Consider the following 69,812-nt stretch of genomic DNA (forward strand, 5'->3'; position numbering starts at 1 on the left):
CAGTGAAAATACAGGTATCTCATTTGCTGTGATTTTCCTCAATCATTTTTCATATTGGCAATAAAGACTTTACAGTGAAGTTATCTTCTCCCAAGCAGGAAAGTACTTTATTAAAAAGTCGCCAATTTGAGACTTAATTGAATTTGATAAATCTTTAGATTTTATTTTACCTTATCTCTGAGGTTGTGCATTACTTGACACTTTCTGAACAGGAGCTACGTGTTCATGGCACTGTCCTGTGCATATTGGCAGCAACATCCACAGAATCCACAAATAATAATTGTAACTTAAACTAGTCATAATCTGATGATTATGATCATCTGATTACATCTGATCCAGTCTTTTGCCAGCATTAAATTCTTTCTTGCAGCATATTTCCTGATAATTATATTGCGGAATTTCACATTGGCTTATCCCATATGTTAATTAATTGCTTTGACTTGCTTATGAATTTTAACAAAACTTGAAAACTATTTTTTAATCTAATGTAGTTGCAACCCCCATACTGTGCAGAGGTTATGTGGTGAAAATTCAAAGTGGATGATTACAGTAGCAGAGCTCCAATTATTTTGATAGACAGACACAATCAAAATTGGGAGTAATATAAATAAAATGTGTAATGGAACGAAAGAAGTGATCCATAGAATTTTATCTGTGGAAAAATTCATCATTTAGTTTAAAAAACCAGCTTTCTTACTTTCTCCTTAATACTTTCAGAAATATCTTCCATGTATTACTGGTTTTGAAAATTACACTATTGCCTTTAATTTCCATTCAAAAGTGGGAAGATTAAAGCAATCATTCATAATCAGAATTCTTCTGAAAATTAACTTGTTTAGACCGAAGGTTCTGAAATCAACACTAAGTTGTGCTTTAGATTTGTGCTGTAAAGAGTAGAATAACTTAATCATGGGTCTAAAGAAAGGCATGACACTGAAATATTGTTTTTTATCTACTTATAATGGTTAATGAGGTTTTTTCAGTCGGCTGGAAGAAATTCTTTCCTGTGAGGGTGGTCAGACACTGGAACAGGTTGCCCAGAGAAGCTGTGGATGTTCCTCCCTGGAAGTGTTGAAGGCCAGGTTGGATGAGGCTTTGAGCAACCTGGTCTAGTGGAAGGTGTCCCTGCTGCTGGCAGGGGGGTTGGAACTGGATGATCTTTAAGGTCCCTTCCAACCCAAACCATTCTATGATTCTATGACTTCAGAAGACAGTTTACTTTGTAGCCCATCATGTGGCATAATGCAGACATAAAAATAGTTGTTCTGTGTAACAGTGCTGTGTGTCCTGTGAAATACACGATTAGTCCTACTTACCCTTTCAGGTAACTTAGAACAAAGATCACTATGTGTATTATATGATACAAGGCAGTAAAAGCTGCCTGTAAACAGAATGTGTGTATCTAGAAAAAAAGGTGACATTCTGTTGCAAAGCTCTGATGTGACTATCCGTAATGTTGTGTATTGCTTTGATAGTTTTATGTGCCATGTATTGGACACTGAAAGGAAGGCAGACCTAAAAGAACACCTAGTCAGTTTGTTTATTTTGGTTTCCCAGTGTGAAGATACTAATTTTTTGTACAATAAAGCTATAGACTCCCATGACTCACGTCTGAGAAATTACACAGCCTAAGAACTGTTCGTATTACTTTTCCTTTTACATCTGAGTACTGAAATGTTCTTCCAATTTGTTACTCAGCAATTTGAGTTCTATATTTTGCGACAAAACAACTCCAATTGTACTAAAGCTTTTCTTTAGCTTTTCTTATCTGTCAACTGATTTCTTCCCTTTTCTTCTTGTATTTTACCTGTGCATGATGACTCTTCATAAATGTATTTCATGACACTTTTACTTTTGGTTTTTATGACTTATTAATGTTTTTGTGGATATTTCGCTCAAATTCCTTGATCACAGAACTTTCAAAACTATCCAAATGACTGAATTATTTTGAAGGAATTCTTAAAAAAAATAAAAATTTCTCTTGGTTAGTAGCAAGTATGTTTTCCTCATGGATTTAAACACTTAACATTGCATCACAAATGAAAAACTGAACATACAGCATCAGTTTCTTCATGATTAAGTCAGTGAAGATAAGTGTTCTGTGGGAAACTTTTCCCCCAGACACCAAATATAATTTCAAAATACTTTTTGGCTAAAATGTGCATGCAGTGATACAAGGTGATACTATTGTAGTACTTTGAGGAGAACATGAGAAAATAATCACGAAATAGTTTGAGAAACTATTTTGCATAGGGACTGCACCAGAGGTTTTATGAGGAATCAAGTTTTTTAATAGTCATGTTACAGTGAGTTCAGTAATATAGCAATATTGAATTTAATTGCCTTAAAAAAAATAAATACTGGAACATATCACAGTTATTCCTGCAACATGTTTCAGGAGAAAGGACCCCAAAGTTCTTTACAGTGCTCTAGCTAATTCTTTTTGGGGTACGAAAGACTACAGCAAGTAGAGAGGGTTTTTAAGCAATTATGTGTTTTGAAATAGAAGTTATGAGACATTAAATTACAGCTTACAGAGAAATTTTGAATGTAACAGCTCTTCAGGCAAGTAAGCTTTGTGGCAAAGATTTTTAGCCTGTTATGGTCAAATTTTGCCATTTTTTTTTTTTTTCCCAACGAAAAATTGAGTGTCAGGGCTTATACAGCTTGGAACATGAAGAGTTGAATTGATCCTCTGGAATTTACAGTTCTGGTATTATCCAACCTATCGAGATGGCTGATAATTTCACTAAACATCTTCCATCCTCAACTGAAGCTGCAAATGATAGAGGAGACTTTACATCTCTTAAATTTATTTAAGCCAAACTAGAAGGAGGAAAATGCTGTGATTTGAGCTGGCAGGGAACGTATTTGGGATTTAAATATAAATGTAGGAAAAGAATAAATCTGATTAGTGACTAATATGAGAAAGTCTTTCCTTCTGTTTATATTGTACAAATATATCAAAGTAATGTTTAAAGAAGACTGATTTAAACAGCCGCAGTGGGTCGGTGACTGTAAGCTTGTTAAGTCTGAGACTTTTCAATTTATTTAAACCACCACTGCTACTCGAGGAGGCTAATTACAACACATAGCTTAATGGTCAAAACCATAGATCTGCATGTTTAATGTTCTGAAGCATCAGATATTTTTGCATTTAAGATTAATATTTCTTTTAAGTTGTCTTGAAAAAGTAATGAAAACCTGTGTTAGACGTTGTGGTGGATTTAAAGATGTGTAATCCATTCATCACTTATAATCTAATAAAGAAAAACATTTTCAGTCAAGTCCTTGTTCTTCAAAGTGAAATCCTGTGTCTTTGAGTTTATAGGCCTTATAATCCTCACCAGAAGGTGGTAATAGTCCAGATTGAAAGACAGGAAGAAGAATTCAGGCTGGTGCTGCAGATCACCACCAGTGAGGACCATGGGTAGAGGTCCTGAGTTCCAGTCAAATCTTTCAGCCTAATATTTCCTCCCAGTGAAATGTCTTTGAGGAGCGTTCTGCTAGGAAACCCAGCACGCCTTCATGTGGACCCTGCTCCTTATTGGAGTTAAGATTTGGTCCCAGCATTTTACAGCTCCCAAACCTTGTAGACAGCATCCTCAGACCTTTCTCTTAATGCTGTAACACCAGAGCTGCTTGGCAGTGACATTCAGAGCCCTTGAGCCACTAACCCAAGGGTTGCCATGTGGGCTGCCCAGCCTGCAGGTGTGAGGCTGTGGTCTTTATGCCTGGGGCAAAGGTACAGACCAGATGGAATAATTCTTGATTCCTGCCTGATTAAATGGGTGAATTTACCTAGTTTGGATCTTTATTGTGGACAATAGAGTGCTAAGATTTTGTTTCTGCTAAGTGAGACCTTATGAGTTCAGTTAAAAGCTGTCTCTGTGACTCTACTTTCGGGTTTCAGGTATTGTGTGGTTCCAAGCTAATTACCTTTGTCAGTCCTATTCTTCTCTGTATCCCCTTAATGAATATTACTTGGGCTATTAAAGGAAAGCAGTTGTCTTAGGGCAGGAAGTGGCTACATGATGTTAATACTGTTTACTACTTCACATTATTACTTGGTGAAGTACACAGGTAAAAAACATCGAAAAATACAAGTTTGAATAGACTAGGAACAGTGGAAGAAGATTCAACTTTAAAGCAATAATGTATATATAACAAAATTAGATTGGCTAGACTGGGGACGGAAGGGGAATACTCATTATAAAGGAAAAAAAAAAGACAGTACAGTAAAATTAAATTGATTAATAGATATAAGTTGATTTTGTGTCTGATCTCACTTAACCCTTTTTAGAAAAAAAAAAAATCTATAAGGTGCTTCTGCATAGAAGACACATACACTAAATGGAAATGTGTTTATTTAAAATATCTTTAGGGGGTTGAGAGAGTTTGTTTGCCCTATGTCTTTCCCTCAGTCCTTGCAGGATAGATTTGAATATTATCTGTGTGAGTACATGGGCGTAGTTAATGCAGTCTAGTTAATTGAGAGGAAGATCTCCAGGAACAGCTTCGTTCCAGTCCAGTGAGTTACTGAGCAGCCCGGGGCGATTCACTCAGCTTCTGCCCTGTTTTCCTGGTGCTCAGCTGTCAGCAGCATCTCGGGGAATAAAAATATGGGGTTGGCTTAATGTGCTCCTGTGGAATTTCAGTGCTTCGAATGGACAGGGCTGTGGTATTAGTGCACAGCTCTGTAGCTAAATAAATAACAAGGAACTTGGTCATAAATTTGCTGCTGGATTAATTTAGTGAGGGAATACAGTGTCTGCTTCTTAGCTGTGCCTTGGTAGATTGATGGGAACTTGCAAAATTAGCAAAGAACAATTTATTAAGAAATGGTTGCGATTCATCCTCACTTTGTGAGATAATGAGATTTGATTAATCTTTTGTGTGATTAGCTTCCCTGCCGGATTAGCAAATGTGAAGATAAGCTGTCAAGTGGTCCCAGTTGAGCAGAAGAGTAGCTGTGTCCGCCGTGAGTCCGTGGGGATGTGGAGCTGTCAGATCCGTGTCTTGCACGCTGCTGGTGGCACTGGGGGAAGATGAATCTTGTGTTTGCTGCCAGCTGCTTCTGTGATGGTGTCGGGCCGCAGAGAACGAGGCTGCTACGCACCCGAGACTGGTGCTTCTGGTGGAGGTAGACAGGGCCTGCAGCTGAGGAGGTGATCCAGGAATTTGGTGTGAGGAGAGAAGAAGGGGTTGCTAAAGAGCTGAAAATTTTAAGTGACATTTGAAAGGCTTAGCAATCTTTGTACTTAAAACCAGCCAAAACAACACAACAACTCCAAGCAGATTATCACATTGAATTTTTTTCTTCCCCTTTGCTATTTTTTTTTTTTTACTTCTGTTCAAATAAGCTTAATTTTGAGGCAATATTTGGCATACAAAGGGCTTACTTTCAGTTTGTTAATTTAGTTATATGGGAATGTGCACAATACTCTGATTTTATAGCACTCACAACCTCTTGTAGCACTGAATATATACTATTTCTTGTGTGTTAGACAGATGTTCTTTCAGGATTTTTTGGGTTTTGATGTTGTTCTTCAAGAAAACTTTTAGATACTTGGAGAGTGCTTCTAAATGAACGGATTATGCTTTTTGCAATGCTGTTCAAAAGAAAAACACTCTTGTGGTTTTTAAATGAGTTTCCAAGCTGTGTGCTGGAAACCTTAACTTGTGCGTGTGGTCTCCAAAAAGGTGTTGATTGGAGCGAGCTTTTCCGTTAGATGAAGTAATTGCAACGTATTTCATTATTCAAATGTAACTTCTGAATCTGAAACTGCATCTTTTAAATGAAATAAATGAGATCAAATATAATTGGAGCATTTTGCATCAGACTGTTCTTACATTGACAACAGCAGCAACTACTTTTTGTAGCCTTTCCCAGTGGTTTTTTTACCCTTGCACAGGTTTGATACAGGTCTAAAATACTGGGGTTTATAATGTCCTCGCTATAGAAAGCTGTAATGATGTGAGTAGGAATTTTTTCATAGTATCAAGACTCAGTAGGATTTTTTTTTTACAGGGTTTAACATAGTGCCTGCTTTCTAGTGCCTTTTAAACAGGATTTTGTTGGGTGTGTTATTTATCTGATCTGTAGAGCAGAAAAGGGGAGCCTCGCTGCTTACAGATGAGCTGCTGTGTTTTCAGAAGCTGCAGATGATGCAGGCAAAGGAAGGCAGGCTCATTTGGTATCAAAGTGGTCCGGTTTCTTTTGATAAGAAAAACACAAGTTTCTTTGATGAGAAAACCAGAAGTTAGAGCCCCCAGAATAAAACTAAAATAATGGAAAGACTGAAAATATCTCTCTTCAAAGGCTGCTTTTCAAGTTTTCAATTCATAACCTGCCTTTTTAGAGTTAGGCTAAGAAGTGAAAGGAATGATTTTTTAAATATTAATTAGATACCTAGTAATAAAAATGATTTATTTTTTTTTTTACCACCCTCTCCCTATTACTCACAGTGAGTTTTGTAGAGTTTGGAGAAAATGGAAGTTAACTCTGTTAAGTCAAGCAAAGTGCCAATGGCTTTCAACAGGGCACAGTAGTAAAGGAGGAAACTTCTATAGGGGTATTTCAGCTAACAGTAGTATGGTCTTATAAACAAAACCAAAAAATCACTTGGGTTTCAGTTCAGTTGTACAGCACAGGCTGCTTTTACTAAAAGAAAAATAAACTTTCTGTGAAGTCCTTGTCTTTTGAAGCTATGCAACCATCTTTGATTTAGAAGATTTAAGATTTTAACAGTTCTGGTTCTGTACTTAAAATATTGTGAGTTTTACTGAGTTTAAAAAATAAACTCCAAAGGGTTTTGTGTGTCATTGTCTTCATTCAGAATTCTTCTTTTCTTTTCACTACATACTGCTACTGTAAATGATTATATGTAAGAACCTATACAGAAATGATTTTGTGCCCAAATTAACCAAGAATAATGTGAGCTTTGTCTTTGTTTTCAGTCCAGAGGAGCTTCCTGTCCATGATGCAGCAATAGAAAAGGTAAGTCCAGTGTCTTCCAGTTTTTTGATTAGGAAGTAAACAGTTACAGATACACAACTTTTAAATTATAAATCATTGTGAAATGAGGAGATGAAGCATTTTAGTGATTTGCATTCCCAAAGAACCGTGTTCTAATTCCCATAAGGACTGTGGTCCTTGAGGCCGTGTTAACTCCTCCACACATCCCTTGGGGCCCACGCGATCTCACATTTACTAGTTGCAGTGAGACATGAGTTTTCCTCACCCATTATATGACCTCGTAAAGGAAACAGAGCTACTTGAGATCTCACCTGGCTCTGCCCTGAAAGAGCAAGAGCTGTTGTCTCTATGTCATGAGCTGTCATCAGCTGTGCTGGGTGGATGGATTGTCCAAGGCAGGTGGTGGCTTTGATGCTGAGGTGCATGTTGCCATCCCCTGAGGAGTGTAGCGTGCTTTTCTAGTTTGGCAAATGGTGACAAATATCCTGGCTGCCACTAAAACTTGTAATGCTGAGATGACGAGCCAGGTGTGCTCTGGACATGCCAGGCCTGTCAGCAGCTGGTGCTGGCCCTAGTTCAGAAATCCTTCTGCTGCTGGAGGATACTGGAGGAGAAGTTTGGGAACTGGTGTTTTGGGAATGTGTAAAGCTTTTATTAAATTCATTGGGAACTGAATTTCTACTTGTCTGGGCCTAGTTACCGTTTGTATTTCCCCATGGTCTGTCAGGCTGGTTGTTATCTCCAAGATTAGATCAGATCCTTCTTGTTTGTCCATATTGATCTTCATCAGAAAACTCAAGATAAAATATTTAAAGCTGTAAGTTTTTAAAGTTAGTCCTCTTGGCTGCACAAATCAGTAGAGTGCGTGGAAAAGGGGTGGAATGACTTGTTCTAAGGCAGGTTAACTCCCCAAATGTTAAGAGCAGCAGTGCTTCTGAAAATGAATTACTTGGAGCTTCAGGATGGGGCTGGTAAGAAACACTTCTCGTAAAATAAGGGAGCGTCTGAGTCTCTTTTATGTTGGTTCCTGTGTGTTTCTGCGTGTGCAGCCTGAAATAGTTGCATTTTCCTGCCATATTTCATTACATTTAATAACATGGTGAGTGTATATATAATTTCATTTCCATCAGAAGAACACAGCAGGGTGGTGAGTCTTTGAGCATAAATATTAGACAGCTTGCAATTATTGTGGTGTATGTGTTCTGAAGCTCTGATTCACTGTGGCTTTGTAGTCAGCCTTAAATTATTGGGGGAAAATAGCGTCTCAGTTCTCTGTCCTGTATTGTATTCATGCTGCCTCAGAAAAAATACCAGCATAGAAACTGTATTTATTGAATCAACGTTAAATTGCAAATCCAGTGTCTTTTTATAATCCTACAGTAATGCTCCTGTATTAGACTCCTGGTTATACTCATGATGATATCCTGACCTCTGCTGGTTTGAGGTTTATCTGTCTTCTGTCAGCAATGTTTGAATCTTTACAATTTTTAAGATACCATTCATAGGATAATTAATGTGTCATGTTAATGTAGGCTAAGACTAAAAGCTTTCTGTGCAATATCTTTTAAAGTCACTTGGCAGTATTTATGGTTTCCTTTTGCCTTACTTATGAATTTAAAAAAAATATTCTTAAGTCATATTTTCATTTTGTTTGCAACTTATGTAAAGGGTTGTGTATCCTTGTGAATTTTGAATGTCTATTCTTCATATACATTCTAGTGTAAAGCTTAAGCTGGGTTTTCTGTGTGTGTATTTGTGTGTGTGTATTTACATGCATACATTTTAGTGTAAAGCTTAAGCTGGGTTTTCTGTTTGTGTATTTGTGTGTGTGTATTTACATGCATAATACTTTTTAGAATAGGCATTATTACTGTGAGTGCAGACTAATTTTGATGCTTTGTTACCTTGTTGGGCGTTTGGTGCTTTAAATGCATTGAATCATTGTTCTACATTATGAATTACTTAACCTTCAGCTGAATCATCCAGCACATCTAAGATAAAACTAGAGGAAGAAAGATCATCTAGAGGAGAAAAGTAGACAGAGAACTGACCTCAGGAAATCTGGAGTCTGTGTCTGACTCTTGTTTTTGAAGTGCTATGAAATGTTTAGTAAGTCATTTTCAGTTTGTTTGGTTTTGTCTTTGGTTTACTTGATTATAAATTCTCCAGGGAACAGTTCAAGGAGTTCTGGTTCTGTCTGAGGCTTCTGCTAAAGCATTGCTTTAAGCCTCAGCTCTAGTGCACTTGCTTTCCAGGAAGGTAGAGTGCTGCTCAGAAGATGGATGCTTGCCAACTTATCTTCATGCTTTTTGCTTTCAGTAGTGTATTATTTACTGACATGAGAGTAAGAAACCTTCTCTGCTTCATTTAGGGAATCTGTTATTCCCAATGGCAAAAGTGCTTCAAAGTGTAAAATGTACTCAGAAGACAAATAAATGGATTTATTTATTTATTTGGTGACAGCTCCATGGAAGTTGCCTGAAAGAACAGCAGCAGCAGCTTCCCTCTGCTCTGCAATGAGCTGTGTCAGATCTACCCGTGTTTTCAGTGTTGCACCTGTTAGACATGAAAGTGAACGTAATTCAGACTGGGGGCAAAAAATAGCCGAAAGTTTTCAACAGCTGAACACAGAAATAATTGCTATTTTGACTACAGTAGCATCACTTGAGAACTGGGATAAATTGACACAGAAGACATAAAAGCTTGAACAAGCGTACAATTGAAGTGAGCTTCTGGCTCCAAGGACCCAAAATCTTGAAAGTAGATCAAACGTCCAAACAAAAAGACTGCGGGAGCAGATAGGGTTTTATTTTTCGTACCAATTATCTGAACAACCTGTTGAGGGCAGAGACCTTTCCTGACTTGATAGCAATGTTACTCCTGCAATCTAAACTATGTCTAGAGAACATCTGCTTTAAGAGATGTTAAAAATGCTTATTTCTTAAAGAGTTTGAGTGTGGTGGAGAATCAAAAACAGTGTGGTGAAACCCATGAAATCTGGGGAGCAGTAGTTTTTCTACAGTTCTCCTCTAACCAAACTCTTAAGAAAAATGTTTTAAATAATAGAAAAAACCCCCAAACAACAAAAAAACCCCAAAACAAAACTAAACCCCAGTGGTTGTGATATACAGCATGGAACCTGAACAAGAGTGTGGGCAGTTGATTGCAACATGACTAGTTAGGTAAGTTAAGGTTGAAAGAGTAGAGGCACTTCTTTCCCCATAACTTTCTTATGCTTATATCAGGCTTACATTAGTTGGATTCAAATAAAAATTACTTAAAAAACCAAAAGCCAGCTGACTTACAGGATGCTTCACAGGCTGAATCATGATGGGAGTGGTCCTGAACAGTCGCCTTCTGCAAGTGCAAGGCTTTGGGCTCCTGGATTAAAGATGTCCTTTGCCCATTGTTTTGCATTGATAGCTAAGAAAGAATGCACAAATTCTGATGAATAAAAACTAGAAGTAAAATTAGAATTCTATTGAGACAATAAGCAAAAATTTTCTTTTATACTTTTCTCCCACATTTCAGATGGAGTTAATAAAAGTATTAATGTTTTCAGTATCCTGCAGAGCTTTGAAATTAAACTCTTACATTGTTACCAGGTTGCATCACTAACCATGTGAAACAGAATATCCTTCCTGTCTTTATTAAGGCCTGGATTTGAAGTTGGAGGTAGAGGGGCTGTCCTTTACAAAAAACCTGAATATATTTGTTTGTATTCATCTTCGAAGAGAAAGCAATAGCCACACACAGACATTTTTCTGCTTTAGCTTTTCCAGTGCTGATCCTCAGCTCCAAAGTATTATGAATTCATGAGTCAAAATAGTGTAGTTAAAAAATATTTAATAAAAGACAGTTAATAACTGTTAATAACTTTGTAGTATAATCAGAGACACCTTGCCTAGTTTACAGCATGTAAAAATACATACTAAAATCTTCTTATCATTGGAGCCAACAAAATACAGACTTTTGGCTGTGAAAGAGCCAAAGTACCTTGAAATTCCAGGCACTAAAATAGCTCAATCCAAGTGCTTGTATGGTTCTCAAATTGAGAAAGTTGATGGCAACTGTAGCAAGGTTTTCATAGGCAGAGTAGCAATCTTTAAGGTGGTAGGGTTGTCCCGTGCTTTTAAAGCTGTACATGAAATAAATAATGTGTGGAATGAACAAATTTATTGTGTTACATGTTATAATACTTAATGTAACTATTTATTTTGAGCAGATGGGGTTTGTTTTGAATTCTCATTTTATCAACTTGTTACTGAAATATTCCTGTCAAGAATATAATTTAAGCAAGTAGATCTTACCTTTGGAAGAAATCCTTAATGTTAAGATATAGGGCCATTTAGGTAAAAGTGTACCAAGCCAGGAATGAGAATTATAACAAGACTTTCTAGCTTTTAATGTCCAGAATTAGAGCTTATTCCCACTTCTGCTACTGCACAGTCACTCTTGCGTGCACTTGATCTTGTTTATGTACTTTGTGCCTTTTTAACTTTGTACCTTTTAAGAAAGGACGATTTGTGTGTTCACTGGAAAACAGTAGCTAATTATGTTTAGGGTAATTCTGGGTAAAGAAGAGCATAATTTCAGAGTCAACTAACTTTTAAGAAGCTTGCTGCAGAAATTATTTGCCTGAAAATTTGCTGAGCATAAAAAGAAATTGAAGTTTTTTTGTATTTGCCAAAAATATGTGGAGAAGAAACTTTTATAAGTCTCGTTCTTAAACTCCTCTTAAGAAATACAATTCTGTACATAGTGCTGACAATAAGGATTTCTGCTTGGTTGGCTGTCTTTTTTTAATGTTTTAAGTGAACTGAAGTTACTCTTTGTTGCTGTTCTGAGATGACTCGATAAAATTTGATGATGCTATGTTAAACTTTCTCAGTATTTTTAGAAAAACATAAATAATTTTAAATGTATTAATTTTGAAAAGATTAAAAAATTTTAATTTCTTTTCAGCAAAAGCACCTTGAAATTGAAAGAACTACAAAATGGCTTAAGATGCTGAAAAGCTGGGAAAAATACAAGAACAGTGAAAAGGTAAAGTAGTGCATGCTTTTTTCATTAGCAGTCACTTCTGAATGAATGTATAACCTTAAATTAGATTGTCTCTGAGATTTGAAAAAAAACCCCTTCACAGAAAGAAAAAGACTTTTTATTCTTCCAAAATGCAATAATACATAATAACCCAGTAACGATAATAACAACCCAACAAAACTGGTGGTCACAGGCAAGGAATTTCTAAGGGCAGGATGGTGTGGGCTCTCTAACATATTCATAGTAATAATTGTGTGCTGTTCTGCTTAGTGCTCACGCTGTGGGACTGGAACTGGAATCACCCAGCACACTGTGTTCACATCTGCAAAATAATCTGTGAAGCAGATGAAGCATCAGACTTGCTTGTCTTGTCTTGCAGAGAGCTAGAAGTTGTGTTTGATTTAGGCTTTGAGAATGTGAAGGAGGAAAAAGAGAAATCTTTATAAACTTGAGAAGAGGGGACACCTTTAAATGGGTATAGTTGAATTCTTTAGGAATCATAAATCCCCTTTCAAGGGTTAATATTTAAATTTAATTTAGTCTTTTGAGTTACTGGTGGCATCTTACTCAGATCTCTGAGGATTTTTTTTTTATTATTAGTCTTCTCTTCTATGGGTTCCTTTTTTTTTGTCCCCCCCCTTTTTTTTTTCTTCCCTTTTTTTAGCCCAGGTTTGCTGAAGGACCTAGGATAGCTTACAGTCATGGATCAGTGAAAACCACATTGAATAACTCTCCAAGGAAACTGATTAGTCATAACATGGGGCATATAGTTTGTTGTTTAAATTATCCCGTGTGCCAGCACAGATATCTTAGGATATCCCAAGATACCTGGTTGCTTTGTTAAAAGGAGAGTTGCATTAAGTTAGAAGGTAAAAAGTATAGAAAACCATTCAGTGCCCTGTCCCCCTTGGGATAAGTCTGGTTTTTCTGTGAAGAAAATGCAACGTAGCGTTCATAATCTTCAAGCAAAGTGAATTTTTTTGATGGTATGAATGGGATCTACTTTTGAATAGAATACTTTATACCTTGATGGGCTTTTTTTAGTTTGGAATCAATATGGAAGAACTGAAAACTCCTGGCACCTATTTAACAGTGCCCAGCAGTGCTACAACATTTCTTGACTTAAACTAAAGCAAGCAAACAAAAAAAAAAAGGGTAAAATTATTTTCTATGAGAAGTTGAAGGTGAATCTTAAGGAAGTGCCTTGCCCGTTAATAATCTTTAAATTGCTTTTGGGATTTTTAGTTACAGAATTATTTTTATCCTACTCAGACCACAGGTAAATGGTCTGGGGGTAATGACAGAAAGTGGGTTATGTTAGGCATGCCATTAGGTGCTTTTACTTGCTTTAAAAGCTAGGTAGGGATTTTCCTGTGAATAGCTTATTTGCTGGAATTGTAGTCTTGACCATCTTAAAATTATAGAAGAATTTCAGCTGGGAAAAATCTTGCTGGAGAGGTTATATTCCCAACACTGTTTTCTGGGGAGGCTTTCATAACTGTTCTTGTGGCCGAGTGGTGGATAATGCACAGAATATGAGGTTCCCAAATTCAAATTCCCTCTTCTCCTCAAGAGGGCTTAAAACTTACATTTTCTTTTGGGAATTCTGTTGGTATTTTCTGATTCTGCTAATCCACCTGTCTTCTTCTGAGGATTAGAGGACAACTAGGGATTCCTCAGACGGCTCCGTGAGGTGATGGTCACAATGAGCTGCTCTGCTGTGCACTAGGGTGACCTCACCTCAAGTACTGGGTGCAGTTTTGGGCACCACAGGATGAAAAGGATCTAAAGCTACTGGAGAGTGTCTAGAGGAGCCCACAAAATTGGTGAAGGGCGTAGAGAGGAAGGTGTATGAGAAGAGGCTGAAGTCGCTTGGTTTGTTCAGCCTGGAGAAGAGGACACTGAGAGGAGATCTCATGGGGGTCTAGAACTTCCTCCCAAGGGGAAGAGGAGGGGCAGGTCCTGATCTCTTCTCTCTGGCCACCAATGATGGGACCAGGGGAAATGGCAGGAAGATGTGCCGTGGAGGTTTAGGTTGGACATTAGGAAAAGGTTCTTGAGGCAGAGGGTGGTGGAGCACTGGAACAGGCTCCCCAGGGAGGTGCTCATGGTACCAGGGCTGACAAGATTCCAGAAGCATTTGGCCAACATGTACCCTCAGGGACATGGTCTGAATCTTGGGCTTGTCCTGTGCAGGGACAGGAGTTGGACTCAATGATCCTTGTGGGTCCCTTCCAGCTCACAACATTCTGTGGTTCTATGGTTCTATGAACCATTAAACATCCCAGGTTACTGCCTGGATGCCTGGCCTGCAGCGTTAGCTTACTCCCTTACTAGCCTTTTGCTTCAGTAAATTATTCTGTGCCTAGTGGAAAACTTTAAAGGGAGAGATTGAGACCAGAATACCTGTTAGCCTGATGAGCAGGGAACTGAGATACTGCAATTCAAGCAGAGGGAGAAGTTTACTTAGCATGTCCCCTACTCATCCTATCTGCTTACTACCTTTGGTTTTGAGACTAGTAGCTATGTCTTGCACTTGGCTCTTGTTAAAAATACCTAAACCACTGGTTGATGTTTTTCAGGGTATAAGATGCTAGCAAATTAATTTTCTAAAAATATGAAGTGAATGCAAGAAAAAGTAGTATTATGTTTCCCAAGTTTTTCTTCTAATCCTACTTTCTGTCCTGTCACCTTCCCTGGAAGGAGAAGCTAGAGGTCATAACACTTGTGGCTTTGTTTCTTTACTGTGACAAGTCAGAGAGATGATAAAAAACCCTGTGTAACAGCTACTTTGTTTGCAAAGAGAATGTTAAATACAACCTTTCAGGTAACACAATAGCTACGTGTTGTCTAAGCAGCAGCGATCCTCCTCATCAGCCATTGGTGACGTCGGTCCATGATACACTGATTTAACCGAATAATCCTCTCTTCACCAAGCATGCAGAAGGTATAACAGATCAGCTGAGCAGAAAGAGTTTCAATTCATGTAACAAATTATAGGCAGAACTATAAATAGTGGCAGGAATAATTCAATATGTTCTTAAAGGGGATGAAGTTTGCTGGAGGCTAGGAAAAAATTTCACTGATTGTTGAACTCTGGTGGAGCATGAGACTTTAAAAACAAGAGTGTTTTCCTTATTCTTTCTTGCATCTTATGTGGTAGGTGAAGCAGAACATACAGAATAAAGAATCAGCTTCCTCCTATGCCCGAGTGTGCAGTCAGACATTATTTGTCACTGCTCTTTATGGAAAGCCTGGTGATGTTCTCAGGGTTGTACAAAACTCACAAATAAGGAGGGTTTTGTATCTGGAAGTGTGTTGGAAGAATACACCGGCTTTCCACGATCACCTTCTTGAAGTGCAGAAGCAATAGTTGCGAGACCGATTCCTGACTCTTGCTTTCTGTCTTCACTTGATTCGACCAAGTGGTTAACACTAGAGGAACAAATTGCTAAAGAAAACGAATGGCTTGTGTCTGAAAAGACTCACTTCACCTGACATTCCCCGTGTTTCTGTGCAGTCAGACTGCTCCTGAAATCTGTGTTGTTTAGAAACATCACTGAAGGGAAAGTTGCAGCAGTAACAACAGTGATAATGTTGTAGGGTTATAGATTTTAATTGTAGTGATGGTTTGGCTTTGGAAAATGGCATATTTGAGAGATGTTTGTCTTGTTAAAAAGAAAGCAAGGCAGAGTCAGAGAAGGCAAGGCGATTGTCCCAGGGATAGAGCAGGTATGTACAAAGTATAGGACTTCAGACAGCCTGTTTGTCATGAGCCTTCATAATGTGCAGCTGAGAGAGTTTTGGCTTGTTCATACTGTACACATACTGTAAATTAATCCATATATTTTTATTACATTAACCAAAACTGTCATATGCTTAATTGCAAAATACAGTCTTATTTAGTACTCTTGCAGAGCTTGCCTATAGGCTGCTTCCTTATTTTTTTCCATCAGAATTTCCCAAGGAGAATTGAGAAAATATTAACACACTGATATGTGCGTGTGTGTGCATGAAATGCTTCAATTTACATCTTCCCCTGATCTTTACTTCAGAAGAATATCTCAAGAGAGATGGAGGCTCTGGGAACTTCACAGTGTTCTCTCATTAGAACTTCTGTGCTTCAACCTAAAAATTTAAATAAATAAAGAAGTAAGGGGGGGAATTGAGGGCAGCAGTGTGTGACCATGAGGAATTGGAAAGAGATGGAAGAATTGTCACATTGAGACCAGAAATGTGCCAGTCTCTACCATATTTGAGTAATGATTTAGAAGTGATGAAGAATGACATAGTAAAATGAACCCATGTACAACTCCATAACGATGTGTAAAACTCCTTGATTTCCTTTGTGATTATTTAGGTATCTTTTCAGTTATGATTCTTACAGACACCAGTCTCTGAAGTGTGTAACTGCCCTGGTGTCTTTGTGTGATTGATATTTGTCAAAACAAAGCTATAATCTCTCATCAGTCATTTCTTCTGCAGGAAGTGTCACAAAGCAGCAAAGTTTGTGTTCATGTGTGGTCTTTCTCTAGCTTATGCTTTTATTTCCTATTTGTATTCTACTGCTTAATAATCCCAAGTTCAATCAACCACCACAGACAGTAAATCTTTCCTGGTTTAGTGGGATCATAACTTTCAGGAAAGATTAAATAAAACTGTTATATTCCCATTTGAGTAATTCCACCAAAGCTTTTCTGTCTTTCACTGTCTACCTTCATCTGTCTGTGACTGAAGTTGCCTAAATTGAGAGGGAAAGGAAGAAGAGAAACAATCAGGGTAGCTGGCAATTTCCAGCTGTTCTGGTGTTCACACAGGATATAATAATCAAGTCCCCACTTAGTTTGGAGTCTGAACACAGAGCCTTAATGAAGAGCTCTCTTCATGTTCCCGAGATTTTTTGAATGAGATTGAGCAACTCTTGTATTTGCACTTTTTCTTCCTTTTATGCAACCCACAGAAGTTGAAGAACCCCTGAAGGCAGCAGACTTTATAAATACACTTTCTTTTCATTATAAATATACTTTCTTGTGCGACTTCAGATTTTAATTCTTACACTTCTCATTACTGATTCTTTTTGAGGTGGCAGAGTCCCTCTGCTGCTTTTGCAGCTCTTCCTGATGTAACAGAGAGTTTTAGTTTCAAGAAAACTGGTTTTATATCTTGCAGCAGCAAGAATGCCAATTCCCACTCTTCAGACTAGTGCTGCACGATAGTGGCCTCATTTCTTGTCCCAGGACTAGTTGGGTTTATAAACTGGAGAGACTGGGGCAGGGGAAAGAAGGGGAGGTTGTATGTTTTCTAGGTTTTTTGCATGGAGGCCACATTGAATGTTGGATGTTATGGACTTCATTATTTGAGATGATAGCTAATTTGGAATATTCCAATTTTGAGAGGTTTTTTTCTTCTGCTTGTTTTGTAAGCTTTTTAATTCATTCTATATATTCTCTTGTTTCACAATGGGAAGGTCCAATTTCTTTTTGCATAAGAAGCTCCTTCTGGATTCCCAGGTGGTAGACCCTCATCTAGTGTCCACTTGTCCTATCTACTTCAGGTTCAACAGCATTAGTAGTAATTGCAAGAGTTTATGACAACTATTCTTGGCTGAATATCAGTTTAGATGTGATACAGAACTTGAAGTTGTATTCTTATTTAAGTTGTGTTTATGCAATTGGATCTACCAAGGGTGATTTTCTTTCTTCTGTGTCCTGTGCTGATGGAAATATCCCAGATTCCATAACACCATTCTTTGAATGATGCATGTTTTGATACAATGATTATCTGAACTCTGAGTTTATATACTTGTATTTTCTTTTGAGCTATTATCTTAAGAAAGCCTTAATTTTAAAGAATTTGTTGAAGATTGATTCATTGTTTCATCTCCCCAGAAGCAGATGAAAAAGTAAATTGCTGAATTTTCTACTTTTTATTGTAATTGTTAATTCAGAGAGAACAAATGAGTAGCTGAGGGTTCTGCAAGTATATAGACACAACCCAGCATTTCTCAACATCTTTTCAACTTTATATTACATATGGAAATAAAAGACAGCAGAGGGTAGTAGTATGGTACTTACAGTAAAGATGGTTGATTAGCTGATAATCAGTTTGCTCATTTATATGTTCTTTAACTGCTGACTGAATGATTATCAGAAATGAATTTTTCTGTGAAGTATGTGTGGGCTGTGCCCCCCATCTCGAGATGCAGTGCAGCCATGTCATTTTCACAAAATCACAGATTCACACAGGATGGTTGAGGTTGGAAGGGACCTCTGGAGGTCATCTGGCCTAACCCCTCTGCTCAGGCAGAGCTGGCTGCAGCCAGCTGCCCAGGACTGCATCCAGATGGCTTTTGAGTATCTCGAAGGCTGGAGACTCCACAACCTCCCTGGGCAACCTGTGCCAGTGCTCAGTCACCTTCACAGCAGAAAAGAGTTTCCTGATGTTCAGAGGTAACCTCCTGTGTTTCAGTTTGTGCCCATTACCTCTGGTCCTGTCCCTGGGCACCACTGAAGAGAGCCTGGCTCTGTCCTCTTTGTACCCTCCCTTCAGGTAAATACATGGACAAGATCCCCCTGAGCCTTCTCTTCTCCAGGCTGAACATTCCCAGCTCTCCCAGCCCTTCCGCATAGGACAGATGCTCCAGACCCTTAATCATCTTCATGGCCCTTTGTTGGACACTCTCTAATATGTCCATGTCTCTCTTGTACTGAGGAGCCCAGAACTGGACACAGTACTCCAGATGTGACCTCACCACTGATAAGCAGATGGAAAGGGTCACCTCCCTCCACCTACTGGCAATACTTTTGCTTGCAGCCCGGGATACCATTCATCTTCTTTGCAGCAAGGGTACATTGGTGGCTCCTGTTCAACTCTGTGTCCACCTGGATCCCCATGTCCTTTTCTGCCCAGCTGCTTTCCAGCTGGATGGCCCCCAGCATGTACTGGTGTGTGGGGCTGTTCCTCCCCAGGTGCAGGACTTGGCACCTCTCCTTGTGGAACTTCATCAGGTTCCTGTCAGGCCATTTCTCTAGCTTACCAGCATCCCTCTGGGTGGCAGCAGGACCCTCTGGTGTATCAGCCACTCTTCTCAGTTTCCCATTGTATATAAAACTATTCACAATTGTTTCCATGTTATCGTTTGTGTGATGGAGCCTGTGCCATGAAATTTCTGTTCTTGAGTTACATTTCTCTTGTATAGCAGGCAGACAGTTAAAGTCCTCAGGCTTGGGTTCTGTTGAGCCTGTAGGCAGGATCTTGTAAAAACTTGGAATGACTGAGAGCTTGTTTCTCTGCCTAAATAAAAGAATAGCTGGAACAGCAGTGTCAGCTGGCTACAGATCTAAAGGAGTTTGCAAGAAGCTCTGAATGTGTTTTAGGTTTATTCTGTCAGGTAGCACAGTAATTCTGATCTTAGCTACTGCAAGTGTTTGCTTTCCTTATCTCCCCCTCCCCGTAACTGTAATGGGATAATGAAACTGCTGGTGTCTCTGTCCTTTCTACTGCTTTAAAAGCTGTTTTTGCCAACTAATTTTTCAAACTTTTTGTTTTAAAAGCACTTCCACAATTTTCTATCTCACTTTTTACTTCCTACTTCAAGAGTTCTTCTAAATTTTGGCTGTTTCAGTCTGGGAAGTTGCAGAGGATGGGAAAACTGTAAATGCCATCAAGTCTTCTGAAACTGTGTTCTTCTCCTTCAGCTTTATCTCCTAAAAAAGCCCCAAACAACCTCACACTTTGTATGTTTGGAATTTGTTTCAATTCTGTTTTGGTTACTATGAAGGTTTCTTTTCTGGCCTTTGATGTGCATCTGACCTTCTCCCAAAATATTAATTTAGAACAAAAGTCATCTTGAATTTCTTCTTCAACCAGTTCTCTTAATAACTTTATGGTTGCTGGAGACATTTGAAAACAAGTTATAAAATTATAATTAACAGGCAAAAATGTTTGATATCAAAGTACACTGTACCGTGGGTCTCAGGAGTGCAGCTGCACGGCACTGGGGACGTGTGATACTGCTTATTTTTTTCTTTCAGGTTCCCAGAAAAGATGGTGCAAATTTGTTTCATTCTGCTTTCCAGTAGGCAGGCTGTTCTCTTTGCAGAGAGACTCCACTGCAACTGGTTCTGGTTGGCTTTCAAAAGGCTGAATTATCCTCTCTCTCACAAGCGGTTGTCCTTGTGTCTGGGCTGCCACCGGAATCCTCTGCGTGAGCTGAAGTTTGGAAGCACTTCTGTAGAAGGCTGCTTTGTAGCACTGTACCTTCTTCTTTATCTTTACAGAAGAACCCGTGCTGACGTAGCTGTGCTCACACTAGAGTTGTTGCTACTTAAACAATCCTAATACTAAAGAAGCAAAGTTTTCTTTAAAAAGCACAACATTTTCTTTGTGGACAGCCTCTCGGATTGCTGTTGCATCTTATAAAAGTTTAAAATTTTATTTTGAAAAAGGAACAGGGAAAAAAAAAAAGTCATAACCCTTGGAAGTTTTGTTTCTATCAGAAAGCCATGAAAATACTTGTGTAAGAGTCACACATTCTAAAATCCAGACATGAATCCTTGCTGACATTAAAGACACCTGCAAAGATCTAATACATCCCAAAGAGCAGGAGATTTACAAATACACAGCAATGAGGGGTTCATTAATCTTCCAAAACTGAAGACGTGAAATATGTGAGAAAGAAAAAAGTTTCCTGTCTTGGAGAAGAACATTTCTTGTAAAATATTTCTTAGGTTACAAACATAAGTTTGTAAATGTTTTAAGGAGGTGATAGCTTTGTCAACTGAAATTCGAAGTTCTAATTTTCATTGTAGGTTAATGCAAAGATTACTTAATTGTTTAAAGAGGAATTGTGTTTGGTTTGTTCTCTTTTAAATCTAATTGTCTCTGTGCCATCATTAAAATAATGGTAAAAACAGAACTTCAGAAAGGTTCATTTTCTTTGTTAGAGTTCTCTGGTTTTCGTTTTCTTACAAACATCTCCAGAAGGTTGATAACTTTTTTTTTTTGTATGTTTGTTTTTAAAATTACTGGGATTCAATTGCTCTGAGGCTTTGCTTACCTTGTGTCTCTCATAAAGCCAAGACTTTAGATGACTAGTCCAACTTTCTGTTTAGAAGTTCTTCGTGCTCCTAAGTGCTGCAGCATGAAGAGATGCAGATCAGAAGAGAACAGAGGAAGGCAGTTGTCGGTGCTCCTGATTTTTTTTCAGATAAACCCACCAAGAACCAAACCACTGAATGAGAGTGCAAGAGCAGTGACATGTCAGAGCAAGACTGATCGTTTATACAGCTACTCTAGTTCCGCACAGGTCCTGAGTTATCCCCTTCTGACCCAGTTTAATACAAGTTTTATGTGTCAGAACAGAATGTGTCAGGAATGGGGAATTTAATTTTCTATTTCACAGCTAAGAATTGTATGCAGTGTTGGTAGGTTGTTCTGTATTCTTAGAAACTGTAGCTAGAAGATCTTTTGCACATTATTTTTGTGCAAATTTTTTAATATGCTTTTAGGAAAGTGATTATTAGTTTAGAAATATGATCTGAAATATCTTAACTTTAGAAATGTCACATCCTGGTTTTTTTTAAGTGATCACATGTTTTTTAGTATGCATACACACGTACATATATTTCAGCAGTGTTGCAGTTTTACAAGAATTCAAAAATCAGTTATGCCTCTCTCTCTTTTTTTTTACTGCTAATCTTTAAAGCTTTGTGATATTGTCAGTTACCTTTCACCATGCCCCTTTATAGTTTGTAATTACAGTGAGTTATTTGTAGCTTGTCCTGAAATATTGTCTTACTAAGAATCTGATTTTTTTTTTTTTTTTTTTTGGTGTTAATTTACAAATTTACTCCAAATTTGGAGTAATCTTTCCAATATTTGTAGTAGAAGTACTGCTCAGCAGAGGTGATACAATTTTCATGGGCCTTCCCCATGCTGAAGTCCTGGCTTGTAAACATCATCTGCACAAAATGATGTTTTGGCCTTTGTGTCCATTTTGTTCCCGGTGCCTCTGGTGATCCCATCAACAAAGGTCCCAGATGGTGTCACTGGACATTTTCAGTCCCTTAAAAGACACTGAAACACTATGTCCCCAGCAGGTTGTCCCTTTGGTAGGACAATTGATATAATTGGTTTTTTTTCTTAAGCAAGTTGTATGTCATTCTTCCTTTTGTTTAGAACACTGTAGATTGTACTGCATTTATATTTTATTTTCTTTTTACAGTTTCATAGAAGAATTTATAAAGGAATCCCACTGCAGTTCAGAGGGCAAGTCTGGTCCTTGCTACTTGATGTCCCTAAAATGAAAGAAGAGATGAAAGACTTCTATAATGTGAGTTTGTAGAATGTATACTTAATATTAATTAAAAACATTTGGATACTAAGATTGCAGGCTTTATTAGGCTTTTATTGTTATGCATTGTTTAAAAATATTATTAGAAATTGCATTGAACTCTACTTGTTGTTTTAGCCAGGTACAAGGCTATGTACTGAAAAGCACTTTTCCAGCTTATTTTTTGGTTCTGTAATTCATGTAATTAATTTGATCTTCTTTCAGTTTCTTTTCCCATCCTCACAAAAACCTTTCTAAAAACAAAGCAAACCAGAATAAAACAAAACCCCTGTCCCAGTAAGAAGACAGAATCCTCTGAAACTACAGCTCTTTGAGAAATGTCTGTTCGGAAGCAGGTTGTTAGGTCAATATCAGTAAGAGGGGTTCTAGTATTCTGGAGAGGATGGGGGTTGGTGCCTTAATCTTCTAAAAGCCAGAGTAAGCTGGCTATCTTCCTGCCATCTCGTCTCCAAGTGAAGCTTAGCTATCCCTTACAAAGCACTGGTTTTTTACTTCTTTGTGTTCTTAGAGGTGCACATGACAGGACGGTAACCTGACAAAATTCTACAGGCATAAATCAACCACTTAAGCATATCTCTTACTTAGAATATAAAGAGAATAGCTATGTCTTACCCCCTGCCCCAGCCCCGATCCTTTCCCTGAGTAGCAGTTAAAGCAACCTCTGCATTATTATGGTTAAATTCCTCTAAATATTTCCCTACTAACTCTACTTTGTGGGTGTGAATACGGCTGATGGCCATCAGAGCTGGACTTCAGACCAAGAGTGGAGAGTAAGGTTCATGTGCAGGCTGGTAAGTTAGGTGGAAGGGGAATTGGATCCTTTAAAATTCTGGCTTTTCCTCTCTCTCTCTCTCCCCTAAAGGATTATAGGGAGAGTTTAACTAACAGAAAGGCAATTTAATATTGTAGAGTGTTTGAATTTTTCTCCACTGGAATTTAAATGTTCACTGCCTTTTAAAGAAATAATTTCCAGAGTTACAAGGAAATTAATTGCTGGTTTGATTTTTGGCGTTTTCTAATAGCACTTTTTCAGAGCTGAGACTTTGGGTCTGAGTAGACAAGGAATCTTGTAAGGTCATGAAAGAAGATCGATGTTGGCATTGATTTTATCTAAATTTTGGTCTCTGTGATCGTTCCCTTAAATTATTTATCACTCTTTAGTCTGACAGGCTGCTCTTTCTGGCTATTATATTTTGTTTAACTTCATAGGTAAAACTAGTGGCAGATCCAAAAGGGATAAAACAGAATTCATGCTGAATAATGTAGTTGTGGGGAAAGAATACTGAGTAAAACTAGAAGCATTTAAAAATAGGTGGATTCATCTTCAGACACGATTAATGCTGTCTAGTCCTCAGTGCAAAACAAGAAGGTGTTTATAGTTCAGGTACAGAGGTAGAAAGAGTTTCTTCCATCATTATCCTAACTTGTTTATTTGTGATAAGCTCATGTTACTGCTCTCCATTTTTCCCATTTCCTGAAGTGATATTAACACTCCCAATACGAGTATCGCTTACAAATTGCACACCTTAAAACTAGAAGGACAATGTGCACTTTTGCTGTAGGTCCAACAGCTTCTTTCAGTTCTCTGTGCAGGGCAATTACCAGTTCTTAGTCTTCTGTCCTTTCTGTTTCTTAAACTCTAGATGCCCTTTCTTTTCACTCAAGGTTCCTATGATGGCAAGGACTCGGGGTGCTTCTTTTCCTATATTCCAACAAATCGTAGGTTCTGGGTCCTCATGCCACCTTAAAAATACAAATTTTCTCTTTCCTCCTTTTGTGTCTGTCTGGGGGACAAATAATTCTGGATGTTAGTACTTTAAATTATACTGAAAGGTGCACAAAGCTGAGGTTGTGGTTAGTGTTGTGTTGGTTAATGGCTGGTACCAGTTGGTTCAGTGGCTTACAGGTGATTCCTGATGTGCCTGAAGATTCTGGTTATATTCAACAGACTGAATGGATATTATTGTTCCCTGTTTGATCCCTTTGTTTTTCTTATTTTTGTCTTTAAACCTTTTTGTTTTCTTACAACCAGAATCTGTACAGTTCTGCCTTTCTTATTAATAGAGAATACCACTGTCCATGGTATTCTCTATTAATGCCTACTCAGATGTAATGTTTTGAAAATACCGTGTTGAATCCAGTTAGAAATGTCTTGCAAACTCAAGTTTTAGAGACAGAAGTGAAAATGAACAAATGAATGTCAAGAGAAAATTATTGTAAGTGTGAAAAATAAGGTGGCAATCTAACCGGTGCAGGCTTCCTAAGTATTCAATTGCAGAATTGGATTTAATTAAAATGTTAAAGCAGGTGCTAAAGTAGAGATATTCTACAACTAAATTAGATTAGAATAGAAAGACAGAGGAAATGACTAGAGAAATGTCCATTATCTATACTTAGATAATAACTGGCAGCTCTGTAGCTGTTACTTCTGCTTAGAGAAAAAGGCAGAAAAAGTATGAAAACCACACTAAATCATTTGCTAAAAGTCCAGTGTGGAGCAGCTGTATCTTTGTTTCTTGTTCCTGAGTAGTAAAATTCACTTTCTCTTTCTCCAGTGTTCTGCCTACCTGAGAAATGGCAATTGGAAATTTGAAATGCTGAAACATAGCCTTGAATATGGGGGGTGAATGGTGTATCACAAAAATGTGTATTATGGGACTGGTCTTTTTACATCTATACTGTGTGAATGTATCTGACTCTATAGAATTCATGTGCATATGTGGATATTTTGGAAGTTAAAATAGTTGTTTTGTGATTTGCTATTCTATATTAAGCATTTTAAATCATGACATGGCAAATACTTCAGTACAGGTATACAGGCAGGCAAGTTTTGACTGTTATAGAGTCACAATTTTAAACTTAATTTCTGTTCTTTACTGTTTTCCTAGAAATTGAAGTTTCAAGCACGAGGGTCTTCACCAGATATTAGGCAAATTGATCTTGATGTGAATCGAACATATAGAGATCATATCATGTTTCGAGACAGATACGGTGTTAAGTAAGTAAATTAAAAAGTTTTGTTTTGTTTGCCTTAAAACTGACTTCCAATCTGCCTCAAGCCTCTTTGACCTGCTCAAGAACATTGAATGAAAGCTCCAGACTTAGAAAGCAGGATTGTCTGTGTGCAGTGATGTAAACTATTTTAACTTAGTACAGCAAAAAAAGACGGTCACTTCCAACCAGCCAGATTTCCCTCACTATGAGGTGATCAACACCATTCCAAAGAAAACCGTTTCTAAATTGTTCCCATTTTGTTTCACTTTTAATAAAGAGTCTCAGAAACTGTAAATGCAAAAGCATGGGAATTCCAAGCTAATAAATTAATTAAGATTTATTACGCAGTCATTCTATTTAACTGTGTATTTTCAAAACCAAAATAACTTCTTGCATCTCGAATAACTTTTATCTTCCCAGAGATTTTAGCCTTCCTTTGGATTTTATATTCCTCTTCTCTTAGTATCTAATTCAGAACCAAATAAAGCAGTATTTTATGTGCAACCATTTTATTATTTAGAAATGTAGGCCTAAGTACTTTTGGATTTCTTCAAAATGTTGGTGGGTTTGTTTGGGGTTTTTTGGGGGTTTTTGTTTTTTTTACTGTCATTGGATGAGGAATATTAGGCAGCTGTCATCTCTAAAAATGCTTACTAATGAAATAAGTGGCAATACACACATCAGCATTGTTGCTAGCTTGCAGTATCAGCACCCTGATGAGATGACGAGGGCATTTTTTCCCTTCTGTGACTGTATTACTTCAGTTTTTAATCTCTTTTTCTTTCCAAGGCAGATTCTATGGTAGTCTGCTGTTTTCAAAAAGCAATACTCAAAAGAGCTGTGGACTTTAATGTGATTATTAAAACAAACATTTTCTTATTATTCTAAATATTTTTGAAAAAATTCTAAATATGGAGAATTTATCTTGATGGCTGCAACACAGGATGGAGTACAAAGCAGAAATTTCCAGGCTGAGAGCTATTCTGTGCAGTCATCGTAGTTCAGATGCATATACTCCACTCAGGGAGTCCTGGGGGATGAGAAGCTTGGCATAAGCCAGCAGTGTGTGACTGCAGCCTGGAAGGCCAACTGTGTCCTGGGCTGCATCAAAAGAGGGGTGGGCAGCAGGGCAAGGGAGGGGATTGTTCCCCTCTACTCTGCCCTTGTGAGGTCCCATCTGGAGTACTGCGTCCAGGCCTGGAGCCCCCAACACAAGAAACATTTGGAGCTGTGGGAGCAGGTCCACAGGAGAACCATGAAGATGATCAGGGGGCTGGAGCACCTCTCTTGTGAAGAAGGTTGAGAGAGTTGGGCTTGTTTAGCTGGGAGTAGAGAAGGCTCTGGGGAGACCTCATTGCAGCCTTCCAGTACTTGAAGGGAGCTTATAAACAGGAGGGACAGTGACTTTTTCCATGGGCAGATAGTGATAGGACAAGGAGAAATGGTTTTAAACTAAGAGAGGGGAGATTTAGGTTGGGTATTAGGAGGGAATTTTTCACCTCGAGGGTGGTGAGGCACCGGAACAGGTTGCCCAGAGAAGCTGTGGATGCCCCATCCCTGGAGGCATTCAAGGCCAGGTTGGATGGGGCCCTGGGCAGCCTGATCTAGTGTCTGGCAGCCCTGTCCACAGCAGGGGGGTTGGAACTATATGATCTTTAAGGTCCTTTTGAACCCAAGTCACTCTGTGATATTTGTGCAGTGCTATCTGGACTTGAGCTGACGTGCCTGGCCTCTCAGTAGTACTGACACGTTGACATGAAAAAATGTCTGTGTTGCTTCCAGGCCTCAGTTAGTTTTTATGCACGTTTTAGATGTTAGCAGAAGCTTGCTACCCCATCAGTTTGGGGTTAACACAAGGAGAGCCAGCTCCAGCCCCTGTGGCTGTGTTGTAAACATGCCCTCCACAGGAAAGCCTTTGGCTGCATAAAGCAATTTCACACTTGGAATACCTCTTGGAATTACTGTACATATATTATGTATTTCCAGTGATGCCTTGATGAAAAATTCAGAAATCATTTCACATAGCAATGAAATAAAGTCCCCCAGGTAAATCAGGAGCTTGTTTGACTTTTAAGTAGACTGTGTGTCTTTGAAGGTTCATTCTTTTACAGGTCTTTAGTGTAAATATTACTAAAATTACTATTATTTTATGTATCTTAGTGTGAATGAGATTGAGCTCTTAGGTTCAGTTTTGTATGGCCAACTGAAGATATAGAAGGTTTCTGAGTACATTTGGGACCTTTTAGTTTGTCCTTTTAAAATAAGACTGCAGCTTAATATCTAGTACTTTAGGTTACACTTTGGTTACTGAAGAATGGTTGTGCTTCAGTTCTGCAAGAGGGCAAACAAAAATGCCATAATCTAGATATTTTGGCAAAATTCTCCAAGTATGCATCCTCTTCTCAATAGAAAATATGCAGCTTTTTGCATATAATTTCTTTTTTTTAACCTAATATCTATTTCTATACATTTGATTAGTGACAGGCAGAGGGAATTTCACTGTTTTTACAGAAAGCAAGGGACCTATACAAAGCTCCTTGTCGTTCTAACTCTGAAGTACGTGGAGATCAGTACACTGGAGGACTGAGCATAGGATGGCAAGTCAGAGTTGATGTTGTTTTTCTTCCATTTGACAGTAGCAGTCACTAAAACAGCCTTTCATTTGGGTACCAAGATTAAGACACCTTTGTGCCTGCTTTGTGTGTTGCAACTCTTCTACATCTCTGAAATTAGTTAAGCAGCTGTTAGTGTTCTGCAAGCACAGAAATCAGGTCTGGGGTGTTTAAAGTCTGGCACTCAGAATAAATCAGTGTTTGAAATGTAGCCCATCCTGTGTTTCACTTCACCTGTCTGTAAAAATGATGATCTGACACCATTGCCTTCACAAGTATTATAGGTATTTTTTGAAACCTTTCTACATGTAGAACATCAGAAAAGTGCTAAATATAATGGTTTGAAATCAGAAGTGTATATCATTGTAAAGTGTGGTTTGTCCTGTTTAGTGCTAGACAAGTTAAATTGGGGAAAAAGTTTTCCAGAATGTAGGTCACTACTCTTATATTTTTCTGTTTTTACAAAAGACAATATTTTAGTATTTTCCTTTTCTACTCTTGTTTCTCCAGGCAACAATCTTTATTCCATGTTTTAGCTGCATATTCCATATATAACACGGTAAGTTGTGTACCTTCATACCTAAATATGCTTTCTCTGAATGTGCTATAAGATAATAACTTGCAATTCTGTTTCTTCTTTCTCCGCCCAAAAAAAATCCCTGAACATTTCCGAGACCTTTGGAAGTACACAAAAATGAATTATTTGTTTGTTGACATGTTTTGAGCTGAAGTTAAAATAAAACAAATCATCTTGATTATGAGTATCTTATTGGACAGACTGAACTGTGTGTACAGTTCAACTGAAATGAGTCGTATGTCTAATAAGAATAATGAATTTATGTTGTGCTGGAGTTTTTTACTACTGATCTTTTCCCCCCGTTATATTAATATGCCTCCCATTCATTTGAATGATGGAAAGGAAAACGCACTGCAGAAAGATGTGTGTTGGAGTAAACAGGCATATTTCATAACCTGCAGGGTTCTAATGAATGGAAAATAGTTTTAAAGGTTGCATCTTCTTTATTAAAGCCCTCAGTCTTGGCTGTGGTCCTGCATGAGGATTTATAAGAGTTTCCAGACTATAACATAAGGGTTAGAAACTATGTATTTTTTTTTAATGTCTTTTGGCTGCATGCATAAAACAGAAGAAACAGAAATGATGGCATGTCCACATTTAACTGGTTTTTTTATGCACTATCCCCTCATTCGTTGTGCCTGTTTTGATCATTACTGAACGTCTTCTATTTTATATCTACCAAGAGCTCCCTAGAATTCAGTGGAAAAATACGTAAAGTGAAGAAAAAGAAAGTGAAATTAAGCAGTTACTCTAATTAAATATCACTTAGTTTTATATTTCAAAGTTCTAGGAAATAAAACTGTTCTGTCCTGTTTCAGTTTCTCTCTCCTTGCAACTGTTTGTCCTTAAGAGAACTTGCATTGCTGGAATTTGTTGTCTTTTGTTTTTATGTGGTCTTAAGCTTTTCGTTGTAAGCAACCTTGACATACTGAGAAATAAAACTCTGGAAGAACCTTTATATATCTCCTAGAGAACGTTGGACTAATATCTTCAAGTAGCATGAAAAATAGTATTTAAAATCAACTGTTAAAGTGTAATGACGGCAATCCTGCAGTGAGGCTTTTATTTTGAGATTATGTTGTTGAATTTTTCCTCTTGATTTATAGCAGTTCTTATGTTTTGGTTTTATCTCTAGAGCAAAGTTCTGCTAAGAGCTTGTAAACCTGAAAAAACTTACCCAACGATTAAGTCATTGTCCTTGCAAATACTTTATCTGAGCAGCTAAATGATAGTGACAGTTGGTTCCTGAAATAAAGGAAAAAATTAATAGCAGAGGAAACACCCAAGTTCAGTTTTAGAACAATATATTTTTTTTATTTGGGTTTATTATGTTTGCTTGCTTATGGGCTGCTAAAACTTGAGCATGTTTATGGCTCTAGGTCACTATTGAAAAGTCCTATGTTTATCAGATGGTGCCCTGACTGTAAAGCAAAACAAAGCAAGATCCCCTTCCCCCAAAAAACCCCCGAATTACAACTAAACAGAAAACACATCCATTTGGAAAATAAGATGATACAGTTACTTGAAATTGTTAGTACCGACACGGATTTTCTGCATCATCAGGGAGTTCTAATGAACAATCAAGATTTCTAGTTTCCTTTTCAATTGGAGAGTTGTGTTCCTATCTATGAATATTTTAAATGTTGAAATATTAAGTGTGTTTGGTGATGCTATAATTGGGGAACTTATGCCACCAGGACAGACATCCTGTTTCTTCCTATAGCTCAAGGGAAAACTAACAGCTCATGGTTATGAGGCTTCTTTTTTCAGCATTTTAATATTTTCACTGTCTGATTTTCAGGAAGTTGGATACTGTCAGGGAATGAGCCAGATCACAGCTTTACTCCTTATGTACATGAATGAAGAAGATGCCTTCTGGGCCTTGGTGAAACTTCTCTCTGGTCCAAAGCATGCTATGCATGGTATGGAGTTTCATGTCACTTGGTATATATTAGGTTTCAACCTGCCCTATTTAAGTGGTAAATTATTTTAAAATGGAACTCTACTGTTCTGTCTGTATAATCAAAATAAGACATAATGGGAGCTTTGTACTGAGGGGCCATTGGATGTTATTGGAGCTCACCCATAATTGCCAGTAATTATTTTTATGTGTGATATCTTTCAAGTAGTTCTTCATGAAAATCACGTTTTCTTTCTTCTTAATCTCTCAGGGAGCATAATTGAAAGCTGGTTATGTAGACGTCTATATAGCAAGAAAATAGTAGTGGAAACCTAATTTAGCATGTGTTAAATAATATTGCAGCTATGCTGTCATTTGGCAGGATAAGAAGCCACAGTAAAAAATGGACCTGTATCTAGGCATGAATTTTGAGGTTTTTTGTTTTATCTCTTCCTTGCACAGCATTTCCTGCTCTCACAGTCTTGTTACTTTTATGTTACTGGTTGTTCTCTCTTTCCATGACAAATTTAGTGTGATCGATGCGTATTCCATGGCTGTTGGTACGGAACAACTCCAGGAATTACAGCATCTTTTGTAGATGCTACCGATGTGGTGATTCAGAAAAGCTATAGTTCTTGGAAGTCTAAAAAAGTAAATGTTATCTAGAACTTGGGCTTTTAAGCAAATTTCCATCAGGCTCGAGCTCCTTTTCCCTGCTTAAGACTTTCTCATACTGTGATATCTTTCTTCCCTGGCTTTTCAGTGTTCCTCGATGTTCTCCATCCCCAAGGTCAAGTGCTAGTTGGTTATTTTTCTGTTTATACTTCTGCAAGGCTATTGCCTTTAAATAAAAACCAAAACTGATGTGAGGATCAGTGTCAGAAGTGATGTTTTGAATTTATCAAGAGTCAAAGACTTGCTTGGAGCTTTACACAATGGTAACACAGCCTAAAAGCCATCTTACAAAAAAATCTATAGATTTATTAATAATCAAGAGCTGTGCAACTGCAACTGTGCAAATACAACTGTGTCGAATGTTGAACTCCTCAAAGGTCACAGAAAATTTTAGGTGTTCTGGGGAGTATGTCTAAAGCAACTCATTATATACCAAAGCAGTTGACCTGGTTTTGAGACATGGGAGCTTTGCAGAGGTGTAGTTGCCTTTTTAAGATACTGTAGACTGTTAAAACAGGATTTTAAAACTTTTCACGGATTTTATACCTTAGCGTTTTGTCCACCTTTGTTAAAAACAACAGAGTCCTATCCTTGGAATGCTAATGGAGAACTCATAACATTAATTTCTGAGGCTGATTTTTGTAGTTGTCATTTGAATTTGCTGCGATGAACAAGATCTGGCAGCTGGTGATGGACTTACACAGGGAGATTTGTCACTTGTGTACCTTGTGTACATGGGGGAGGCAGCACACCGCCTGCCTAACTGTTACTGAATACCCTGTTCAGACCTCACTCTCTCCCTCCTTCATCTGTGTCCAGTTTTGGAGCCCTCAACATAAGAAGGAACTGTACCTGCTGGAGTGTGAACAGAGGAGGCCACAAAAATGATGAGAGGGCTGGAGCACCTCTCCTATGAAGACAGGCTGAGAGATTTGGGCTTGTTCAGCCTGGAGAAGGCTCCAGGGAGGTCTTATAGTGGCCTCCCAGTACCTGAGGGGGCCTACAAGAAAGCTGGGGAAGAACTGTTCACAAGGGCAGGTAGCAACAGGACAAGGGGTAATAGTTTTAAACTAGAAAAGGGTGGATTTAGTTTGGATATTAGGAAAAAGTTGTTCAATATGAGGGTGGTGGATCATTGGAACAGGTTTCCCAGAGAGGTAGTGGAGGCCCCGTCCCTGGAGATATTCAAGGTCAGGCTTGATGGGCATCTGAGCAACCTGCTCTAGTAAAGATGTCCCTGCTCACCACAGCGGGGTTGGACTAGATGACCTTTGAGGGTCACTTCCAACCCAACACATTCAATGATTCTATGATTCCTTCCCTTCTCCTTTCCACCCCCAGTTACAGAGCATGAATCTGTCAAGTGACTAGAGAGGGAAGGAGGAAGCTTTAAATAGCTCAGGAAGCTTGATGAGTTCCTCTACAGGGCATACAAACCGTCACGTCACAGGTTTATATGCACGTTGAAGCTGTCTTGGTAACATCTGTTAAGGAAGTTTGCATTTATAGATATGCTGACAAAACCTTAATTATAACTCTGGTGTTCCCAATTTATCAGTTATGAAATGTTACCAACCTAATCTAAGGTCCTGCTTTCAGCTGAGGAGTCCCTCCCAACCTAGATTTCCTATACTTCTTTGAATGTTTATGTTTTAAATGAGTTTATGCCCCAGTGCAGCATTACTGCAAATTACTGTTGATTCTGGAAGGGAAACCTTCAGAACTGACTTAACTGGTGTCATATAACTGTCTGCACTTTTTTCTGTGTTCTTCTTTGGGAAAAGTAGTTTCAAGCACTGTTTACCAACTCTTTACAGCCTAAATAATTTCAATTCTAAATTGCTGATATTCATGAAGGCAAACTTCTATAATTACGCTTGATGCCACTGATCATCAGATAGTTTTCTGAAGTGAGCACCTCTTTATGGAAATTATAGGGGTGGGCTGAGTAATTCAATTAGATTCATATTGACAAGAGCAGAATGGTTGAAAGTTCCTCCCCACAGACAAAGTTTTTGTCTTCTACCTGTGATCTGGAAACCTGGAATGCTTTTTGGGTGCAAACCATGTGTCTCAGATACATAGCCAGACTAATTTCTAGCATAAAAACCACTGGAAATCAAGGGATGAATTTGGCCTCTCTGATGTTTCCTATTATATGGATGATGTGAAGTCTCTAAATGATACAATACAAGTATCTGACCCTGGAACTTAAATAAGTTTTCAAAAGCTCTTTCCATTGGGGTTTTTATAGTCTTAAAAATTCAAGATAATACGTTAGTATCTATAAATTGAAAGAGCAACTTTCCATGGAAAAAACACCTTTGAATGTTACTAATGATGGCTGATTAGCTTTGATGTAGTCATTCTCTGTTTACGTTAAGAAAAAAAACCCAAACACCTCGTCTATATTAGTAAAATTTTCTAATATGCAACCTGACATTTAAGTATGATAGAATGTGCATTTGTATTTATGAAATACTAAACCTGAGTGAATCTGAGATGGTAAATCTTGCAGCTTAGTGACCACGCACTGAATTACATAATTGGTAACTAGAAAGATTTTGCTTTTTGGTTTGGAACTTTTTTTATTTTTTTGTTTCTTATTTTTTTGCAGTGACGTGTGTTCTGTGTATCTTAATTCCAGTTTCCATACTGCCTATTCTTTACAAGTAAAAACTCTTCAGGTTTTTTTATAGCCTTTTTTAATCCTAAAAATATGGAATTGCTGTACCAGACCTATTTAACTCAGTGTCCTGTTTCTGATAGTGACCAGCAACAGATGCTCAGCAAAGTTTCTGAGAATAAGGCAACCAAAGATCAACACTTTCTGGAAAATGTATTAGAGGCTGAAAGAATTTCTGGAGGAACTTCATGAGATGGAAATTTGTTTTGCTTTTAACAGTCTCCAGTAGACTTTCTTCCTTAAATAATTCACTGTGTTTGACTGTGGATCATTTTCTTCCATTTTTATTTTGGCTCTGCCACATGATGCTTTCTTGATGATGCCCTCTAGATTCTGCCTTAGAGAAGACAGTGAATGCTCATAACCTGACACTTGGTGGTGTTTCCCCTCAGCTGTGTCTTTGCTGCAGGCTAATCAGACAGAGCTTTTTGTTCTGTTCTTGACACAGAAGTGGTTGTGTACTTGGACAATTTCTGTGACTTCTTGCCTCTTCCAGATTTTCCAGTACTCTTTCAGAATGACTAGGACTTGACTGCTTGTTCACAGTGTGGATGCACAGCGTATGTCAAATAGCTTAGATCCCAGCACAAGCTCAAGTGCAACTTAATGGGTGAAGCAGTTCTATCTTTTTCTTTTTTACCATCTTTTAACTCATTTGATTAGTTGCTTTACAAGATGGACTGAAGAGATGAAGCTACTTTGGTGACAGAACCTATCAAGTACCTTTGGAAAATCAAATAGGCAATAGCCACTGCTCTCTGTGCCTGCATGCTCATTGATTTCTTCAAGGAAACCCAGTAGATTTGAGACATGGCCCCTCTTTGTAAAAACTGTGTAGATTCTTCTCTGGTGCATCTCATCCATCTGGATGTCCACTTAACCCAACTTTATTTATTATGGTTTCTGTTGATTTAGTCTTGGAGTATTGGACTGATACTGAGCTGAAAACCTGTTTAAGAAAAACTGACATAATGTCAGCAACTTTCAGGCTTCTGATATTTTAAGCAAGAGGTTTCATAGAGCTGATATTTCAGCTAGTTATCTTTGAGTTCTTTTAGAGGTGCTTGGGGTTCTAACTTGGGAACCTTCCCAATGTCTTCCATGCAAAAATTTAACTTTTTTTTTTAATCTTGACTTTATCTTCTCTGAGCACTTCTAAAAATCTTCAGTTTGTTGAACCTGCAAGTTCTGTCAGGCTTTCTGTTTCCAAGGTGTTTGAAAATAGGTCTATTAGTAATTTTTTAATGTCTTTTGTAAGTTGGTGGTTTTTGTTTTGGTGTGGTTTTTTGGTTTGGTTTTTTTTTGAAAGCTTGTTTTTCACATTTTTATACTGCCAGTGTTTGATCATCTCTGTTTTTCTGATCTGAACACAGCTTCAGCTTTTTGAAGAATATTATTTGAGTGGTGTCTTTTCCTGCTGTGCAGCTGTACTAGCTTTCCTTTACACTTCGGGTTTTTTGGCTAGTATTACCTATTTGCCTTCTTTAAACTGCTGGTAACTCAATTGGAAGGGAATCTTAGTGCTTTCCTTTTCCAGTGTATATTCACTAAAACTATTCAAGATTTTTACTATGTCCTTAGTTTCAGTTGTGAGAGCTCACAATATTTTTATATATATATTCATATTTGTCATGGTAGAATATCCCTCTTATCCTTCTTTATGGTCTTTTTTTTCAGTGGAGACAGTTCTAGTAGCTGCCTATGCTGTTTGCCCTTCTATCATTAATTTGCTGGGCATAATCCTGATTTATGTCTTTTTGCTTCGAAAAGTTTTAGTTGGTGAGGGTTGTGAATTTTTGGTTTTGGGTTTTTTTGAATAATAATTATAAATCTGGTTTCCCCATGATCCTGCTGTTAGTGAGTAAACTAATGTAAGAGTGATGGGTCTGCTGCCATCTACCATTATTAATCTGATAATAGTCACTAAGGTAATGTGTTAATGTTTTGCTTTAGGCAGGAGTATGTGGACATCATAATATTGCTATGAATATCTGTTCAGATCCTGTGGTCTTATAGAAGGATAATATTCTCAGAGCTCTGAATGCCTTTTTTAATGTCATTTTTATAACACAGACTCCTGTTAAATGGTCACCTTCTTTTCTTAGGTTTCTTTATTCCTGGTTTTCCAAAACTGTTGAGGTTTCAAGAACATCATGACAAAATACTGAAAAAGTTTTTGTCCAAACTTAAGCAGCATTTGGTAAGTATTTATATCGCAATCAAAGCAATGCTAATTTACAGCTTGCTACCTTGTTTCTGTTCAGGTTAACCTGCTAGGCTAAGAATATCTCAAACCTCAGAAAAAAAAATGCAAAGCTCTAAGGAGCAGAAGTACTGCTGTTTTCATTATAGACAAAGTTATGGTGTACCTTGACAGAGTTATGATAAAATTGGATCCGAAGAGTAATTAAATTTTGTATCTTTCTCACTTTTGACCTCTGAGTTAAGGAAAATATGTGGTCATTCTACCTGGCCTTGTGCAAACTACTGTATAGCAAGCTGATGTTAAAGCATTTTATGAAGAGTTTGTTGCATGTAGAGCTCTGTGACTCTTTTCTGAACAGTGGTGACTTTGCAACCAACCAGTTTTAGTCTCTGTTTAAAAAATAACCTTTATAGTAGGAGTTAGTGGTCCTTTTAAAAGCAGTTGCACATACTCAGTAGTATTTTCACAAAGCTAAATGTTGAGCATTATGTAGGAATATATGCTCTTTATTTTTTTTTTTCATTTATTTGAAGGAACAAATTACTTTTCTAATGGGAGAAAAATGCCCTTCCAATAGTCATTAAGAATTTTCTTTGACAATCACATTGGTTCTGCCAGAATCCATCTCCAGGTCTTAAAAGGTGCAGTGTAAGAGGCTCTCAGTTACAGCAACATCTTCTAAGAATGACAGTTGCTTACAAACATTATCTTCCCAGGACTATATTATTTTCTGTTTAGTATATTTATTTCCCTAGAAAAAGAAAAAAGACAATTTGGGAGCAGACTAGCACCTTGGCAATGATGAATTGCATCCAATATGTGCCTGTTGTATTATAAAATATAATTTAATGTCTTTTTTGTAACAACAAGCTGTAAGACCTGCTCATAACATGGAATTAGGCAGATCTGGTTACGGAAAAAAACCCCTTTCTTCTGTTAAAGGTCGAATAAAAATTAAGATGATCTTGTCTTATTAAAAAAAATAAATAGAATAAATCAAGATCTGTAACTAACTTGACCCTGAAATGAAAGTTGTGGATTTAGTTTTTACTATACATGCAAGATGATGATTCTTGTTTAGAAATATATTCTTATTGTCATTTTTGAGGTTGTCACATTTCAGGAACAAAATATAGAATAATCCCAAGAAGACTGGGTGGTTTTATCAGTAAATGGTAAAAGACCCTTATATTAGTAAAAATCTAAAAATAATTATAAATGATTGAGGTGATACAGCCTGAGGCTGGCATGTTACTAATTTTTTTCTATATGCTTATATACCTCTTATTACTGCATTTAATAATAAAAACCTTTTTTTTTTATGTCATCCATCCCCCATCTTCTCTCCCACTTCCCCCTTGGGTCACTGGAAATAGAAAATTTCAGAAAAGTGCATAAAGTCACTTTACTAACTGAAAAGGCTAATTTAAATAAAATGCTTTGATAGCTTCCTTCTGAGGGAGTTCTTGGCCACTTGTTTAGGGAGATACAGAAAACATTCACTGTCTCTATATATTTATTTTATATTTTTCTTTTGAGTTTTGTATCAGAACTCAGTTCTGGTTTTGTGTGAATTAGTATAGTGGCATTAGATTTAATAGCAATCAGGTTTTTTATCAGGGAAAGGCATGGTCCATTATATGTATCTTTCAGTAGGCTGATGGCCATTCTTATGGGTTAGAGAAATCTCAAAAGAAGGTGTTTTTTGTTCTGTCTGCTTTTTTTAAAGACTCTCAAAGTGAAAACATAAAGATTATTTCAATTATATTAAGCATTATTTTTCCTCCTTTCTTACTGTGAATGTATCACTACGATGAGCCCATTTTAACCTGCTGAAAGATGAAGGTAGATTCTACAGATAAACCAGAGGGATTTGGTCCATTGCTATTTCAGTATTTGTATACTCGAAATATTTGGAAAAGCTGAAAGTGGTGAGCAGAGAATATGTTGTTAGCCCAAAGTTAATATTCAGAGTTTCTTAACTTGTCAGCTTTTACTTTGGCTTTTCCTCTAACTGTGCAATGAATTTTGAAGAGCTCCATGAAACTGCAAAGAAGCTTCAGCCATCTTTGAATGGGGTGGCATACCATATAGACCGTCTGTGCTCTAGGGGAAAGTAGGCTCCTTAATTAAGGAATGAAATTCCTTATCAGTCTAAGTGCTGTTTTGGAGTCCTGTGTTGGAAGAATTTTATTGTTTTAGGCTGATTTCTGGTAGGTTTCTGGTATTCTTGTCATAAAAACTTTTCAACCTTTGGCATGAACTGGCAGCCTTACTAGAGATAAATGAAAGACTAAATGGACCCAGTGCCTGAACTTTGGAGGCTCCGGAATATTGATTTATTTTCTTGAGAGACAATTTAATCCTCTGCTGCCTCTGTCCCAAGAATAAGATGAAGGTCTAAGATGTGTTGATACCTCTGTGTCTCTGAATGTATGTTTCTTCAGGTGGTGAAGTGGATGAAGAAAAACTATAAAAGACAGAAATTGTATTTTGTGGATTGATGTGATAGTGTTTTGTGTAGTGAAATTAATTCTTTATGGTGAATACTGGGTACCTTAGCCTCAAGGTGAAAATGTTTTTTCATGGACAGTGCAAGGCATTACTTGATTTTTTGGGTATTTTTAAAGTTCTGTGTTTTTTACAGGACTCCCAGGATATGTCCACCAGCTTTTACACAACAAAGTGGTTTTTCCAGTGTTTCCTTGATCGTGTGAGTATGTTTTTCATTTTCTGTTTCTTTTTTTAGTTGTGATTTGGGACAGACTGTATTCACAGTATTTCCTGATTCTGTCATTGCAGACTCCCTTTACATTAAGCCTCAGGATATGGGATATCTACATACTTGAAGGAGAGCGGATTCTCACTGCTATGTCTTACACAATTCTGAAACTACACAGAAGTAAGAAATCCCTCAAATATTGGAATGCTAAACAGAGATTCAGCTGGTTTTGCTCTCATTTTCTGTAGCCTGATCTTGTGTGAAAATCTTAGTTTCCCATTTCCTTTATGCTATTTCTGAAAGGTATTTTTCTTTCCTTATGCACCAAAAGATTAAAATCTTGGCTTTATAAATGTGAGTGTGTGTGGTGGGTTGACCTTGTCTGGATGCCATGTACCCACCAAGCCGCTCTATCACTCCACTCCTCAGCAGGACAGGGTCGGGGGAGAAAATAAGATGGAAAAAAACCTCAAGGATCAAGATAAAGGTAGTTTAATAAAGCAGAAGCTGCATGCAGAAGCAAAGGAAAACAAAAGATTTATTCTCTGCTTCACAATCAGCAGGTGATGTCCAGCTACTTCCCAGGAAGAGGGGCTTCAGTAAGCGTAGCGGTTGCTCCAGAAGACAGATGTTGTAGTAATGAATCCCCCACTCTCCTTCCTTTTTTTAGCTTGTATTGCTGAGCCAGTGTCCTATGGTGTGGAATATCCCTTTGGTCTGTTTGTCAGCTATCCTGGCTGTGTCCCCTCCCAAGATCTTGCCCACCCCTAGTCTACTGGTGGGGCAAGGGAGGAAATGTTGGAGAGATGGTCTTGATGCTGTGAGTGCTGCTCAGGAGTAGCAACAAAATGCTGGTGTGTTATCAACACCTTTTCTAGCTGCCAGTACAAAGCACAGCACTACGAGGGATGCTGTGTGGAAAATTAACTCCATCTCAGCCAGACCCAAAACAGAAAAATATTTATTACAGTAAGAAAATTATTCAAACATTGACATGAGGTGAGCTGTATTGCTGATTAAACAGTGGGGAAAATATGTAGTTCCACAGTTTAGAAATGGCTTGTTAGCCTCTACAGTTATTAAATTAATCAAAAAAGGGCACAAAGCATCCAGAGTGTGCCACTAAATACCTGAAACTCTATCAACAAACAACTCAGCCATGAGGGATCACCAGTGTATGTCTTTCTCTCTACCGTTGCTTGTCCAAGAATGTATTCAGAATTTTTGTAGTCTGCCTAGATGGCCTTCTCTTCTGTCTCTTGCCTTAATTTGAGATTTTGAAGTGAAGAATTGTCCAAAGCATCTATGCCTGGTTCCCCAAAATGATTTAGCACCTTAAGTTGCAAAAGATCCAAAAAGCTGTTGAGGATGGATGTTAGTTTCTAAATATACTTGAGCATTTCTCAGGGTGATACCTTGTAGCTCAGGTTTGATGCAGTCTTACTCTAGGACTTTGACTTTCTTAGTTAAGTCATTGAACTCTCTGTGAATTCAGAGATCTTCATGGAGACTGCAGAATTGATGTCTTAATTTACTTGCTAGTTTACCCTCCTTGAACCGTGGTGATACTGCCTCATTGCCTCACTGGGGTGTATTCATTAGTTTGTTCATAAATTGCTTTGAAAAATGAAAAAGGTTACTTTTTAAATGATTGTACTTAAGAAAGTAAACATTCAGAGGCACATCGTTAGGCTTAGCATTTTGGTTTCTCTACTTTATTTGCAAATAGATATCTACTTGAGAATTTTTTTCATTCACCACTCTTTTTATGGGGAGACCTGAGGAAAAGTGCAGGTTTCCTTGCTTAGCAAGGATGCAGCAACTTCCTCCGCAATCGAAACACTGAGGGTGCCTTACCGCAACAGAGAGGAGATTAGAGGGCTGGCAGAGAAGGTGGCAGAAGACAGGTTCTGATTGGTTTCCAGTCATAGAATCATAGAATAGTTTGGTTGGAAAAGACCATTATGATCATCTAGTCCAACTGTAAACCCAGCATTGCCAAGTTCACCACTAAACTACTAAAGCACGTCCCTAAGCACCACATCTACACGTCCTTTGAATACCTCCAGGGATGGTGACTCCACCACTTCCCTGGACAGCCTGTTCCAGTACTTGACAACCTTTCAGTGAAGAAATTTTTCCTAATATCCAACCTAAACCTCCCCTGCCACAACTTAAGGCCGTTCCCTCTTGTCCTATCACTTGTTATTTGGGAGAAGAGACCAACACTCACCTCACTACACCCTCCCTTCAGGTAGTTGTAGAGAGCAAGAAGGTCTCCCCTCAAGGGAGACAAGGTCTCTTGTCTACCTTTAGAAACAATGACAGTATAGCTATCCAGTCAAAGTGCCATTGTGGGATACATGCCAAGAGCATTTTTGTTACTGTACAAAAACATTATTTTATGGTTCTATATAGAGATTGTACATTCTGGAACTTTTAATGGCGTACATATGCTTAAAGAAGCTATATAAGTACGCTGTTACAGCCTTGCAAACCAAATAGGTTTGTGTGGGAAACACATCCTTACTGCTCTGTAAAAAGGGAAAGAAAAATAATCTGATAACTGTAAAATGACTTTTAAAATATGACCTGAAATTGATTGAAGTAGCAAAAAGTACCTGAATTTTCAGAGAGCCTGAAGCAATGGTTCTGAAGTGTGAACTGCCATCATCATTTCACTGGAAGTTAATTCAGTTGTGAATGAGGATATTGTAAATATCAATTTTTAAAGTGTTTTACTGCTTTTCAGAGCTCTTAATAAGAGAACTGATGTATGTTGTACAGATCTGCTGCAGTGTTTTGTAAGTTGAGGATACAGGCTTAAAAATAAAGACCTGAAGCTGTTGAACATAAGAAGGCTGAAGGAGGGTGACTTGTAGCTAGTTTTGTGAAGATGCTCCTTCTTGGGAAACGTTGCCCTAAGTAGAGAGTGATAAGTAGAAACCATTTCCATGCTGATTTGCAAGAGAATTTGTAATGCATTTTATAGATTTCTGGTGTAGAATTCTGTTATCTGCTTAATAAGTGTTTCAAAAGCATCTGATGTCTTAAGTATGTTTCCCAATGTTGATAATCAAGATATTTTAATGTATTAATGTTTTCTTCTTATATAGAGCATCTGATGAAATTACAAATGGAAGAGCTTGTAGAATTTCTGCAGGAGTCTTTAGCCAAGGATTTCTTCTATGAAGATGACTTTGTAATAGACCAGCTCCAAAATTCTATATCAGAATTGAAACGAGCAAAGCTGGATGTACCTGCAGCTGGTAAGAAACTTGTACATAATCAGATTTAGATATTTTGAGCTGTTCACACGTTGCCCATTTTTAAAGCTGTTAAAAATTGTGCAAATATTTATCTCTCTAACACTGCATAGGTTTTGAGGGTTTTTTTCCTCCAGAAATATTTTACAGTTTAAAGTCAACAGCTTTTATTTCTTGAGTTTGCTCTTTTTTTGGTGTTTTGTTTACTGGTTGTAATCTAATGGCAAAGCACTTTGAAACATCCCATGTTCTGATAATTTTATTAACTTGGATTTATAAAATCTTTAAGATAGAAGATTGAATATCAAAGTTTAAAATTATTTGAAGCAACGGTGTTGTCTGAGAATCCAGACTTTTTGTAGCGTTTTTAGCTATGGAACAAACTTAGGACAAATAGTTTCTTCTCTTGGTCAAGTCCAGATTTTTAGTTGTTTGCAGGTGATAGACCTGGGTGTCTAACTGAATTATTTTCTTTGTTTCTGCTCAGCCTTTGTGTTTGTGCTTTTCAGTTGCAGAGCAGAGATGGTTGTTTCGTGGGGCACTGCTTCTGAAATGTGTACAAGATCTCTCCTTCCTGTATTATGATTCTAGTACCTTTTCTATCCCTTTCTCCACAATCTTTAATTAGAATTTTTCTTATGATTATTGAGAGTCCTTTTTTCTTTATCTTTGCTATTTGTGAAATAGTATGTGAGAAAGAATATATGTTTTTAAAAATTTTAAAAATATGACAGGAATTACCTTAACCTCATTAAGTTGCTACTGGGCTCTTTCAGGACTCCTCATCACAAATAGATACCTGCTTCATCTGGTTCTTCAGCAGCTCTGTCCCTCTGGAGTACAAGCACTTTCTGTACATTTGTTCCCCATCATCTTGGCTTCTTACCAGAGTTTCCCGTTTCTTTTGCTCCCTGTTCCTGTCTTTTTCCCTCTTCCTAGCTTTCTAGAGCATCTCTCCAACATGCTTTCTTCCACCCACAACAGGTCTAAGTCTAGTTTTGCTCTTGACTTTTTGTCTGCTTGGTCGTTTTGGTCCTTCTCACCTACAGACTTCGTTCTGTGAGTCTGCAGTTCTTCTCCTTGTTACTGCATGCAATGCTTCTTCCTCTTTCTAATCACAGCCTTCCTATCCTGCCTTCTCTCCATCCTTTTTCCACAAGCTACGTTTCAGTCTTGACTTATTCTGCAGAGCAAGTTGCTCTTTTCAGCACCACTCTTCAACTGTGCACTTTGTGAGATGTCTTGCAGCTGATGCTGGGACAGGGTGACTAGATGTGAGCAAATATGTCAATGAGTAACTTTGTCTTTTAGCATCAAATCCACTCCATCATGTTAAAGGAAAATCATGGGACTGCTTTTTGTTAAACTTTAAATATTACAGAATTCTCCATTATTATGTTTGGGCAGTGAGCTGGTAATCCCAAAAAGCTGTTATTGTTTGTAGGTGGGTAGATTTCATCAGTGAGAAGTTTCTAGTTCTCACTTGACACTCTGGTAACTGAAGAGTTGGAAAAGATTTTTGTAGTTTGCTACATGGTGGAGTTAATGCATCTTCCAGCCTAGGAAATCACATGCACGTCACTCGGGTTGAGAGTTTCTGCAGAAAATAGAATTTACTGGAAACTGTCTTGATGGAAAAAGAGTGAAAACAGAATCTGTTCCTAACTTATTTATGTTTTAAGGCTTTTCTTTTGGGCGAATGTAAAATGACTTCAAGTGAAATTTTGTTTGAGAATAATCTGGATTTTCACAGAAAATTAAAGGAGGCTTTAGGTAACATAAGGGCCATCCACCTTGCAATGCAGTAACAGAAAGTGTGAGACACAAGGAGTCTTCTTGTGGAGACCAACAGCAAAGGGCAGTGAATGTATCTTCTTGCTGAGACAGTTTGGCAATGGAATGCAAGTGGTTTCGTCTCATACTTCGTACTCGTCCGTGTAACTTCTGATATGACTAACTGACAGGACAGTAATTGTTTTGAGCCATATTGGTTCTTCCTTTTGGATAGTTAAAGCAACATCAAGAATAGTAAAATAGCTTTTCTTTTTTTTAAAAAAAATCATAATGACTGTGGTTTGATATCAAAATAGGAAAAGCAAAGCCAAAATGAAGTATATTTTGGTGCTGGATGAGGAATTGAGCTTTTTTCTTTTTAATTTCAGAGTAGCCTGGGAAAGCCTCTCTGTGTGGTATATTCTTGACAGGGGTAAATGGGAACATTACTTAACTTTTCACAAAATAAATATAAAATGCCTTCATCCTAATCCTTGGGAATCTAGCTGATTTGTCTGCTGTTATCTGTAGTTGAGTGAGGCTGCCTCATTTGTTCTTTATATGAATTTCACAAGCCTTTGATTTTTTTTTTTTCCTTTTCCCAGTCTGTTCATTTTGGTTTTACTAATCACTGTCTTCAGGCAATAATATTTTTCTACAGGTTCTCAGCATACTCTAGACATTCAGCTTTGCTTACATCTGTCTAGCTCTACTATCTTTACTATCTTCAGTCTGTTTTTACTATTTCTCTTCTAATTTCATGTAAAACTTACGAAACCATTATATGTCATGCAGGAATACACACAAAAAATACCAGACTGTTCATTTAAGTATCCACTGTAGCCTGAGAAAATAGTGTTTATTTTAGTATTCCCAGATGAAATCAAAGCACTACTTCCTATCTTGTACTGTTTTTTTTTTTCATTGAGCAACAATTACACCTTTAAGAACTAAAGTAAAAATGGGTGTTAGGAAAAAGAAAAAAAAATCTCCATCTTACAGTTGCATCAGTATCAGTAATCCAGGAATAGCAGTCAGCTAATTAAACTCAGTGGAATTTTCCATCTGGCATCCTTTGTTAGGCTGTATAGATTTTCCTGCCCTAGTAGGGTAAGCTGCAGTAGGATATTAAAGGAGGTAATAACTTTTGTGTTACTTTAAAGTGGATGTCTGCTTATGTCTGATGTAGCTTTCTCTGGCTTACTTCCTCCATGGCTTCTCCCGTGGAATTAAGGAGCTCTTTGCTGCCTTCAGAGCAGAAAGGAAGGAAGAGACTTTGTTTAACACTTTATCACTGATAAAACCCTTAAAGTTCTCAGCCAGAACATGGATGTTAAGGGGATCATGCTAATTTTGGATGTCAGTGAAATGCTTTTGCCAATGCTAGGGCTATTTCGCATAAAACAAACCATGGATTTTCCATTCTTCTTTGTGGTAATTCCTAGTCTAACTGCAGCCCAGGATAGGATAGCCTGTACTTAGCAACTACAACCTTCAGAGGATGACTTGCAACTTCAGTGCTGTTCTCAAAACCCAGGGCAGGCATCCCTGTTCCAGTGACTCTATGAACATAGACAGTAAACAGTGTGGATAAGCACACTTCTTATTTGCAAGCTGCTTGGTTGTCAAGCCCTCAGCGAGGCAGGCTGTGACAGCTCTACGGTAGAAACTGTCCTTTAAGATACTTCCCCTCTGACATCTCCTCAAGCAAATTTAGTAGAAAAGGCTGTTGGTATTGTCTGGATTGCTTGGAACATTATGAAGGGTGTCCACACCACAGCAGGTTCTTGAACAGCACACTGCTCTAAATCTGTATGACTCCTGTTTACATCTTCTCAAGGAGCCAGATCTGCTGCAGAGAGGACAATCTCTTCCTTAATTCAAGGATGATGTCTAGAGCATAGTGAAAGGAATTTTCTTGGTATACTTCATTGTACACCATTGACTTCTGAAATTTCTTCATGCAGATTCTTGCCTTGGCTGTTATTTAAAACAGCAGCAAAATTCTTTAAATGCTCACAAGATATGGATAGAATTTCCAGCTTTTCTCTAAGTTATTCCTGTAGCTCTACATAAGTAATGCAATGCTCAATAAACAATATTTGTGTGTCGATACATATTTTTTTTATCCTGTTTGAATTTAATAAACAAAAGTGCTTACCAGTGAAAGTGTCATATTCTACTCAAAAATATGTGGCTGAATAGTTTATTAATCTAGTGCTTCATGAACAAGCCAGTCAGGCCCATCATAATGACTGAAGGCTCTCAGGTCTGTTCTTGAGACATTTTCTCACCTACATTTTGATATAAGGTGTCCTGAAAAGGGAGAGCAGAAGGATCCTGGGTTGGATTTTTTTTTTAAAACTGAAAGTTTAAGAAACCTTACAGTAGCTGAGAAGGCCTTAAATTAGAGATAAAGATCAAGTTTGAATCTTGCATTTGCCATAAATGTTTAAATGTTGATCTGCTATTTATCTTTAAAGGTATATTTTATTAAATTTGTTATTGGTATCTTTTATTCAAATATCTATTTAAATACTCATCAGTGACAGTGCAGAAGTGTATACTAGGTTGACAATCTATTAAATAATGTCTGTTTTCTGCTTTTAATGTGCCTTTTGACAGCCAAAACAATAGAAATATGTAAGTTCACCTGTTTCTGATGGTGTCTCTCTTTCGGTTGTGTTTTGTTTCAGAGAAATTTTGGATTTTTCACTTGTGCTTGAAGAATACACAAGTAGCTATTTCATACAATGCACTTCATATTTTAATCAACTAAACTAATTTTTCTGCCTTGTTTGTCGTGTGCTACAACTACTTCACAATATAATGAAGGAAATTAATATAGAGAATTATACTGATATAATTAGTATATTATTTTCATCAGTTTTAGACATTACTTGGCATAATTTAAAAATCTTTAATGTTTAAAACTTGCATGTTTTTTAAAAATATGACCCAGATAGTTGTGTTGGTCATTGTTCATATTCCTATTTTAAACAGACTTTTTAAGAAAGTATATTTTCTGAAAGAAATGTGGAATTAGGGATGCAAAGCAAATAGTTAATTTTAGATATTTTTTTTTGCAAAAGCAGTTTACAGACATACAGCTGCCACCTGTGTCTTCTGGCTGATGACCAAATGTCTTAACATTTCTATTGTTTATCTAAATGGAGATGTTTATAAAGTAAGTTTTCGTTACTGTCAGTACTACAGAAGTGACATAGCAGCAGAAAGGCAGACAGTGTATTTTGTTCTACCTTCAATTTGTCAGGCATAATTTCATTTTAGTAAGTCCTTTGCTGATGGTGGCACATAGAGGAGGAGGAGGAGAGGTTGACTTTCAAACAACAGCTTGAGCTTCTAGTGCAGGCACTTAAATTTCTTTAAAATTCTCTTGGACTTGTAAACTGAAGAAGTAACATGGGACGCCGCTGATGGAAAATAAACACAAAATATCAAGATGTCGTTTTAAGAGTTGTTTTTATGACCATTACCATCCTTGAAAATTGTGTTACAACAGTCAAAGTGCATATATTCTGGTGCTGAAATTAAAGACTAGACTGTTATTCACTGGAGAGAGCACTTAGAGCACTTTACTCCAATTATATGTCTGCTATTCAATGCATGAGGCTGTTAGTGCCTCCTGAAGCAATTATCTGTAAAAGTCTTGTAGTTGAGATCGACTTCCACTGGGTGGTGACCAAGACTTGTTAGAGCAGGAAGAAGTCAGCAGACTAAAACTTTCTTTAATATGACTTGAATTTCTTATCTTTTGGGGAACAATCGGATCTGCTCATATTTACTTTGCTCCTTTTTGTGTCAGGTAATATGTTTACCAGCAGCAAACAAGCACCTCATTGTTCTTGTTTTGCTTAAATTGTCTCCCTTTACTTCCATTTCTCTCCTTCCTCACCCATTTTTCACCTGTTTTCTTTGTTGTTTGCTTATTTTTATTCTATACGGCATACAAGCTACTAAATTGCTACCTTTTTTTTAAAGGAAAAATAGAAAATCCTATAGTCCCAGCTCTGTACATTCTGATATAAGCAATTATGTTTGTCTTTGGGAAAAGCCAGTAACTAAACTCTGTCTGGGAGCCTGTTCTGTTGAAGAAAGAGGGACAGAAAAGGATGATTGTTACCCAGTTCTGCATCTCATGTGAATACTGGCAACCAGGGAAAAAACTGATTGCCTAGTTCGTTTCAGAAGACAAGGGCACATTCAGTGATTGTAAAGGTTGCTGCCCAAACAATCACAGCTGAACTGGACAGCTTTGTCTTAACTTCTAGTTTTAATATGCTTTTAAACCTTGTGTATCAACATCATAGATTGTACAGGAAAGCACTTGTCCTAGAAATACTTCATGTAGAATTCAAAAGTTTCTCCGTTCCTCAGTCAGACAGGTATGTCCAGAAAGTGAATTAACTCAGACTTTGGATCTACAGCACAAACAGATATTCAATTGAATGTCCTTGAAAACATCCAAATAAAGTTTCTGCACGCTCAGATCTGAGGAGTTTGAACAGTGAGTTTAGTTGAAGTAGTAAAGATGATGGCTGAGAGCTGCATGTGAGGCTTTAGGCAGATTTGGAGTGGAAAATTGGTAGATAAAAGATAGCTGCTTGTAAGAAGAGTTGGTGCTTTTGCATGCTTCTCTGGGGAGCTGTTTGTGAACCTCTTAAGACAGACATGTTTGTTGTGACTTGGTTTCTTTTGTTTGCTTTTGCATTGTGGTTTCTTTTCTTCAGCTTTTTGCTTTTATTACCTTTTTTCTCTCTTACCAGCATGCAGCATCATGGTTTTCTTGCTGGTAGTGAACTGCTTAAAGCATTCATGGACATAGTTTGCATGCTATTTTATGCATTTAAGGAATGTCTCATTGTATTAACGTGCATGGTGATAGATTTGGTTATCCTCTACTTGTTTAATTTTGTGGACTTTTTTTTGAACTTCAGGACTTTGTTTTTAAACTGCTTGGTAGTTCCACTGGAAGTGACAGCTCTGTGTGTGTGTGTGTGTGTATGTGTATATGTATATATGATCTAAATACTTAAATTAGGATTAAGTATCTGGTTTGCAGTTTAGAAAAAAAATGGTTTTCCTTTAGAAGGTGACCATTTTGCAGGGTGTCTTTGTGATGCAGCATCATAGATCTTTATACAACTCCTTTCCTTCCAATGCTTTTTATGGCAGGAGGTGATAAGAGCTCAGGCACTTTTGAACCAGCACAGGACCTGTGCTTCCTGGCTTTGATTACCTCTAGCAATGTGGCCTTTCTTAAAGTTCCACATGCAGATGTGGGTGATTAAGCAAGCTGTGGCAGTTGTTTCTGTCTGAGGTCAAGTTAAACCAAGTTCTGTGGAAGCCCAGTGGCTAAGATTTAAAGCTGTATTTCTTCTTTTCCCCACTGACCATCCTTCCACACGTACTCATTGTTCCAGAGTTCTGTTTTCCCTGAAAGCACTAAGCTCTGGTATTACCAGCCTATAAACATGGTATCAAGCTGTTAGAATGTGGAGGTTTTCTTCTAACTGAACTATTGTCTTACAAGGCTTTGCTTGTTACTCAGTACATGAATTAATGTCAAATTTTAACAGTTTCACAACAGACCTAGTGAGACTTCTCTGATAGTCACTTTACAACTGTAATTCATGTTATAGAATACATCATCTAGACAGTGCAGCCCACATATACCTAGTTGTAGTGTGTTCTTTTACATTGAAATGTGAAGGAAAGATGATAGAAATTAATCTTCAAAGCAGCCTGGATAGAATTTAAAAAAATGTCTGCAGTATTCTCACTTGGGTTTTATTAGAGCTTAATGGTAATTAAGAAACCTTAAGTGTGAGGAATTAAAAACCAAAAAACTCACAGAAACCCCACCTTTATTGTACAACCAAGTATATTTCAAAGGATCTCATATTGCTCTGTATGTATTTCTTAAAGAGTAAAAGCTGGAAGAAAGGAAATGAGTTCATGCTTTTAACATCTTGAAGGCAGCACGGCAGCTACTAGAGGAACTGGTCTTCAGGGTTTTTTATATAGCTTAAATACCTGAATTTCAAGCATGGTAAAAAATAAATCATTTTTATAAAACATTTATTGCACACAAGGACAGAAATTATATCATTTACAGATGTCAAGGAGCCATTTTGATGCTATCCCATAACTACTATGGATCACCTGGAGGTTATAAATGGTTTAGCAGCATATAAAGACTGGTTCTATATGATTTAGATGATGGGTTTTTGATATGTACTTTGAGTATTGTTTCTTAATTCACGCTATATTAACATTCAAAATTAGTGCGATGGAAAGCACTGTAATATATAGTTCCAGTATCAGGAATATTTATTATGGGCAAAATTCACTTTTATTTAGAAGACAAGATCTTCAGCTTTGCCTGACACTGTGTTTGAGGAGACAAATGGAATTAAATGGTGCAAATGCCTTTTGCCAAACTGAAGCAAGCTCAGAAAGTGAATTCTTGTTCATAAAGAATAAAGAACAGTTTTGAAGAGGCTGGTGCAGCAGACAGTGTATTGCAGAGCTGTTAAATCATCCATTTATTGCATCCATGCAACTCATTCCTCTGTCTCCTCATCTGTTCTCCAATGGTGCGCTGGTGGGGAGTGCAAGGCTACAGATCCGTGCTCCAGATTTTAGCCTGATGTGTGAGTAGCAGGGCCCAGCAGTGGGAGAGGACAAACCATGAGGCTTGTCATTCCAAGAGCCACTTGGAGTTGGAGCCCCATGCTGAGGCGCTACCCCACTGTGTAACCTGCTGTGCTGTCTTGCAACCATTTGTGTAGGTGTTCTCCATCACAGAATATCACCTGCCAGGTGTCTAATCCCGCATGATGATGTCACATGTGGAGTCTCCCTTTTGGGAACAAGTAATTGGGCAGAGGGCTCACCATGAGTATCTTCATTGCCAAGCTGTAGCAAGGTAGACAGTGAGTACCTTCAGTGTAAGAGCATAGGTTTGTGTATTTAAATAATTGTAGGATCATAACTGAGCAGAGGATAACGAGGGGAAAATAAGAGTGAAGATTTTTCTACAGAAAGCCTGAGTATGCTGTGTTTATTATATGTAAACTGAGGTTTCTGAAGTTAAGTGTTTCTAGAGGAAAGGGTAGATTTCCATTTGACCTTTGGCCTCGTATGAAGACTTTGAAAATCAAGAAAAAACAAGTTTAATTGTTTGGCAAAACCAGACTGTTTTTGTTGAGTACTTTCTATTTAGTCATCTTGTCGTGACACACGGCATCGTTGTATTTTTCTCTGCTGTCCTCCTGCTGTGTCCTGGCTGGCACAAACTGTAAGTTTTCATTTGGTTTATATAGCAGCTGATCTGTGATGGTAGTTTGTTCTGCTGTTATAATAAATAATACTGACCTTGGCTGCTGGCTTTCCTCTGTGTATCTCTATCATGAACCAGTCATCAAAGATTGAACTCATACTGTTGACTGTACAAATGAACATTGCTCACTTCTAAGCGCAGCACTCGTGTCAGGGATAGAGACATTTGTGTGTATTCACTCCTGTGAACCCATATAGACACATAAAAGGAATTTTAATTACAAATAGCTAGAAAAAGTGAGGTGCTAACTGTATGATATTTGATGATGGAGAAAGACTCTGCAGTTCTTGTCTTAGGAAGAAGCAGGAATTAAATGAAATTATTTTATAATTTATATAATTTTTATATAATTTATTTTGCATAACATTTAAAAGAGGGTAGCCACTTCCTTTTTTTTCTCTTTACAACAGAGCTTTTGCTTCATAAATAGGTACAGGGTAGGATTTGTTTGGTTATAGTGACTTTAAAAGTTTCTTTTTATTTTTTTGGGAAATACTGAACATGAAATAAATTAAATTTAGATTAATAAATTTAATGAGAAGTATGTGACCTTTTCTGCTGATAATGGGAAAGTAATATATTACGTAATTAAATAAGTTATATGCAAGTGGATATGGTAAAAGACTTTGGCTGAGATTATAGAGGTTGTTGACTGCTGGAGAAAGACTGCAGTGGAAAATTTGATGTAAATTGTTCTATGAGCAGCATCAAGCAATGAAACGCTTCTTTATTCTTTCTGTAGTGGCAATGTAGATTGTTCTGGGTCCTCACATAAATGATGTTTACCACTGGCTGTTGTGATGTGTTGAGCTCCAGTCTGGGAGAACCTTGCTCTGTAAATGATGTCCTTGTGTTGGGCAAAACTTGTCCATCGTGACGTAACCAGTATCAGTATTAGCTACTTCATTTGTTCTATAACTGATAGAAAAATGAACTGAATAAACCAAGATTCTGCATTGAGTCTTTTAGCTATACTGCAGCCTTTTAATACTGAGGATGAAATTTCTAGGCAGGGGTCGAGGAGGAACAAGGACTTAACTGTGCAGATGTTAATGAGGAGGTCCACCCAAAAAAAGAAGTGAGAGAAAGTTCAGAGGTGTCTGGTGGGAAGCTTGTGCATGTGAGTGAGGAGCTGGTAGTGTAGCTTACCAGAGGTGAATGTTAAAAGATGAATGAATGGAAGACAATAGATTGGAAGAGGGATATTGAGAAGGATTTTTAAAGTGGAGAAAGTAGTTTCCTTAATATAACAGGGGCAGTGTGAGGACGGTTACATAGAGAATAGGTACTATAACCAGAATGTCATCTAGGAAAATGATTTTTTGCAGCAGTGTCATGAACGAGCAAAAGCTTGGTGAGATTGCATCAGTTGTACAAAGGAAGACTAGGGGAACTGGTTGAGATGAGAGCTTGAACAAAATCTTTGTTTGGTGTCAGTATACAGAAAAACCTTTGAGGTGTTTAGCAGGATGGTGACCCAGAGAGAGGCTCAGGTAATAGAATTCATAGCTGCTTTTGCTTGCATGACCAACAGATCAAGGACAATTTCTGGACTAAGGTGATTTTATGTTATTACTGTTCTTGTTTTAGGTAAAGAAGATGAATTTCCAAAGAAGCCATTGGGGCAGATTCCATCAGGACCTCAGCCTTCTGTGCTTAACTCCACTACAATGCTTAATGGACAGAACAGCACTGGTGCACAAACAGCAAGAAGGACAGAGAGGAGACCATCCCCAGGAGAAGAACCAGAAAGTTCACCAAATAACCGAAAAAGAATTAATTCAGTGGAAAAGAAGTCTTCCTTAAAACAACAGAAGACTCGACCAATAGAGGCACATAAGAACGAGGTAGATACCAGAAGAAAGCCTCAGCCAACAGAGCAAGACAACTCAAGACAGTATAATAATGCAGCTGCTAATCAAAATTCTAATGCTACTTCAAATACAAGGAGGGAATTTGTACCTAAGTGGAATAAACCATCTGATACCAAAATAATTGAAAAGACAATGAAACTCACTGCAGAGGTGAAAGGAAGGCCAGTAAACCATTCGCTTTCGGGCCCACCACCAAGTCCTGGAGAAACGCAGCCTTTGAATGTAAAGCAAAAGATGAGGGTTTTGGATGCTGATGAAGGTAAGCGAGGGTCTAATGCTTCTCAGTATGACAATGTTCCAGAAGGTGAGAATGAGAATGAGAATCTTGTTGAAGAGATGCTTGAGAGAGCTCGTCCACAGAGTCCTAGGCACGTAATGTATTCTAGTAGTCCAAGAAAGCAAGCAGAAAAGATACCAACTCCATTAAAAATACCCAATAATTACACCTTCACTTCACAACCCAGATCTCCAAAATATCCATCACAACCTGATGGACCACCTCATGGACTGAATGTAAAACAGCCACTGCCATATTATAGTAATCCACCTATTTACCAGGGAAATTCTCCAAAGCATGTTTCCAGTATAGACAATACAAGTTCAGTACCTTTACATTATCATGGGAATCGAACCAGCCCTTCTGGTAGGCCATATGGTGCTTTTATTTCAGCAGATTATTCTCCAGATAAACTACAAATGAATTCCTATCCTGCCAGTCGCCAAAATCCTCTTTCACCAACCCCTGGTCAGATAGAAGTAGCCCCTGTCGATGCTTATACCAGCAACTCAAGGTCCCCCACAGGTGTCAGATTCATAATCCCTCCAGTGGATTATTTACCAGGAGACAGAAAGTGGCCAGACGCAGCGTATATTTACAGACACGAGCCCTACAGGCAGCCCTGGAGCCAAGACGTTAACAAAGCCCACTTGGATAATTTCCAGAAGTATCAACATTTTCAGTCAATGCCTTTCCAAGACCGTGGTCTTCCTGCTGTTTCTGTGGATAGTCCAATAAGAAACAGGACTTTAGCAACCTTTGAAGAACATGGTTCACCACAGTACCAATATTCAAGCCCATCAGCTCAAGCTCAACACTATCGAAATAGAAATGATGGATTGTCTATGCATGAATCTGTGCTTCTCTGAGAATCGGTCTGTACTTAGTAAAACAGCAAGAACCTAGACCAGTTAAACATTATTATTGTGTTAGTAGTAGTCCACCTCAGTTCCATGAAATGCAGACAGTTTGCGGGACTCAAAAAAAACCCAACACTATTTCAAAGATGTTTGAGACTTTCCTTGAAGGCTAGTTGAGTTCTTAGACTTGCATTGAAGCTTTTGAAAGTGATCTGATGCACGTAGGCGTAGCAATAATATGTACCACGATACGGTTAACGCTGTCGTCGTTCCTTACATTGAAATAACGTGTGTTACGATCTTTCTGCCTAAAACCTGTAACACATTTACAAGTTTTACTTTGACTGACGTTGTTAATGCACTGTCCAGACGTGTGTATGTGTGTGTGCGCGTGCCAGTGTGCACTTATGATACACAAACGCATATGGAAAAGAGCTAAAAGAGTTTAAATGTAAATGCATTTAACTTTGGGCAAAGCTTGTGAAATACTTTTATTTCATATTAATTTTTCTTTGTAATTTATTTGAGAAGCCATTCATTTTGAATGGGAATTTATGTCGTTTTTATACAGCTGCCTCAGCGTCCCCAGTATCTGTTCTAGGCAGGAGAGATGCTTTGGGATTATTAACTTAATCTTATATGAGAGTTAATTTCCTCTCCTTTGACTACTGTTTGTCACTTTCCTCAGCAAGAAGGAGCAGGCAGGCAAAAGCAGAAAGCCAAAAATGGCTCTTTAATCTGGCTAAGAAATGGTGCTTAAAATTCAGGGCAGTCTCTAGTATTTTAGGTGCATTAAAAGTGGAGAATTTTTACTTTCTTGCTCAAATCTACCTTCAGAATGTTGTCCTATATGCAAAATATTGGAGCACAGTGAGAGGAATGCCAGATACAGAAATGGTGCTGCAGCCTTTGCTTTTTGCCATGCTGTGCTGTCAAACTAAAGAAGTTGGTTGCAGGGCCAAATCTCACAGGTGTCAGAGAATGACCAGCTCTCGAGAAGTACATGCAGGAGGAGTCTGAGATCTGGTCACGGCTTGACATTCCCTGAGCTGTGTGAGTATGCAGTGTCCCTTCTCTTAAGCTTTGTCATGTCAATTCCATTTTGTTTTGCCATTTTTTACCCCAAAAGAGCCGGTAGGTTCATGTCTGCGATGGGGCGTGTGCTGCTGTGCTGTCAGGCTGCTGAGAGACTGTGTGGCGCTTCACACTAAAATGATCCTGACTGGTAATAGGAAGCTTAGACTCCTGGTAGTGGAAGTATTTTTAATTAGTGTTTGCAACCTTTTCTACTTCGCATTTTCCTTTCCTTGACTGTGAATTAGGGGTTGGGGGGAAACAAAAAAACAACAAAAAAAGGCAGGTTAAGTGGCACATGTAGGATGCAGTCCTGCGAGCTGCTGGGTGCTGCGGAGTAAGTGCTGAACGCACTGACCTCTCGTTGAAACCAATGGGGGCTGAGGCCGATGAGGATCTCGCCAGAAGAGGTCCTTGAAGTGCTTAACAGAGAGATTTTTCTAATACTTAAGTACCAAACATTGGTATTAACACCAGTTTTGGATGCTTTGGAAGGTTGTCCTGTTATCTTTTGTTTTGTAAGATTTGTTAACTGAAAACATAGAAATGGATTTTTTTTTTATTATTATTATTTTTTTTCCTTTAAAGAATGAGCTTTAGTGCCTATAACTGCTGCAGGTTGGCTCTGTAAGTTTTAAGGTACAGAAGTAAAACAATTTTTACAAATGGAAGTAACATTTACTTAGTATATTTCAAAAACATTTTTTTTTTGTGTGTATATAATGTGTCTGATGTAATTTTTAATGAACTGGGCAATTTTATATTTTAAAAATTGCAAACTGCAGCGAAGTAACAGTAGCAAAGCACTACACTGAAACTCTGAAGTAAAATTGTGAAGATAAATATGACTTGGGCTTACCTTAGTTCTGATTGCTTACAGCAGCTTAGAAATGTATGTATATAATATTGTGACTAAGTGTAATAATCTCAAGTGTTTAACGATGGTCTGTAATTCATAACAAAGCTGTACAATTTATTTGTGCAAGCAACACAAGGCTCCAGAATATGTATCAGGATTAGTAAATACTGTAGATTTTTATATATAAAATATATACACACTATTTTCTTATGTCATCTGCAACAGTTTTATAGCTGTGTAGCCTATTTTGATGTGACTGTATTTTTAACATGTTAAAATAATAATAATTAAGCTTATGTTGCTTTGTCTTTGTTTTTAATTATCCGATTAGCTCAAAACTGGACTTTTGTTCTTCTCAGCAAAGATAACTGCTTTTCATAAGGGAATCATGCACATGTATATTTTATGTATATCTTACTTCATTTATAGAATCACAGACTGGTCTGTGCTGGAAGGGACCTTAAAGATCATCCAGTTCCAACCCCCCTGCCATCAGCAGGGACACCTTCCACTAGACCAGGTTGCTCAAAGCCTCATCCAACCTGGCCGTGAACACTTCCAGGGTGGGGGCATCCACAACTTCTCTGGGCAACCTGTTCCAGTGTCTGACCACCATACAACATCAAAAAACCCCTCATTATATACTTGTTTATTATACTTGTTTATTTTTAGACTAAGCAATATGGATACAACCTATAGAGTGTTTTTGCATTGTTACAGAAGCAGCAAGATTATTGATTATAGTTTACTATGCTGCTAAACCTTAACCTATCATTTGCAAAAGCCAGGAGTATAGACTGTGATCATATTTTTCTGGTTTAGTTCTAATAATCTCACCTAATACCAATTAAAGAGAAGAGAATTATTGGCACGAGAGACTTGCAAAGTTGCATTGATCAAAGTGCAAAATACTAGTCTGACTGTGGCTGCTGTGTGTCTCTTGCAAGTTTAGAGGACGGTATAGAGCTTTAAAAACAAACAAACAAACAGAATCCTTGTGTCATCTATTTGTCGTGCAAAATACACTTTTATCTTCATTTAACTGGACAAACCAAACCCAAACAAAGTACTGCCAGATTCAAATCTGTCATTCATACCAGTAACGAAAAAAATCCTCGATGCAGAGTGAAGTGAGACACCGCTGTGCCAGTATCGTTCTGGTAGAGGGAACCATCTCAGCGTAATGGATTAGGTATCCTCATAAGAGCTTTTCTGTCACTGTTTTCTTTGGTCTGAAAGCAGTCAAGCAGTAAGTATCAACATAAAATACTTGAGACCTTTTCTTCCCTTGGTTTCATTGTTTTCCCCAAATTTGCCTGCCTTGAGCTGTATGAACTGTAGGGGTTTTGTCCAAGTCAGTTGTCATGGCTCTCCCTGTGGCTAGTGAGACAAGTTCAAGGTAGGATTTTGGAAAGTGATTAGTAAGAGAGTAAGGATAGATGTCTAACTTCTCTATGGCAAAAATTAAGTGAAATTAAGCTAGTTAGAATTTAAGAGGAAAAGCAAATCGCTCTAGTTGTATCCTGTGGTCTTCCATGGTGGCTTTTCCTTGCACCCTTGATGCCATGCTAGATTAAATCTAAAGACTTAAGTCTGAACTGAAGCATTTCAGTCTTCTGCAGTACAAATTGTGTGGCCATGGAAAAAAGTCAGGAAGGATCATGGTATCACCAGCACTCCTGACCTTTTTGACGATTGGGATGCAATTACATGATCAAATTGCTTATCTCTATAATCAAGCCATGTGAAGTAGTGAAGTGAAGACAGAAGCCATCCCTGCTCCTTCCTCATCTGACCCGGGGGAAGACTCTTTTGGCATCAGATTTGATGATGAGTTTGAATCTAAGCATTTGCTCACTCAGACATCTAAGGAAGAGAATCCGACCGTAGGAAAATGATCTCACCCTTTGCTCTCCCCACATCCAGCTGTGGCCTGTCTGTAACGCTCCAGGGAAGGCAACACAAGAAAGAGAAAACCCACTTAGCCAGAAGTCTGTTAAGGAGAGTATTCCCTCTTAATGCCTGCTGATGAGTGCCTAAAGCCTTAAAGCATGATATTGTTTGTAATTGTGTGAGAATGATCAGACCAATATGGGCCTTTCTTTCCCAGGGCCATGAAGGAAGGTCCTTCACACATGTAAATGTCGGTTACCTTCATAATACCTGACAGCAGGATTAATCCTTTATTGTACAAGTAACTGCTATATCCTCGCTGCCAATAAAAGTTTCAAGATGAATAGTAAGAGATTTTTAGAAAACTTGGAGGCTGCAGAAGAGAAATATCTTGTTAATCAAAGATACAACTTTGTAATAAACCATTCAATAATTCCAAAATTAGATGCAAAGAGTCAACAGCATTGAAATGTCAAAAGACAGAACAGCCTTCCAGTGTGGAGAAGCAAATCCAAAGCTTCCCTGAGGTACATACACATTTTCCAGGGAGATTTCTCTCAAGAATCCTATCCTGAATTTCACATCATCCTCAATATGACTTGGAAATGGACTTGCAAATTACAGACTTTTTTTTTAATCCCCCCCTTGGGTGGCATTACCCTGCATGCACAAAGAGGAATACTATTTAAAATATGCCATCAAACGCCCACCGTTTCGTTTCCAGCAGAGTACATGCTGCATTCAATACTTTAGTGAGAGAAAAATATAATCTTTTTTTGTAGTCCTTTAAATACTGTATTTTTGTGCAGCTCTGTAAACGTAGCGTAGTTAAAGTTTAACAGTTACTTAACCAAGTGCAGTTCAGACTCTTCTTCAGGTGGCATAAAGCTACTGCAGAGTTTGCTGTAGGATTTGGGTTTTTTTTCTTTTGGGCAATATTAGAGATAATCCAAATGCTTTTAACAGGAGAGTTGCAATGAGGAGATGACTAGGCCAGCAGTTGAAATTGGAAATATAATTGCAGTTATTTCAGGATAGCCTTTAAGTGGTTGCCAAATGTGGCAAGCTGGGGAAAGGCATCATTTTCTGGTTTCTTTGTGCCAAGAGGACTTCTTACTGCAACAGGAAACACATAGGTCCCTCTCCTGAGCGATTTGATTATCTCTGGTAACACTGGCTGCCTTTCTTTGTGCTTATGGAGTTGATATATGAGTAGAAAATCAATGGTGCTTTTAGAAGATCCAAAACCACATGTACTGAATAATCTGAAAATGAACATACCTTGTTTGGGGCTTTTCCTTCTTCCTTTTTTTTTTTTTTTTTGGTAGTATGTTTATTTTACTGATGATTTTTATTGTCAGCCTTGTCCAGGTGAGCTGTGCTTGATTCTTTTGTCTCCTTACTTTGCTAATGTGCCAACTTGTGTTTTTCAGAGGTTTTGTGATGCCTTTTTGCTGCTGTTTCTGTTGTTCATTGGGACCACGATAAAGCAGTTAATATCAGAGGTTACTGTTTGCCTCTTCAGGTTTTCCTCTCTCCGGACAATGTGCAAATTAAAAAAAAAATAAATAAAAAAATCATTTATATTCCCAATATTATATTTGGTCAGAAATTCTCTGGAAAGGTTTTTTTTTCTGTCTGTAAGCAATTTAATTTAGCGATTGGTGAAGGATGCTGCAGTCTGGAGGCACTTGTATGGTCTCTGCAGTCTGAAGTCATAGGTTGCTCCTGCTCGGTGTCAAACAATAAAAGCTGTGTTACTCACAGGGCCAATGAAGCATTTTTTGCAAAATGTTGTATTGTGCCACAGAAACATGCCAGCTCTGACTGGCAGTAGGTCAGATGTAGCTACAACGTGCTCCATTTCATTAGGTAACTGCTCCTTCAGTCCCTGATAATACGTTGCTTTTGTCAGATTTTCTGCTGGAAATGAGGTGAGGCAGAGAATGAAGCCAGTGCTTTGAACCAGGATGCCCGTGATCCTCTCCTTACTTAGGATGCCTAGAGCAGGTTTCTGGTTCAAACCATCCACTTTGAGCGTTGCATTTCCAAGTTCAACAGCATCTCCTAGAATCATTTGTAGTATTGTCCCTTAGGAAAAAACAAATCTCTCTGGTTTGTTATAACGAAGAGCTCTGTTAGGTTGTCTGTTTTGTGCCTTCTTTTTAAGCTGACCTCTTCCCAGACCTTTTTCCCTAAAGATAACTCAGCTGACAGGGTGGGCTGTGTGTCACTGAGAGTGACACCAAAGGTAGTAAGTGATCTCCAGTACTACCATCGGGTATTTTCAGGCAAATTGGGTATCAAAACTGGGTTTTTGCAATGCAGGTAAGTGGAAAAACTTTACTGGTTGAAGACTCTACTTGAATCCAGCAGTGATGGGTGTTTTTATACTAAAATTCACAAAGCTTAAGAGCAAAAGGACTGGGTTTTCCAAGGTGGTGATGCTTAGCTGCCTTAATGTTTGGGAATGGAGTTGAAATTCAATATAAAGCCTGTTTCTAGCAAACCCTGAGCTTTCTTCCTCTGAAAGTCAAGCAATACCCTGGCTGAAGCACATCGTGGAGAACTCACGCTGTCAGAAAAGGAGGAGTTGGGTCCATTCTGCACATCAACAAGCTTCAGATTTCTGGACACATGCTCCATAAAGGTAACCTAGAACAAACTGGGTATTACTGTGGTTTTTAAAGTGGTTTTAAAATAGTCCTCTAGGACTCAGTCTTCCTTAGAGGCAACTCTCCAATCAACCTTTAGCTCTCTAAAGAAAGTGACTATGTTAGAAGATCTTTATTTGATGGCAACTAAATGCTCTGGGCATCAGACATCCTTCATTTGTTGAAGCTTTGGGTCTGATGCTCTTCACAGCTCTGTGCCCTTCTGTTCCCCAGGTTTTACTGTGTCAGATTGCTTCCCTTGCAGGTATTTCAGTTCCAGTAGAGGTGTCCACCTGTTTGCTACTCCAGTAAATGAGTTGCCTTTCCAATTCTTATGTCACCTTGTCACAGACTACCTGCTCCATATCAATTCACTGCATTCTCCAGTCGCTCTCAATGTCTGTCTTCAAGTTGCAGTGCTGTCACTTTGCTTTGGAGGAATCACTGAAAAAGGATCTGTTTAATTGGAAGGACTGGGATGATAAGTGGCTTGCTGAGTTTTTGCCCTCAGTGATACCTTGCTTGAGCGGGAGGTTGCGTCGATGATTTGAGATCTTCATGTTGTCCAGCACGAAGGAGCAAGCCAGCCTTTATTGGGTGGCTGAGCGCAGCACTCTTTGTGAATATAGAATCACAGAGAGTGAGTAAAGAAAGAATAGTCTCTCCTAGCCATAGAATTAGTATGCTCACAGCTATAGAAAGTAGCTGCTGGAGTTTGTCCATTGTGCAGAGCTATACCTCCACCTTTTTGATGCTGTAAATTGTAATTTAGCTACGTAACGTGTAAAAATGTAGCATTAACCTCGCGGGTTCTCTCTGTCGTGCAGTTGTGCAGGTAGGTTGGCAGCATATGTCCTGCCTGTGGCAGTTGTGTTACTGATGTGCTCAATTTCTGTTGAGCATGTCTAGTCTCACAGTGAAACACATAAGCCCCTGGTCTCAGAATTCTAAGTATTCATGGCTCCTCCTGGGTGCTGGTCGTGGGGGTTTTTTGTTTATTTGTTTTGTGACAAAGCTTAAGGATATATTCAATTTTCACAACATCTTGTTCTTGTGGTCCTCCCTGCTCCATCCAAATTATGCCAAACACTAGCAGAGAGGGGAAGATCATAAATTCTCCTTGGCTTAAACATCTGCAGACTCGACCTGCTGGAAGTTGTGCAGCTCTATCTGCTCCCCACAGAGAAAAGTTCTGATGGCAGAACTTCGGGCAAGAAAGAAAATAGTTTTGCTCTTTAAATGCCATTATAAAAAAAGCATGATTTCAGTGAATGAGTGGGGTGTCGTGCTGTGCACACATTTATCATTGTAAATGTTATGTCTGAAAGGCTTTGAAATGCTTACAGAACTTGTGATTTTGGGCACATAAGCAGATCACCTTTATTATAACCCTCTCGCTGTACTCCATAGGGTTGGTCAGATGTTGTTTTTCCCTGTTGATTTAAGTGGTTTCTTACAGAGGCCTTCAAGTTCCAGAATAACATTTTGTACAACCCTGATAATTACTTTATTATTAACTCTAAGGACAGACTCCCTTGTCTACCTCCCCTCTTAGAAGTGAATCATGTTCTGATATTTAGAATGACCCTAAGCTGAGATCTCAAATTTCATTTCCAGCTGGACTAATGGAGCTTGTAGGAGGGAAGCCAAATTTCCACAACTTCTAATTATCGTCAGATTGGATTAATAAAGGGAAATTACTTAACTACCCATCCAAAGATGAGGTGTTGGAGTGTTAGCTCTACCTTTGAAAAGACTTGTCAGCTACTTACAAGGTAGTTGAACTGGACTTGCTTATTTTTTAATTTACCTTTGGTGTATCGTCCTCTGAGTACTGTACGCAGAAGCATTTGTTCTTGTGGGCACCATTTGCTGGAGGGAGTTCAGCGAAATCTTAAGTCGACAAGTTGGCCACCTCAGTAGATGTCTCCAGAGGTAAACTGAAGACTGTGTTTCCAGCCACGAGCCTAAGCCATGATTTGTGGAGGCCATTGGGCATCTGCAAGTAATTCTTAAGGATTTTATATTCAGAATAAGGAAGATGAACTGCCTGAACTCCTGTTTTACAATTCTATTCTCTTTAAGCAATACAGTAGCAGTCAATTGCCATGGAGTTGGAATCGTTTCCAGCTATAAAGCAAACAGTCAAGGTTTATGCAGCACTGGAAGAGCGCTCTCCATGAGGGTACTCCTGTGAGAGGGTTGGGTCTAATTATTTTAAATGACTGAAGCAGGTCAAAGGCCTTCTGTCCGACTCTTCAAGTGACTTAGCACCCACTGTTCTTCACAGAATTTGAGGAGCCAATGTCCAAATTGTTTACGAAGGCAAGGAAGGAGTCCTGTCTTTATATCCTTGGCATTTAATAGATGCTCAGGTTTACCATTAGCCCATTCTTAAATATTTAAGCACACTCTGCCCTTGCTCATTAAGTGTCTTCCTGTGCAAGTCTTTTCCTCCAGGACTTGAGTCAACCCAACTGTGTTTTTCTGGGTTATTGCAAGCTCCGAGCAGCACCTCTCATCCACAGAGAGTTGTCGCCATGAGATGTCTGCTTCCCGCCTCTCTCAGCAGTTTTTTAGTCTCTCTGCAACCCTGCCTAAGTCTTTCCTTGCCAAGTTTTTTCTCTCAGACCCTTCAGCTGCCAGCCCATCCTCCTCTCGTGTAGCTCTTTCTATGTCAGCTTGGTCTCAGGTAGCCCAGGAACCGTTGTCCTCTGTTGCACTGTACCCTGCCCTCCCTGATCACTCTCTTTTTTAACCATGCCAGCTGAGAAAACACTGGTCACCACTACACAGCAAAGGTTGGTACAGATTTGGATGGCTCTTCTTGCCTGATACTTGCCCAAGCTTTCCTACTTGTTAGCTTATGCGTGCTTGGGGCTGGAGAGGTCTTTCTGTCCTGGAGAAGAAAGCCTTCCACGACAGAAACTCAGTCCTCCAAGACTCAATAGATGAGTGCACGAGCCCACTGCGCTCAGCAGAACTGGAATATTTATGTGTGAGAGAAATTTTCATAAGCAAAGTGGAAAAAACCCATCAGTCTTTGCATGTTTGGTGCCTGAGATTAAAAACTTTGAGGAGGTCTTCACACCTGTTAGTAATGCATTTCGTACAGGGTTGGCACCATACAAGCAACTCTTCCCCTGTGTGCTTTCCATTTCTCTTTTAAATTTCATTTCTTTAATCTTTAATTTCATACAGAGTTTTGGGGGAGGGGGAGGTTTGCATACACAGTTGTGGAATGATGCTTTTATGTCTGTTCAGAAGTACTGAACTAAGTGTTGGTTCTCTCTGAGTTTCTGTGCATGATACCAAATATTTTTGTCTCTTCAAGTTAGATGGACCTGTTGCTCTGCAACACATTTGTTAATTCACCCTGAAAAACATTTAAAAAAAAATTTATTGGAGTGTTTTTTCTGTAAAGATGTTGTTTAAAAGCATGTATTTGAAATGAGATTTTTATTGTAACTGCTCCAAGAGACTCAAAAACCTCATAGCCTTGACATCTGAAGTCTTCCAGAAGCAGCTAAGTGGGCTCTGTGTTTGAAGTGGCAGTACAATGCAAAGATGTAGCAGAAGGGAAATGAATTGTATTAATTCTAACAAACTTCAAGAAACTTATTATCTCTGAAAGTTCTTTACAGCTTTGGTTCAGAGGTCTCGGATATGAGGGAGCATTGAAATCAAGGACAAAGATGCCAACAAAGGCTTGGAAGATGGAGGACCCAGACCTCCTAGGAAAGTGAGACTTCTTCACTCAGGCTTCTTTCAGAGAAATAACAATAATAATAAAAAAAAAGCACTCAGCAACATCTCTGAACACAAAGGCTCAACAAGTCTTTGGCCTCTGAGACTAAAAGGATTTTTTAATTGGTAATTAAACATAGTCACGGACAGTTGTCTTACAAGGTGCAATCTCTGTGACTTTGGTCACCTGGTAAGGTCATCACTTGCCATTAGACAGGCAGGGTCTGGCTAGGTGTACCTGTTCTATATACATACATAGAAATTATTGACCTGCCTTGCCTATGAGTTTTTTCTCAGCAATATTTGATGTGGTTTTTGTGTCTGACAAAAACTTTGAAGACTATATCTATTATTTAGCTATAAAAATGGGAACAAATCAAGGAAACTTAGACACCTCCCCGTTCTCTGCTTCTAGTTGACTCATCTGAAAACTTAGAGCTGAAGCACGTAAGTATTGTCTAACAGAATAAATATCCAGAGTAGAGAGCAGATTTGCAAATGCAGTAACTTCCAAAGAGCTGCTTCCCATGTGCAGTAAGAGTACAGTGGCTTATGCCTTCTTTAAAACAGAAGAACAGAAAAGTGGAATTAATAGTTTGTTGTTTTTGCTGTGGAGTTCATAGTTTCTTGTTCTTAGTGCTGTGGTTTGCAAAATTGAGGATATGCATGTGCTTTTCATACCAGCATGTAAATGTCTTAGAAGAGAGTAACTGTTGATATGCCTTGGCAGTGCCCATGCAGAGCTCCTCGGGAGCAGCTCTGTGCTGACTGCTTTTGATGTAGGTGAACCCTTACTTGTCCTTGACCATTTGCTTTCCTATATCTGCAAACTGCTTTGGAGATGTAATTAATGGCTGTTAGACTGGTGAGTTTGTACTGCATATCACAGGTCTTTAGTTAGTTGTTTGTTTGGTTGGTTTTTTAATCTTAAACTCAAATCCTTTGTCTCAGTAAGTGTGTTAATATGAATTACTCATGCAACTAAATTCTTGTTCCCCAAGCAAAGATCAGTTGAACTGAGACCCCTGTGACAGAAGAGAGTTCATAATGCTTTGACTTCTAATGTTGATAAAATCCCGAAGTCACCCTTCCTGGTTCCCAGAAGGATTTCCTTGTGCTTGGTTGTGTTTGAATTGATTTGCTTGTACTGTGATCCTTCAAAAAAATCCAAAACAAAAAGAAAATAAAGCAAAAAAACCCCCAAAATGAACCAACCCCAAACCCAGTTTATTTTGTAAAACTAAGTTCTGATCATTTGCTACTATCTGATCTATTTGTGTTCTCAGGAGATTTTTATATGAACATCTAGAACATTGATAAAATATTAAATAATACTAAGCCAAGAGACAGTCCCTGGGGAGAAAGCCCCACTAATTCATATCTCCCACTAATGCAGTTACATAAAGTTGCCTTTTTATATCAGTGTTTACAATTTTAACATTAACATCTAACAATAAAGCTGTACCTGACACTTGGGATTTCTTTGTTTCAAGTTACCTTCTTTATTATGCTTAGTTCTTGAAGTTTATAAGGTTTTCATTGAATTCTGTAGTCTCCATTATTATTTGTCTATATTTTCAACCTGATTGAAACTCTTTTCCATTTCCTGCTCAGCTTTTTATCATTTTTCTTTACTGAAGTATTTGTTCCTGTTAACTAGATGGATTTTTTTTTTTGCATAGCAACTTTTTACATGTCTGCTGGAGTTTTTTTTTTTTGCTGTCAGGTGGAAGACCTTGAACAATTTACTGTTTATGTATCTCCCACTCCAAATGTAATGTTCCCAGTTAGATATGCCAACAATTCCCTTATGCTTTGAAAAATTTGCCCTTTAAAAATTCCCACTAAGCTTGTGTTGACCGCATGTCTGGCTGCACACTGTGAATCACACCAAGTCACAATTCCCAGCACTGAGGCCAACGCTAATTTCTTGAAAAATTATTTACTCCTGGGAATTTAATCTAATCAGACTGTCCCTTGATTTCGTATGCCATGAAACCTCCCCCCTCCCCAGAAACTCTAAATTTTGTTAGGTAGCCACAGGCAATGTCCAGCAGTGCTTGCTCGTGATAGATTAGCTTTCCTTTCTCTACATTATAGACCAATTTTTAAAGAATAATTCACTCTGTTGTCTCACGATATTTGGTTGTGTGTTACAGATGAGAGTCTTTTACTGCATATAACATTGAGTATTCAAACGCCTGGAAGTCTGAGTGTCTCGGGGGACCTAGCCATAGGGTGGACACTTGTCCATGAGGAGCTGAATTAAAACTTGATCGTGATTTTGAGAGAAAAACAGTATTAAAAAAAATTTCCTACTGACCCAGGATTGTGAACTCAGGTAGAAGATGGCTACTGGTTGGTAGAGTAGTGCTAGAAAGCCTTATATATGAGATATTAGGGGGAAAAAAAATCTATTTATTTACCTATTACAGGTGTAAATATTTTTTAAACAGTAGGCACATGTATGGCTCAGCTCACATTTATCTGAAACATTTTGCATAATAATTGCTGGGCTTATTTACATCCTCCTCGGAGCTGTGAAAGGGCTCGTAGACAATGGTGTTTGAAGCAACCACGCGTGAAAGCACTCTGTGTTTCTGTACGAGGGGCGATGACACGTGTGAGCACCTTTAACCCTAATCAATGTTTCAATGCAAACTGCAGCCATCGGCGCATTGTCCAGCTGCATCCCCACACCCTCAGCAGCATTCGCTCCTCTCGCTGAGCGCGGCTCAAAGCACTTACCACTTCTCGCTGCTGCGCTTACCCGTACGCCCTTCCCGTCCTGTGCTTGGATGTGGGCACTTGATCTTTCTTCTTCAAGTGGTTCTGGGAACAATCCCTTCAGCATTTACACCAAGTGGGTTGTGAGTGTTTGACCTTTCCACGCTGTCATAAAAATGCCCTGCGTTAACATTTTGAGATTTTCCCTTTCTCTAAACCCCTTTCTGCAAAGGGTTTCATTGTCTGTGCTAACCAGAGCTGTCTCAGCTTGCCATTTTAAAGCACAGACAGAGTTAACATTATTTGTACCGGGAAGCTTTTCCTATCTTCCTCATCTTGCTGAAGGATTTATTATCTCTTACAGTCGATAGTTCATAGACTTGTATTATGAATGTTTGTTGTTTAGAATTTGTCACTTGAGGGAAGGCTAATTCCAGACGTGGCACTGTAGATTTGCTATGTCGTGCCAAGCTTAAGTTATTTTTCATAATTATTAATATTGCTTTGATGACAGCCCAAAGGCGAGTTGTATCTGCTCATCTCCAAATGACCCTGTGAAGATGAGCAAGATTTGTAATGACTTTGGTCAGTAACTGCTTAACTGCTTTAAGTCATTTCAGAGCCCAGCCAAGGGAATTTACATTTCCATAAACAGATCCCACCTTCAGAAAGCATCTCAGCATGAGGGATCTGGAAGAACTGGATGTCCCCGCCGATATGTCCAGAGTTTCCAGCCCTGTTGCCAGCACAGGAATCAGTACAGCGTGGCTGAGAACAGGGAAAACACCCTGGGGGTGACTTATAGAAGGGACACAGAATAGTCCCTTTCTTTCAGATTGCCTATCGCTCCTGCTAGCATTGGGTGATACATTATAAATAGTTTGTGGTTTTTAAAAACAACAACAGTTTTTGGCCAGAAGTTTTCCTGAAATAATTGTAGTTGGCTGGATGAACTAAAAAAAAAAATTAAAATCTCTATGGCCACAAGAGCAAACATTAAAAACTGTTCTTTTAAAAAAACAAATGAACTTTTTTTCTTTCTTTTGGTCAGAGTTACTGGAGGTCTGAGTTTTTTTTAGGGAGGGAAGTGGTAGGGACTAGGAGGATGTTAATTTTTAACCCTAACCTTAAATATTACCAAGCTCAATAAAGCCACCTCAATAGGAATTGCAGAACTGGAATAGGGTTGGTAGACCTGCAGCTGAGCAGCCTTCCCCTGTTGCTGATGGCAACAGCTGTGGCTTGCTCCTGAATGAACTTTGAAAAGTAAATATTTCCATGGGGCTGACCAAAAAAAGGAGATTTTTTTTTTTTTTTTTTTTTTGAGAGAGCTTGTCTAGGTGCTCCTTTAGGAAGACTGGGTGATAATTTAGCTACTGGGAAACAAAACCAAGAGGAATTGGTAGCGAGTACCTTTGGGGAGCAGACTGTGTTGCATTGACTTGACCTCCATACCTACTCCACCTTTTCACTATTGCACTCCTGTGGAAGTAGCTGGTAGACAGCCCAGATCCCAGAGTCCTGAGGAGGAGAACAGATTTAGAATGTGGGGCATTTATGGCATGGGAGGAAAAGCAGGTGTTGCTGCAGGTCTTGTGGTGGGAAACATACCTGGAAAAGCATTTTCCAAGTGTCCCAGGGACACCAGATGTCCTGTATAAATTAATGAGAGGTTGAAGGAAGAACTGCTTGCTTTGGAGACTACAAAACACTTAAAGCTTCATACTTTCCCAAGCTCCTGGCATTTGCTGTCTTGCCGGAGAAAGTCTTGGGAAGAATATGCTTTAATACTGCCAAGGTAAGGGAAGATACCTGGGCAGTTGCTTCAGGATCCATCCCCAGGGACAAGCCACATGGTTAGGGTAGTTAGCAATGCAAGTCCTCTCTTGTGCCAGCAGAATGATGGAGGTCCCCAAGAGTCTGAGGCTGGTTCCGGCTTCCTGGCAGGGAGGAATAGGAAAATTTGTAGTACATCTGCTTACGCATGCAGCAAAACCTCAGTGGCTCAGTGGAGCTATGTTATGTACCACAAGCTGCTCGTAAGGCACACTGCTCGGAGAAAACGTCTTCCCAGCAAGTGTAACAGCACCATCGCTTCCATCAGGAGCCAGATGAAAGGAAAAGCAGGTAGAACTAAAACCATCTGCCCAATAAATAAAAGGAGGGATGTGTGAATGTGATGGACAGCCCACGAAAGATGGAACCTGTAATTCCCCTGTCCCCTGCCATGGGCAGGGACACCCCCCACTAGACCAGGTTGCTCAAAGCCTCACCCAGCCTGACCTTGAACACTTCCAGGGAGGAGCATCCACAACTTCCTTGGGCAACCTGTTCCAGTGTCTGACCACCCTCACAGGAAAGAATTTCTTCCTCATATCTCATCTCAGTCTCCCCTCTTCCAGTTTGAAGCCATCACCCCTTGTTCAGTTACTCCCTGCCCTTGTCCAAAGTCCCTCCCCAGCCTTCCTGGAGCCCCTTCAGGTACTGGAAGGCCACTAGAAGGTCTCCCTGGAGCCTTCTCTCTTCTCTTTTCCAGGCTGAACAGCCCCAACTCTCTCAGCCTGTTCTCATAGGAGAGGTGCTGTAGCCCTCAGATCATCCTCATGGCCTTCTCTGGACTTGCTCCAGTAGGTCCATGTCCTTCTTATGTTAGAGGCCTCGGGACTGGATGCAGTACCCCAGGTGGGGTCTCAT

General features: G+C 38.5%; 1 protein-coding gene across 1 annotated transcript; it reads left to right on the top strand.

Moving 5' to 3' along the window:
• The first annotated feature begins 5,048 nt into the window (after positions 1-5,048).
• Positions 5,049-56,392, top strand: USP6NL (USP6 N-terminal like). The gene is made up of 12 exons (XM_010170681.2): positions 5,049-5,143; positions 6,961-7,000; positions 11,945-12,025; positions 22,248-22,355; positions 25,265-25,374; positions 28,493-28,541; positions 30,361-30,481; positions 35,926-36,020; positions 38,674-38,739; positions 38,829-38,928; positions 41,865-42,017; positions 52,744-56,392. Exons 1-12 carry the CDS (start codon positions 5,049-5,051, stop codon positions 54,171-54,173), a joined length of 2,448 nt encoding a protein of 815 aa, XP_010168983.2. The 3' UTR covers positions 54,174-56,392.
• Positions 56,393-69,812: the final 13,420 nt, after the last annotated feature.

Source organism: Antrostomus carolinensis, unplaced genomic scaffold (genome assembly GCF_000700745.2).
Source record: "Antrostomus carolinensis isolate BGI_N321 unplaced genomic scaffold, ASM70074v2 scaffold3766, whole genome shotgun sequence".
NCBI classification, from domain to species: domain Eukaryota; kingdom Metazoa; phylum Chordata; class Aves; order Caprimulgiformes; family Caprimulgidae; genus Antrostomus; species Antrostomus carolinensis.

Coding starts and splice junctions, on each gene's coding strand:
- USP6NL (XM_010170681.2), top strand. CDS start 5,049: ATGAATCTTGTGTTTGCTGCCAGCTGCTTCTGTGATGGTGTCGGGCCG. Junction 7,001..11,944: donor ATGATGCAGCAATAGAAAAG/GTAAGTCCAGTG, acceptor ATTTCTTTTCAG/CAAAAGCACCTTGAAATTGA. Junction 22,356..25,264: donor AGATGAAAGACTTCTATAAT/GTGAGTTTGTAG, acceptor CTGTTTTCCTAG/AAATTGAAGTTTCAAGCACG.